The sequence below is a fragment of the Erinaceus europaeus genome, chromosome 2 (assembly GCF_950295315.1).
Source record: "Erinaceus europaeus chromosome 2, mEriEur2.1, whole genome shotgun sequence".
Classification (NCBI taxonomy): Eukaryota; Metazoa; Chordata; class Mammalia; order Eulipotyphla; family Erinaceidae; genus Erinaceus; species Erinaceus europaeus.
Genome location: NC_080163.1, coordinates 103,499,462 through 103,571,550, shown reverse-complemented (window position 1 = coordinate 103,571,550; position 72,089 = coordinate 103,499,462).

Sequence of the window (72,089 nt, the reverse complement as noted above, 5' to 3'; positions counted from 1 at the left end):
TCTATCTCCATATCCATCCCTAAAAAATGGACAATCAGACTATAGACACCACTCAGTGGTATCACACATGTCTGAAACTATGAGCTTATTCCCGTGTTGCATAAAAATGTGGCCTGGAAATGGTTACTGAGTATATTGCAGAACATTCATTCAGACCTAAGGTTCCTATTTCAATCTTGGCATAATTTTTGCCAGAAAAGAGATCTGGATTTGCTCTCTCCTAAGAATTAAAACAGCTTTAAGCAATAAATAAAATGTTTAACACCAAATGGTAATAAACAGCAACAGATAAGCTAAGCTGAGAACAATTTAGAGATAAAAGGGGATGGCTTTATTATTATTATTATTATTTGACAGCTGAGTTGTATTCCATTATGTATCTGTACCACAGATTCCTCAGCCATTCATCTGTGGCTGGGCATTTGGTTTGCTCCTTAGTTCGAGCTATTACAAACTGTGCTACTATGAGCATAGGTGTACACAGATCTCTTTGGATAGATATCTTTGTTCCCTCTGAATATATCCCCATGAGGAATTGTTGGGTCACAAGATGGATTCATTTCTAGTGTTCTCAAGAAGCCTTCAGACAGTTTTCTATGGAGTTGGACCAACTTTTATTCCCAGCGGCGGTACAAAAGGTTTTTTCTCCCCACTCCCTTTCACAACACTAACTGTTTCTGTCCTTTCTACTGTATGGCATTTTCACATGTGCAAAGTAGTATCTAGTTTTTATTTGAATTTTTCTGGTCATCAGTGGCTTTGAGCATTTTTACCTCTACAGATCTTCCTGAAAATTTTGGTGAAGATTCTGTCTGTGTCCTCCCTCCATTTTTTTTTTTTTTTTTTGTATTTACTGAGTTTAGTTGGCTCCTTTATATATTTTAGTTATTGGCCCTTTGTTAGATTTGCAACATGCAATGATTTTCTCCCATTTCATAGGGAATCTCTTTTTTTGTGGTGGTTACTTTGGCTATGCAGAAGCTTTTCTGTTTGATGTTGTCCCATTAATTTAATTTTGCTTTTATTTTTCTTACAGTTGAATTTGAACCATCGAAGATGTTTCTAGTGCTTACATGGAACAATATATTGCCAATGGTTTCCTCTAAGTATTTGATTGTTTCATTTTTCTGTACATTTCAAGCCATCATTTCCAACACTATTGTTGGAGAGACACTGCTTTCTCCATTTAATCTTTTGGTCCCCCTTGTGAAAAATTAGATGTTGTTCCAGAAGGCATGGACATTGAGTAACAGGGAACAGTAATGACACCTCCCCCCAGATCAATCCATATCTATAACAATAGACCTCTCAAAGCCATCAACTACAGCTAAGACAATTGCAACCACAGCTGGGTGCTCATGCACCTGACTGGGGTGAGAAGGGGTGTGGGTTTTTAGGCAAACACAGAAATTTTCTGCAACACAGCTCTGTGCCATTTTGACTCTACCCACAGCAGTAAGCCTGTGGCAAGAGAAAGCAGCTTGCTACACTGTAATCCTTGAATCAGGATATAACCTTCTGAATTTCAGGCAAGGGCATGCAAAAAAAAAAAAGCGGGAAATATCCACTACCATAAAAAATTCAGTCTGTTGCCCAAATTTAAAGGTAATCTGTGGCAGCTGGCAGCTGTGAACAGCCAAACTGCTAAAGGGCAGTTTGTCCTGCTTATATGAAAACAGCTAAAGCCCAGTAGCAACCCGCTGTGGTGAGATTACAGATCAAAATCATACAGAATAACTATATACAAGCAACACACAGAGAGAAGATTAAAAAAGCCCCCAAGCCCAGCCTCCAGCCCCCATGAAACTCAACATATAAACAAAGAGGCTAGAGATCACAATAGCACCATCTGTTGGCTAGCAATAAACAGCACAATAAATGCGTAAGCAGAGAAATCGGAACAAACGACTAAGGATGCCATATCAGTCAGAAACGAAGTAGAGGTATTCCAATAAATTACAGACATAGAGAGACTATCAGAGACAGACTAGAGAAAGCTTATTATGAGGACTTTCTAAGAATCTAAGCATAGTAAGGAGAAACATACCCAAGAATTGAAAGAGCATTTTGCTATGGAATTAAGACATACACAAAAGAAACTCAGAATAGAATACATTAATAAAATAGGGTACATGTATCCATAAACAAGGGTCAATTATATAACTCAAAGTAAACGTGCTCAATAGTCCTTGGTGATTAGACTTAGACCTAATAAAACTAGAATTCTAGTTGAAGTGCCTAAAGAACACATCATAAATTCTCTAATTGATTAGACTTAGACCGAGTTAGCTTGGAAGTCTAGCAGGAAGATCCAAAGACTACAGATCCTAGAAGCCTAGTTCTGACTGGGTTCAACAAATGACACTCAAAGCTTAAACAACTGGGACAAAGTCTAAGGTCATCAGATATAGAGAGGACTAAAAAGTTAGATAAGGGCAAGAGACTGCCTCATTTAATAATGGCCCTATTGGTCAATATCATACCACCTGGTACTGTAGTCCAGGAACCCTTGTATCCCCATACAAATATGATAGGTCTTGACCTCCAATGGATCCTTCTTTCCACCACAACTGGTCACTTACACGAGGAACATCGTTATAAGCTATCTTGCTGGCCTTTTAAGGGCCTTGCCCTCATCACAATGCAGTGATGGGAGTGACTGCCCCAATCTCTTAAGGGAGGCTGGGGTATTCTGCTCTGACACTTGAAGAAGACTTAGCCCCAAATCAGTGCAGCCTGCAATGTTCCCAGCCGTGACAATGAGCTACGGGCTCAGACCATCAGGGACCTAGAAGTTACACAGGCTCTGGTGTTAAATATAAAGATTTATAAGGGCCCAGGTCAGGGGGATGGAGGTAAATAGTTAATTTTATTCTAGAACTTTTTTAAGAATGGGAGCTACTCTATACCTTAGTCCAATTTTCTAGCCTTTCTCTACTTTAAAACCATTTTCTCAAGATAGTATCTTTATCCAGCTTCATGTTAGCTATTAAATTCAAGCAAAAATTACCATAGTTGTGGATCCCTAGAAACATGCCTAAAGTGGACTTCCTAGCTTTCTTCAACCCTATGAACCTTAATGTCATCTTCTCTGTTCCTACTTTTGGTTTCCTATTCATTAACCATTTTGTCTCACTTTATGTCCTGCCACCTTCCAGATACCAATTTGCAGATGCTATCATGACTCCATCCTGATTTCACTGGGCAGATGACCTCACTAATATGTCCTGGAACCTTACCTTTCCTGAGCTCTACCCCAGTAGGGAGAGATAGAAACAAGCTTGGGGTATGGATTGACCAGTACAGAAGCAATTACAGAAGCCAGAACTCATATCTTCTACAACCCCCTCCCCACAAACAATTTTGATTCCTACTCCCAGTGAGGAAGAAGTTATAGAAAACAGAGGGAAAGAAGGCTCTGAATTCCAGCTCCATCAGGACCTGGAGAGAGAGGAGGAAAAAAGGAGGAACATTTGGATGTAGTAATAGGTTTATGTGTGGCTTGGAAGGGAAGAAAGAAGTGGACATAGAAGAAAAGGGGGGAATTATGTACAAAGGTAAACAGATAGTTGTAGAGATGATAGTTAACTCTTGACTGCAACCTTAGGAGAATTGCTCTGGCTTAGAATGGAGGGACTGGAGAATTCAGAATTCTGGTGGTGGGAATGCTGTGGAATTATACCCCTGTTGACGTGTAATTTTGTAAATCAATATTAAATCACTCATAAAGTTTAAAAAAAGAAAAATAGGGAGTCCGGCGGTAGCGCAGCGGGTTAAGCGCACGTGGCACAAAGCGCAAGGACCGGCATAAGGATCCCGGTTCAAGCCCCCGGCTCCCCACCTGCAGGGGAGTCGCTTCATAAGCGGTGAAGCAGGTCTGCAGGTGTCTGTCTTTCTCTCCCCCTCTCTGTCTTCCCCTCCTCTCTCCATTTCTCTCTGTCCTATCCAACAACGAACAACATCAACAATAGCTACAACAACAAAAAACAAGGGCAACAAAAAGGAAATAAACATAAAAAAATAAGAAAATAAAAAAAGAAAAAGAAATTACAGCAAAAATAATAGATGCCTATGGATAAGGGAGTTTATTTATTTTTTGTCAACTGCACAACAACCCTATGTTTAACTTTGAAGAGCAAAAGCTTCAAAATTCACTTTACATCTTTTATGCAGCACCTTGAAATGAATCCTGGCTCTTGGATATATATTATATATAATATATATTATATATTATATATATTATATAATATATAATATATTATAATATATTATATATTAATATATATTAATATAATGAATATATTATAATATATAATATATTATATAATATAATATATATTATATATAATATATATTATATATAATATATATATCCAAGCTATATATATTTAACCAACCTGCCTTTTTATTGTATGTAATTATAGAAAGACAAAGGTAAGGAGGAAAGATACTGATTTACCACTCCACCATCCAGGGAATTCACTTGGTGACTTGGTGTTGGCCATACTGCCCCTATGTAGCATCAAGAATATAACCAGGGTTTCAGAGAAAGTGAATACACAGTACCTATTAAATGATTTCTGCCTTGACTTTTTAAAAGTTTATTATTTCTCTGGCATCTAGGGTTATTACTAAGTCTCCACACCTACACTACTCCACTTATCCTGCCAGAAGCCGTTTATTTATTTATTTTTTTTAAGAGAATGAGGGTCAAGAGAGTAAGACACCACAGAGAAAAAGAGGAACACCATAGGACAGTATTGCTCCAATGCTCATTAATCTTCCCCTGCAAGTGCCCTCCTGTAGAGATCAAGGGTTTGAACTCAGTTCCTCTCACCTGTTAAAAGTGTGTGCTCTCACTGAACTACCTCCCAGCCCCTGAGAAGTTTCCGGAAGCTAATATTACTTAACTTTTGTTCAATAATACTTGAAAGATATATAAATAATATAAACAATATATAACATATTATTAAATAATATATAAAATAATATATTATTTATCCTTCTGTTTCTGACTTATTTCACAGAAACAGAAGGATGAATATGGGATGATCTCACTCTCAGGCAGAAGTTGAAAAACAAGATTAGAAAGGAAAACACAAGTCGAACCTGAAATGGAATTGGAGTATTACACCAAAGTAAAAGACTCTGGGGTGGGTGGGTGGGTGGGGAGAATACAGGTCCATGAAAGATGATGAATGACATAGTGGGGGTTGTATTGTTAAATGGGAATCTGGGGAATGTTATGCATGTACAAACTATTGTATTTACTGTTGAATGTAAAACACTAATTCCCCAATAAAGAAATTATTTAAAAAATAAAAATAAAAATAATATATATTATTTATTATTTAATATTATATATTAAATATATATAAAATAAATAATATATATAAACAATACATATATTTCATAAGACTATCCACTCTCTGGATCTTATATCAAACTTTCATTAATCCACAAAGATTTTTTGTTTATGGGAAAGATAATTTCTTTTTCAAATGTGCATTTCAGGAAATTATTCAGTTTCAAGGAAACCAAATTCTTCGCTTTTTTTCTTTGGTACAAAAGAAAATTCTGTGAAAAGAAATAAGGTAATGATGTGGGCAATTACAGAGAAATAACTAAGATGATCCAGACATTAAAAAGTAAAGATGTTTTAAAGTTATTTTTTTTGAAATCCAGAGAACACTTTTATAAGCTTACTTATAATCTATTCATTGCTGGCTATGACACTGAAATTTTGATCACATATGACCTAAATTCCTACTCTTAGATGTCCTGTATATGCCATGTCCTATAAATAGTTCTTACCCTTATTTTGATGTCTTACTTTTTTGTTGTTGTTGTAATTTTCAATAATTACCTCATTGGTACAACTTGGCAGATAAACTGTTGTATGAACAACCCAATTTTTTCATGCCTACCTCTATCCATGCCCTCTGTGTGGTCACATTTCCCCTAATTTGGTCAGGCCAATAATATTTATGAAAAATAATTATTAATACCTTAAGCATTGAAACAATAGCTAGTTAACAGGATGATTCTTGATCTATAATTCTTTTCATTGTGTATAAGCAGTAACTACAGAATTCATAAAAGATGATGGGGAAAAGATGGGAGTTATAATCTAAAAGACTTGCAGTAACTGGAGAAGTGAGCAGATACATTAGAAAAAACTTGAGCAAAGCAAAAAAGAGAGCAGTATATCAGAGCGACAGCAGAATCATTCTGGCTCTTGGAAGAGGAAGATTCCTGCTTCCTCTGCAGTGACTCAAAAGCTGAAATGTTATCCTTGTAGGGTTTAAGAAGAATAAGTTGGAAGGACCACAGTTACAATTCCCATTTTTTATAATCAGCATATATAACTGTCATTCTATTAAAATTTTGTTGTTTTCAAATGCATTATCATGCTATTACATTAAAACATGAAAGGGCTAAACTGAGAAGTTGGGTTAATTTCTATAATGACTCCTACATACTTTTTCTCCTTTTGCAAGCCGACTCCCACATTCTACAGACTTAGCTAACACATCTCAAGGCCATATCGTAATCATGAATTATGTTGACTTAAAATCAGTGAATCTAAAAATTCATGATGATATGATGCTGATAAAACTTTAGAAAAAGGAAAGGAAATGTAAATGAGTTTCTACTGAAGAGATTACTTATTATAAGCAGACTATGCTGTGACTGTAAATATTTATTTGATGTTTCACTGTAATTGACTTAATAATTGATTAAGATGTACAGTTAATTTGGCCATTAAACTGATTTTTCCCCACACACAAAACCAGAAAAAGTGTTAAACCGAGCAGTTGTGGGTCCAGGTGGTGGCCCCACCTGGTTGACCACGCATGTCACAATGAGCAAGGACTGCGGTTTGATCCCCTGGTCCCCACCTGCAGGAGGAAAACTTTGCGAGTGGTGAAGCAGTGTTGAAGGTGTCTCTCTGTCTCTCTCCCTCTTTGTCACCCACTTCCCTTTTGATTTTTAGCTGTCTCTATCCAATAAAGATGAAACAAATAAAATAAATAAAAATGTATTAAAAATTAATCTGAGCAGAGGTTCCACTGTAACCAGGTAACCTACAGACCTCTGCAAATATCGGTATGTATCCTAGAATCATGAAGGATCATGATTAGTTTATTCAGACTTAAAGAACTTACAGATTGCAAATACTAGCCATAATATTTTAGTATGAAACTTTTGACGTGATGTCTAATACATCTATTTTGCTAAATTTTAAAGAAAATATTTTAAATAATGATATTTAGACAAAAATATGTAATATCTCAAAATCTTAATACCATGAATAATACCTCTTCAAAATTTATGATTCATCATTTAGTAAAGAAACTTAAAGTGAGTGGAATTAACATCTTTCAAGTAATTTATGTGTCCCCTTTTTTCATACAATGCATGGTTTAAAGATGTCCAAAATTTCAAATCCAAGGGTTGCTAAAAGCCCAATTATTATTACTTTTTCAATTTAGCTCAAGAATAGGGCAATTACAACATTCCTTAAGCTCATACTTTAGAAATAATAAAATTACTTATTATACTAATTGTTTTTATTCATTTATTTTATATAATATCAGATTCTGAACTGACAATTATACTTTTTTTGATAGCACAGTAGAATTCAAGTATTCTATGAGAATTGAACTATAGAATGTTACACAGGTTAAACAATTTCACATTTTTTACCTTTGATATGATATGGGATACACATTTTACTTCACTTTACACAGTTCAGATAAATTACAATAATCATCTGGCCACTTGCTTTGTAAATGAAAGCATTCAGTTTACTTGGCCACAAGCCAGCAGCATTACATTCTCTGGAAAAGCTGTTGTGCAGCCATTATAAGACGGAATCTACAGCCAATATTTCAAAAGTTACCACACAGTTTAATTGGACTTTCTGGATTATCAAACTGTCCTAGGCAGCACTGTTCATATTTTTGGTTTCCTTTGACGATTATTTCTTAAAAATATGTTTTCTAATGAAATGTTACATGTATTCACATAGAAAAACATAAATTTGTCAAATGATTAGAATTTATAACATCACTACCATTTCCACAATAGTACTTATTGTGGAAAAGTAAGTGCTTTCATGGACTGACTAAATAGATTCTTACAACCATTGTTCATAGAAAGTTTTACATTATCCCCGTTTTATAGACAGAAAACCAGACTAAGCAGGATTAGTTAACTTGCTTAATGTTATTTAACTAGAAATGGCAGGAATTGAATTAATGACATAGAGCATGATGGAAAATTCACTCAATTTCATAAAATTCCCAAGTATAGGTTCTAACCAAAGCACATGGCAATAACAGTTTGTGGGTCTTTAGGAGAAGCACTTAACACTGATGAATTTGTTATGTCAGTCATAAAATGAGGAAATTGAGCTTCACAAAGGAAGTCCAACATTCACATAAACCATTTATTTATCTCTGCAAATCTGAGACAAGAGATCATCTGTACCATTTTGCAAAACGTCCACTTGAATTCAGTATTTTTTTGAATCTGTAAAATGACTGTACCTGACAAAAACCCCAGAGGCAACCAAATTCCATAATATTTTTTTGTTTGCTTGTTTTTTAAGTTCTGACTCTCAGGAAATGGAGCTGACATTTTCAATCTAATATGTTTACTTTTAATATGCAATTTTAAATTATGAGACTATATGAAATTTATACTGCATCCTGACTATTACTCCTATCATCCTTCTCCACAGTCAAATTGTTTTTTGTTTACTTGTTTGCTTATTTTTAAGATATATTTATTAAGGGAGGTTGGGAGAAAGCTGACCCAGTAGAGTGTGCACTTTACCGTGTACATATATATGGGTGAAAGCCACTGGCCACCATATAGGAGCACTGTGCAAAGGGGAAGCCTCCTGAGTCATGGGACAGTGCTTTGGTGTTTCTCTTCCTTTCTCTACATCTTTCCCCCTCTATTTGGAATAAAGCAAAAAACAAGAGTCCACCAGGAATTATGCAAGAGACCAGAGAATTGTTCAATTCTGGCATATAGTGATGCCAAAAACCTAGCTTAGGGTCTTATGCATAGATTCCTATGCTCTAACATGATATATATTATCTCTTTGGCCTCCAAAATGAATTAAGAAGGTTGTTCCATATCTATTACTATTGTTATTATTAATTATTACATTATTATACTGTTACTATAGACATCAATAAAAATTCAACTAATTGTATACTAATCAATACTCCCTATCTACCTCTTAATTATTAGTATTACAAGAGATGAGGATCAAGGTAATGGACATGCTTTAAATTCTGTTAGAATAAATTTCATGTTTAAATAAAATGTATTTAGTTGATTTTATAATTCAGAGAGGAGTCTATACCTCTTAATGGAGATGAAAAGAGAAATTAACTACTAGGAAGAGTCTAGAAATTCCTCAAGTTATGGAGAATTGATTTGGCAACTTGAGACAGAAGGAAGGAAGACACTGGTCAGGCATTGCTGAACTTGGTTGGGCACACACTTTACCATGAACAAGAACCTAGGTTCAAGCCCTCACTCTCCATTTGCAGAGGGGAAGCTTCAAGAGCAAACAGTGAAGCAGTGATGCAGATGTCTTTCTCCCCCTCTCTACCCCCTTCCTCACTTTGTCAATTTCTTTGTCCTATTAAATAAAAGGAGGGAATAAAGTGTGGGGGGTGACAGCTGGGAGTGGTGCAGGCACAGAGTCACAGTGATACCTTTGGTGGCAAAAAAGAGAGAAAAAAGAGAAAGAAAGAAAGAAAGAAAGAGGGAAAGAAGGGATGGAAGATAGAAAAAATACAAAAAAACTACAGTTTTAATATGATTAGTAAAATATATTGAAGCCAGAAGTATCAATTTCCAAACAACAGCAGCAACTACTGACTATAGGAGGGTATTTATACAGATTTAAATTAATGTGAGTGTGCCTACTTCCACTTAGTTTCCCGTTCACAATGAAACTGGTTAGGCTTTTGCTCATCTCTCCAACAATGCTTAATCACATAGTGTGGATCTTCTAAAAACTGTTAAGCTGTGATTAGTTGACTCAGTAAATCTTGAATTATGTGTATCTAACTGTTCATCTCAGTAATTTATTTTCTTGACTGCTTCCCTAGGCATTGGGCCCAGTCTGGTTAAATTTATGGTTTTGGCTAAGTGCAGTGTCTCAGATGCTGCATTTTTCATTGGGCACATCATGAATTATAATCTACCAACAAATGTTAACTATTTCTATAGAAGTCTCAGGTCTCTTCACTTTTAGTCATGACTGATTAGTGCTCTGTTGTTATGTTATTAAAATCTACAATTATGGGAGTCGGGCTGTAGCACAGCGGGTTAAGCGCAGGTGGCGCAAAGCACAAGGACCGGCATAAGGATCCCGGTTCGAACCCCGGCTCCCCACCTGCAGGGGAGTCGCTTCACAGGCGGTGAAGCAGGTCTGCAGGTATCTATCTTTCTCTCCTCCTCTCTGTCTTCCCCTCCTCTCTCCATTTCTCTCTGTCCTATCCAACAATGACGACGACAACAACAATAATAACTACAACAATAAAACAACAAGGGCAACAAAAGGGAATAAATAAATAAAATAAAATTAAAAAAAAATAAAATCTACAATTATGTTGAGAAAATTACAAAATAAAATTTTGTATTTCTTTACCTAACAACTTTTTCTTAGGAACTGTTTAGTTAATACAGCTCAAGAAAGTTTCATTTGAAAGTAAATATCTTTTTATCAAATAATTTTAATTGTATTCAATAGTTAGGTGGCAATATTATCGACTGATAAAATGTGTAATAAATTAAAATTCTTGAGTTATAAATATTATAAAATTAAAGTATCACTTCATACATTTGGAAAAACAACTTTATCCTACTGAATGAAATAATTGTTAACATCATATTGAGTTATCTATTGAATTCTGGTTCGGTTCATTAAAAAAATAGCATTTAAAGTATTATTAAAATAAAGAAGGATTACTTCACCAGCAATCAAAAGCTTCTCTAAAACATTATGAAGCTTCAGTGGGCCAGGCGGTAATGCACTTGGTTAAGAGGACACATAAGCATGCATGAGAACAAAAGTTTGTACCCCATATTACCCCATCTGTTGGGGTGGGGTGTGGTGAAGAGGAAACTTCATAAGGGGTGAAGCACCATCATGTCTGCAGGTGTCTCACTTCCTCTCTCCCTCTCTATCTCCCCTTATTCTCTCAATTTTTCTCTGTCCTATGTAATAAAAGGGAAAAATAGCTGCCAGCAGCTGCAGATTCGTAGTGCAGACACGGAACACCAGCAATAACCCTAGAGGAAAACAAAATAAGATAAAATAAAATAAAAGGAATAATGGCTGCCAGGAGCAGTGGATTTGTTGTGCAGGCACCCCAGCAATAGCCCTGATGACAAGAATGAAAGAAATAGAGAAGAGAAAGAAATAAAAAGAGAGAAAGAAAGGAAGGAAGGAAAAGAGGAAACAGAGGTAGAGAGAGATTACCAAGCCTCATCAGAGTAAGTCATTATTTCAAATAAGTATAGTACTTTTATGGATCTTTAATAAGATAATACAATTCCATTACTTAGTGTGTAAGACACAGAAATAAAATATTTGGAAAGAATTTTTAAAATTATTTTGAAAGTTTTTCCACATTAAGAGAGATGATATATAACTAAGCTTATATACTGCCAACTGAAGATTCAATCATTAATTAAACAAAATAATGGTAATATAATATACAGTTAAAGTTAAAGTGTTCTCTTGTCTTAAAACTAATTCTTCCTACTTAACAAATTATTTTTATGAGAGATAATTTAAGAATCAAAGTGAAGCTTATTAGTTAAGTTAGCTCAACTCTGTTCCTATAGAAAATAACAATTAAATTTCTTCCAGGAGCAGCCCAGACCATTCTTTACATGTTTCCTTGAAAGAATATTTGATTTGCCTGACTCTGATTTAATAGTTATCTATTATTTGTATTAGTTTACACAGTTATCTACTGATAGAGTAAAAAATTCTATTATGATTTTTGTAGGAAAACTTTCTACTCTTAGCAGAATATCTTGGGACAGTTAGCTGTGAAAAATAATTCAGGATATTTTAGAAAATGTGACTTCAACATCAATGACAGCTCCTTTTAGGTGTTTATACACTTATGAATTCATTTGTTTAAAAAAACAGTGATTTCAAAGGCTAGTTTTTTTGTTTGTTTGTTTGTTTTTTTTAACTCCTCCAGGGTTATCACTGAAGCCAAGCCACCACTCATGGCAGTCCTTCCTTCCTTCCTTCCTTCCTTCCTTCCTTCCCTCTTTCTTTCCTTTCTTTCTTTCTTTCTTTCTTTCTTTCTTTCTTTCTTTCTTTCTTTTCTTTCTTTCTTCCTCCCTTACCTTTTTTCTCCATTTTACTGGACAAGACAGAGAGAAATTAAGAGAGATGGGGGAGATAGAGAGGGAAAGAAAGATGGATACCCGCAGACCTGCTTCACCACTTGTAAAGCACCCCCACTGCAAATGGAGAGCAGGGGTCCTTGTGCTTAATACTATGTGTGCTTCATTGGGTGTGCCACTGCCTGTCCACCACACCCCAAAGACTAGATGATCCCTGAGTTATCCCCTCTTAATAAAAAAACTAACATTAATGAAAGAAAAGCAGAAATGAACTTGCATTTCCTTCCTTAGTTCTTGAAGAAAATTACACACACACACACACACACACACACACATTCAGCAATATTCAGAAGTATAGTATGTAGTACCCAGCTTTAGGCAAAATATCACAAGATCAGTTTTTTTCTTATCCATAATAATGCTTTTTATAATCAAAGTAAGATTTCTGTGTTTTCAAGTCAATTTTTGAGAGAAAAAAAAACATGCATTTAAAACACCATTATGCATAAAATATTTGGTTATCAGTTATAAAAGCCTCTCATTGTGAATTTTCATAGGCTTTTGATGAATATCCCATTAGGATAATGATTTAGTCAGCTACAATATTGTTTATAATTTTAAAGCCTTTTAGACTGCAATGAAAGGGCAATAATTTTGTTTCATTTAAAATAGAACAGTTTTTTTTTTAAATAACTGAAGGATATTCAGCAATGAGATAGTCCTATTTTTCTCTTCCATGTGTATTTTATTATACAAATTAAATTTTATTAGTCTATTTTACCTAATAGCTTCCTTAAAAGACCTTGTATTAATGTAAGATTCCCTGGCCTCCTCTTCTTACTTAATATATTTATCTGTATGCACTGCCTTGCTTTCATCTGCTGACACAAAAGGCAACAAACTAACTCAAACACACATGCCTACTGCACTGAAACCATAATTGAGTAGAATTAGAAGTTGGGGTCAGAACCAGACTTTGGGTGGGATCATAGGGTGATAATACACACAGATGTTAAATTATAAGCTAATGTGTATTGTGAGGTGGTAGAGTTGACTTGTTCTTCTGTGATGATTTAAGTCCACCTTAGAGGCTGTTGTTTTCTTCAAGGACTAAATAACTTTAAACAAATGTAAATTTAAGCATTAGACTGCTATTTGAAACAAACATTCCCAGCACAGGTCAGATTAAAGGACAGACGGCCTCCTGACAATGAGACTCCTTTATTCCATAGGTCTTGGTGAGTTTATATAACTGGTCAGTTAGGACTGACCTATCTTTTTTCTTTTATTCTTGACTTGTCTTCCTGCATTTTGAATTCTTGCTTTTGTGATTTAGATTTACTAACAGAATATGAGCCAGAGAAACTCTAGACACCCTGCTCTCAGCCCCAGGAAAAGCAGTAACCTTAGTCCTGTTTGTGCTCCCACTTATACAATGTGGTCCAGTTGTGCAGTATAATTTATAGGTGTTAGAAGTAACGAAATTATTTTTTAAGTCTTATGTTGATTATTGCTAATAGGCATCTTACAAACACAAGAGCCTTAGGGCTGGTCCAGTTCAATAATGCTAACTTAATGTGAAGAATGTTAAACTACAGAAAACTTACCTGAAAGTCAATGATTGTCACCAAGAATTTCTATTTTTAGCTTTATTATCAATAGGCTGAGATAAAAATGCAAAAACACAATGTAACTTCAAAAAAATTTTTCTAAACCATTATTAGCAAGTTGTTTTAAATACATCTATCTTATATACTGCACAATTTCATAATTTTAAAAAGGAAATTTTCTAAATCTTCAAAGGCGAATGTTTATAAGAGTTCACTTGTCCAAAAGTTAAAACTTCACCGATATTTCCAAGCTTATTTTGTAGAAATAGCACTTATAAGTTAATCCACTCCTGCGGTAAATAGAAAGTGCACATTGTTCAACAAAAGGCACAACTGATGAGAACAAAGTTGCCATATAATATGGGAAATTTAAGGCTTGCCTCCTGGATACAAGCAACAGAGGTGTGAAAATATAGAGAGAACTCAAGCTTCTTAAAAAACCACCAGGGAGTCGGCAGTAGCACACTTGGTGCGAAGCACAAGGACCAGCATAAGGATCCGGGTTCGAGCCCCTGGCTCCCCACCTGCAGGGAAGTCCCTTCACAGGTAGTGAAGCAGGTCTGCAGGTGTCTGTCTTTATCTCCCCTTCTCTGTCTTCCCCTCTTCTCCTCCATTTCTCTCTGTCCTGTCTAACAGTGGTGACATCAGTGATAACAACAATAACTACAACAACAATAAAAAACAAGGGCAACAAAAGGGAAAATAAATAAATATAAAAAAATTTTAAAAATCACCACTGATTCCACCAAATATTCAGCACATGACTCTTAAATTTAAATAGTGAAATGTTCAAACTTGGAAGTGACCAAATCCTGAATAATTTGAAATATATATATGCTTTATGTAACTAAGAAGTTTCTTTTAAAAAAGTCTAAAAACATTAAAAGTGGTCAGATAATAATACTGAGAAACTTGAAGACATTCATATTATATCCATTTTTTAAACACTAGACAAAGAAACTAAGAGAATCAAAACACCATCCCACTTGCTCACCTCCTATTGGAGTCATGCTTTATATACAATAGTAGAGCACAGTATCTTGTGCTACACTGAAGCGTCTCCTTCATGATAGAAAATTTTGTTTTCTTCCACTGAGTAAGAGTCCTGTGACATATCAGCCTTCTTTTGAAATCACTTTCAGCTGATGGGATGCATTGGATCGACCTTCCCATGGTGCATCCTGTGAGTACCCATTCATTGGGGAAACTGAGGATCCTTCCTAGCCGACTGAATCCACATGGATCCCAGTCACTTTCAAAGCCAGCAACAAGCAGCTCAACCTGACGCTGTTGACTGGCTATGGAAGAAGGGCAAACGCTAGAAGAAGAAGAACTTTCAGCTGAAGAGAGTTTTGACCCAGGTCACATCTAGTTAACAAATGTAAGGCACACCCAGTAATCCTTAAAGGAGAAAATGCTCAGCCCTTAAAAACACTCACTTCCAGCTTAGAAAAAATTTGTAGGGCAGTCCCATTGTGCCTTTGAGATCAGTTTAGATCCAGATTTAACTTCATGACAACCCCACTTCCTGATTTCCCCAGTCTTGTCTCTTATATTCCACTCAGCTTCCTCTAGGTGTGGATACTATCCAGTAGGTCTTCCAGTGTGTTCATCTCTAGGCCTACATTGGTTTTCCAGGGGGCATAACTATCAACACCTGTCTAAGTTCACCTATCATTACAACTCTTAATAATCCTCACTGCTTGCAATCAGTTCATAGCTCTCCAAATAATTGTGGTGTGATGGAAAACACATGACTAGCTCAAGTAAAATGTATGCAACTCAAATGCTCAAATCCAATAACAAGGAAAACAAAAACAAAAATAAACCAATGTAACAACATCAAACTGAAAAACATCTACACAGCAAAGAGAACCAAAACAGAAAGACCCCCTACAGAACTGGAGAAAAAATTTTCATATGACACACATCAGATAAAGAGCTAATAAGCAAAATACATAAAGAGTTCATTAAATCAACAACAGCAAACAGAATCTAAATAAACCTTTTAAAAAATGGGGTAAGAACATGGTCAGAATCTTCACCAAAGGAGATTTAAAGGGCCAACAGACATAAGCGAAAGTGCTCAAATTCACTTTTTGTCAGACAACAAAAACATGCCAATTTACACTGGTGAGAATGGCATACATTAGAAAAGACAGAAATAATAAATATTGTTCAAGGATGTGGGGGTAAAGCCCTTCTATACTGATGCTGGGGATGTAAATCATTACATGCTCTGTGGTCAACAGTCAGACAGTAAAAATCAAACTACCTATGACCCAGAAATGTCTTTCCTAAGAATTTATACAAATGAAACAGAACACCAAACTAAAGTAAAATTTTTTTCTTTTTCTTTTTCTTTTTCTTTTTCTAATTATTATTTTTCACTTTTCTTTCTTTCTTTTTTAAGAGAGAGACTGAGATAGTGAAACAGACCACATTACGGAAGCTTCCTTCATCATGGTGAGGTCAGTCTCAAACCTGAGTTGTGAACATAGCAAAGCCACACACTACACAAAGGAGCTATATCACTGCCTCCTAACAGAGATATCTATGTTTAGAGCAGCATAATTCCTAATAGACAAAATTTGGAAGCAACTCAGATGACCAAGCACAGATGAATGCTAAGAAAATTCTATATAAACAAAAATGAATAGAATACTACTGTCTAGCTATCAAAAAAAGATGAAGTCATCTCCTTTGTCTCATCTTGGATGGAACATGAAGAATTCATGCTAATGAGATAAGCCAAAAGGAAAAGAACAGGGTTAACCTGGTTAAACACACATGTTACCATGTACAAAGAACTGGGTTTGAGCCCCTGCTCCCCACTTGCATTAGGGAAGCTTCACAAGCAGTGAAATAAGTATTGTGGGTCTTTCTCCCTCTCTGACTCCCTCTGCCCTCTAACTTTCTATCTTATCAAAGGGAGGAACAAATGGGAAAAATGGCTGCTTGGAGTTGTGGATTCATCATGTAGGCACTGAGTCTCAAAGATAAACCTGGTGGCAAAAGAAGAAAGAAAAAGAGAAAGAAAGAGAGGAAGGAAGGAAGGAAGGAAGGAAGGAAGGAAGGAAGGAAGGGAGGAAGGAGAGAAGGGATAGAAAGAAAGAAAGAGAGAAAGAATGGATGGATGAATGAAAGAATAAAAAAGAAAGAATAGAAGGAAGGAAGGAAAAAAGAAAGAAATAAAGAATGAGAAAGGAAGAAAGGAAGGGAGGAAGAAAGGAAGAAAAGGACAGAAAGGAAAGAGGGAGGGAAAGAAGGGCTGGGTGGTGGCACACCTCACTGATCACGTTACAATCCACAACAATCCAAGTTCAAGTCCTCTGTCCCCACATGCAGAGGGAAAGCTTTATGAGTAGTGAACCACTGCTACAGGTGTCACTTTTCCTCTTTCCCTATCTTGCCCTCCTTTCTCATTTTCTGGCTGTCTTTATCAAATAAATAAGGATAGTAAAAAATTTTGAAAAAATATTTTATTTAAAAATGAAAGAGAAAGGAGGAAAGAAAGAAAGGAAGGGAGGAAGGAAAGAAAAGAAAGAAGGAAGGAAAGAAGGAAGGGAGGGAGGAAGGAAGGGAGGAAGGTAGGGAAAGAAAGAACAAATGATCTTGCTTATAGGTGGGATTAAGATGCAAACACAGAAAGGTAAAACATAAAATGAAACTTGGACTATACAGGTGGACCCAAGTTATTGTCTGGGGAGATGACGTCATGGCTGGAAAAGGAACAGAAAGCTGAATCAAGGAAGAGAGTAGCTCCCTGATATGGGAAAGAAATATAAATATTGTTGGCTGTAAACCCCATCAATTTGATTTGGTCTGGGGCCCATATTCAGCTTAGCAGCCTATGTGACCTCTGCATCCCTGCAGATCTGAGCTCACATTCTGTGGTCATGAGTAGGAACATTCCAAGCTGCCCCAATATCGACCCATCTTCTTCAAATGTAGCATAGAGTATGTTGTCCATCCTCCCATCGGAGGATGGGACATTCTCTACCTTTGTTTATCCAAGTTAAGGGCAAGGTCCTAAGGGGGCCCACAAAGGGGTCTATTGTGTTGTTACTGATAGAGATAACTGGTAACAATGAGAAAGGGATTTATTTGAGGTCTAGGCCCATCATGTCTGTTCAGGAATCTCAAGACTCCCTGAATAGGGCCCCAGCTGATGGGATGGCCTGATAGTGACTAAAGAGTCATCATTAAAGTATGGCAGTCTCTTGCCCTTATTCAGCTTTTGCAGTCCTTGCTTTTCTAAGGTTAGCTTTGGAGTGCAGGACAGAACTGTAATAGGAAGTAGGTGAGGAGGGTATCTAAGTCTAATTAGATACTATTCATAGGAACTTTATACTGACTCACTGCAGACTATTGTGTTCTTTTGCTTTCAGGTATATATTTTGCCCTAATTTATGGATACATGTGAATATATGCTCTATCTTATGGGACATAGTCTATATCTAGGTTTTGGGACTTTGCTAGGAAGTGAACCACCTGGAATGGAATTAAAGAATACTATTAAAGGAAAGGTCTCACCTGAGTAATGAGGGTGAAGGGTTGACATTCCATGCCTGACATCTCTAGACACAGTCTGAAGTGAAGCATGCTGAGGTGCATTGATTAAGTGCAATATCATTTGGTGTGAATAGAGAGAAGCATGCAGGAAAGTGAGTCCCACCCTAGAGGTTCCAGCACTGGGGGAAATATAAACTCTAAAGAGGAAGAGGGAAGTTCCCGCTGTCTTAGGGTTAAGAAGTTACTGCTATAATCACATTATTTGGCAATTGGGTTAACGTTGAAAAATCCTTTTGTTAGGATTTTCTGTATCATCATCTTCACAGACAATAACTTGGATTCACCTGTATATCAGATTTCAGACTCGGGAAAAAAATAAAACTAGTAAAGCCACAAGCCCTTTGGAATATAACTAAAATATGCCTACTAGCTGTCTACAAAATGGAGTACCCTCACCCCTGACTCTTCATCTGCACTATTCTGGCCTTTAAGTTCATGATTGATCAATTATTAGTTTGGCTTTGTATGTTAACTCTCTTTTCAGCAATCAGGTTCCAGATGCTAGCAGGATGCCAACCAGACTTCCCTGGACAGATAACCCCAGAAACAGGCTGGGAGTATGGATTGACCTGCCAAAGCCCATGTTCAGCGGGAAGCAATTACAGAAGCCAGACCTTCCACATTCTGCATCCCACAATGCCCTTGGGTCCATACTAAGAGAGGGATAAAGAGTAGGAAAGCTATGAGGGGAGGGGATGGGATACGAAGTACTGGTGGTGGGAATTGTGTGGAGTTGTACCTCTCTTACCCTATGGTTTTGTCAATGTTTCCTTTGTATAAAAGAAAGAAAGAAAGAAAGAAAGAAAGAAAGAAAGAAAGAAAGAAAGAAAGAAAGAAAGAAAGAAAGAGAAAGAGAAAAGAAAGAAGGAAGGAAGGGAGGAAGGATGGAAGGAAGGAAGAATGGAAGAAAGAATGGAAGGATGGAAGAAGGAAAGTTAGACTAGGTGTGGTATATTGCACCAAAGCAAAGACTCTGGGGAATAAAAGGGAAGGAAAGAGGTGCAGAGAGCCTTATGGTCTTGTGGAAAAGGACCCGAGTTGGCAGAAAGAGTGTTCTCCAAACACATATCAAGTGGAGATGAGATACCCACTTGTCAGCAACATTACTATAAAACATTAGCATCACTCTAATAAAATGATTTTAAAAGTGTCTGAAATTGTTTCCAGAGTAATTTTCTGACAAGTGTTTCAAAACTATAGACATAAACAGGAATTATTATCAGGTACAGGCAACTAAAAAATAGCATGTTTACTACCTTAGTAAAAAAGCTAAATTTTGACTTCTAAAGGTAAAGAAAAACTTCATGGTGACGTGGAAACAAGATGAAAAATATTTTTATGTTTTGATAATACATCAACAAGGTAAAAATAATCAGCTCAAACCCCTTATTAAATGCTTTCACAGAAATTATAATGAAATATATTGTACCTATTATTTAGATTTACAAAACTATCAAGTGCATCAGGTATTATCTAATCAAAATTAGATAACAACAGTGGAAATTATTCATGATTCTTTTAGAAATATTCTGGCAAAACAGACTTCCCAGAAAGATATCATAGCATCATAAAACAAAAGACTGTTGATAGAGGTTTTTTAGCTGGGGGGTTAGGTCAATAGCAAATGGTCTCAGAGGACCGGATATTAATGATGAGTGGTATTAAAATCCACTTAAAATGAGATATTCACCTTGCCATTAATCTCTTGCTAAACTATATTTATGAAGAGTTTTTGAAAATACTTTATTCATGTATTGATTCATTCCTTAGCATATGGGTAGTAGTATTATATTGTCATAGGGCACATAAACCAAATACAAGACAGCATTAGTTCTTAAAGAGCATTTATTTGCATAATGAGAAATATGGTAATAATCATAACAGCCTCTATAACAACTACAGCCACCATTTACTAAATGCCACTATTTGCAGGCTCTGGGTTATATGATTTATGTACATTACTTTTAATTCACATCAGCCTTAAGAAGTGAATGCTATTTACCCAGCTTAATAAATGATAAACTACAGAAATGAAAGTAATACATTCCTTGGCTAATGTTTCACAGATAGTCTCCATTGCCTTTGAGATTTAAGGTTAAGTACATATGGGCCCAAAGTCCATGTCTTCATTTTCTATCATTCCAATCTGTCTTATTGTTTGAATAGAAATGAGAAGACATTTACAAGTAGATTGCTAAAACAATCCATAAAAGATAAACATTAAGTAAGTTAATACAGAAATAAGGAGAATTTTTTTCTCTACCTCTGTCTCTACTTTAAAAAATTAAGAAAAAGAAAAGAAAAAAGGCATATTTCCTCACTGTCTCTTTCCATAATGAAACCATTTAAATAAAACATTTATGTATTTTATTATAATGAAAGAGAGATACACAGAGAAAGATCAGAGCACTGTTTAGCTCTGGCTTATGGTGGTGATGGGGATTGAAGCTGGGACATTAGAGACTTAGGAGTGATTTTTTTTTTTTTTTTTGCATAACCATTATGCTGTCTCCACAGCTCCCATCTCCCCCTAACTCATCTTTCCTTAGGAGCTTGGGTTATTTTCAACTATTTATTTCAACTGGTTACTGTAAACTATATTTAAGTCAATACAGGCATGCATATATCTTGTTTAAAATAGTGTTTTTATATTATTCTGATAAATAATGGAAGAGTGGAATATCCAGGTCATGTGGTAAATCAGTTATTTTGGGGAACTTCTAAATAATTTTACATAGAGGCTATATTAGTTTACAATCCTACCAATAGTAAAATGGTATCATTTTTCTCCTTATCTTCACTTATACTTGTTGTTTCTGGTCTTTTTGATAGAGGTTATTCTTTCAGGGGTGCAGTAATATCTTATTTTAAATTTAACTTATGTTTCCTATCTGTTAGTGAGCATTTGACGTGTCCTTTTGCCATCAGTCTGTCTTCTTTGAAGAAGTGTCGCTGCAACTATTCTGTCAATTTTCTGATTAGGCTTTTTTTTTTTTTTTGATTTGCAAGAACTGTATATATGTGTGTGTGTGTGTGTGTGTGTGTGTGTGTGTGTGTGTGTGTGTGTGTGTGTGTGTGTGTGTAATAAATTATTTGTTAGATATATAATATGTGAATAATTTCTCCCATTCAGTGGGATGCATTTTCATTTTAATGATAAATCTTATGCAGAAAAATATTGTTTCACAAGATTCTTGGTTTTTCAATTTGTAATCTCACATCTTCCCTAGCACACCCCATCCACCAACAAAGTTTTGGTTTCCTCCATCACAGGGCATTGGATTCAAAACTATCTTTCACCCTGTCCAACCCCCTCCTTTGAATCCCTGGATCTGCTGAAATAAAATGTGCTCTTTTAATCTTTTCACCTTGAGTTTTCCCTTGGCTTGTTTCTTAACATCACTTATAAGTGAGACAATTATGTACTTGTACTTCTGTTTTTTTTTCTTTCTTTCACATAGTACAATTCCCTCCAGTTCCATCTTTGTTGTAGCTAAATATAACATCTCTTATTACAGCTGCATATTATTACATAGTACATATATACTACAACGTCCTTATCTATGCATGGTTTGTAATTGTCATGTAATGTAATCAGTTACCTTTAACATGGGAATGCATAAGACTATTTAAGTGTTTTTTTCCATCAATAACAAAAATGAATTGCTAGATATTATAGTAGGCCTATCTTTAAAAATTTAAGGAAGAGCTAGACTGTTTTATTCAGAGGATGGAAGAACTTTCATTTCCATTTACAGTGCTAAAAGGTCCTTTTTTTTACCACATTCAAAACACCTAATTCTGTGCTATAATATTTAATCTCTTATTTCTCAATTGACTTCCAAGAGATAAATATGTGAGATTCTACTAAGCAAGGAGGGTGATTTGGCAGAGTAAACAAGGATTTGTAAAATAATATCAGTGTTGCTACAATAGCCAAATCAATTGAAGTTTATAATCTAGGCTAAATAGCCTACATAACCATAGATGCTAAATTCAGTAAATAAAATAATCTGAAACTATACACTAAATAGTATATGACACTCACAGCACCTAAAGCCCACTTATAAAAGTTTTACTTGAAGGATAATTATTCACAAAGCTGTGCTTTATAAAAAGAAACTACAGAATCATCAAGGATAAGGTCCTGAACACAGAGTCTCAACTTCTTTCCTTTTCTCTGAAGTAACATTGCCAGGTGTCAAATGAAGGGCTATTCCTTTGTTTTACATAAGAAATGATTTAAAAAATAAGGTATGTCGACGTATCTTGTTGAAACCAGTATTCTTCTTAGCTATGATACTGTATAATATTGCTATACTAGAAATATTTTGAATTGTGCAAAACTATATAATAAGTGAAATGAACATTACTATGTTTAAACAACTGATGTAGTTCTGAGTATACAGCTGTAGAAAAGGTAATTTGATACCTAGGAAATACTTGAAAAATATGAAATAAACATTATATTTCTCAACTATTAATAAATACTATGACTAATATATTAACTACTTAAATCATGTTATAAATCCTAAATTTATAGTTGTCTATTTTTACTAGCATCTAAATATAATATTGCAATCCACAAAATGTAGTCAGGAGCACTTTCTGCTAACATCACTATAAATAATAATAAACCATAAATGCTTTCTTGAGAAATTTCATAAATGTTACTATTATTAAATACAGAAAATTTTATTCATTTTAGGTTTGCTTAATAAAGCCCTAAGTGAACATAATAACTTTAGACTTGATGGTAACCTGTGACATTTACACACTTGAAATAATGACACTTAAGAGCTCATTAGGAATAATGCCACATTTTTAAACAGGCAGGTAGTTAAAAGGTACAGAAGCGGGAGTCGGGCGGTAGCGCAGCGGGTTAAGCGCAGGTGGCGCCAAACTCAAGGACTGGCAAAAGGATCCAGGTTTGAGCCCCCGGCTCCCCACCTGCAGGGGAGTCGCTTCACAGGCGGTGAAGCAGGTCTGCAGGTGTCTGTCTTTCTCTCCTCTTCTCTGTCTTCCCCTCCTTTCTCCATTTCTCTCTGTCCTATCCAACAACAATGACATCAATAATAACTACAACAATAAAACAACAAGGGCAACAAAAGGGGAATAAATAAATAAATAAAATTTTTAAAAAAGGTACAGAAGCAGATATTTACAGGTTTGTTTGTTTGGTTTTTTTTTTTTTTTTTGCTTTAACTCTTCCCACTTGCTAGCCATTTAAAGGAAATGATGAGTAAAGATTATTAACATTTAGTGAAGTTCCTTGTGTGGTATTTAATAGTATGTTTCATTTTCCTTTCCAGTGCCACTGAAGAATTTAGTCTCTTTTATTGTGAGTAGTCAATAACTTTTTAAAAAATCTTTTTATTAACTTATTATTGGAGATAGGCAGACAAAAACTGAGAGGGGAGAGGGACATAGAAAGGGAAAGAGACATTACTGGGTCATACGGAAGGTCCATGTCTAGCCTTGTGAGAGTTCTCCAGACTGCTCTCCACAGAAGCTGGACCAATTTACATTCCCACCAGCAGTGCAAAAGGGTTCCTCTGTCCCCATAGCCTCTCCAGCATTTGTTGCTGCTGTCCTTTTTGATGTATGCCATTCTCACAGGGGTGAGGTGGTATCTCAATGTTGTCTTTATTTGCATTTCTCTGACAATCAGCGACCTGGAGCAGTTTTTCATATGTTTGTTAGCCTTTTGGATCTCCTCTGGAGTGAATGTTCTGTTCATATCCTCTTCCCATTTATGGATGGGGTCATTTGCTTTTTTGGTGCTGAGTTTGCTGAGCTCTTTGTATATTTTGGTGATTAGTCTCTTGTCTGATGTATGGCATGTAAAGATCTCCCATTCTGTGAGGGGTCTCTTTGTTTGTGTGATAGGTTCCAGGAGATAGAGCATATGTTCACACGTACCCATAAACTAAGGCAAATATATACCTGAAAGCAGTAGTACACTAGAGTTTGCAGTGAGTACCCCCAACACTTTATCTCCACTATTCCAACCTTTGAGTCCATGATTGCTCAACAATTTGTTTGGCTTTGTATGTTAACTCTCTTTTCAGCCACCAGGTTCCAGATGCCATCAGGATGCCAGCCAGGCTTCCCTGGACTGAAGACCCCACCAATGCATCCTGGAGCTAAGCTTCTCCAGAGACTCACCCTACTAGGGAAAGAGAGAGGCAGACTGGGAGTATGGATCAACCAGTAAACGCCCATGTTCAGCAGGGAAGCAATTACAGAAGCCAGACCTTCCACCTTCTGCAACCCACAATGACCCTGGGTCCATGCTCCCAGAGGGATAGAGAGTGGGAAAGTTATTGGGGAGGAGAGGGGATATGGAGATTGGGTAGCGGGAATTGTGTGGAGTTGTACCCCCCCATCCTATGATTTTGTTAATGTCTCCTTTCTTAAATAAATAAATTAATTTTAAAAAAAGAAAGGGAAAGAGACAAAGAGATACTAAAACCCTGCTTCACCACTCTTGAAGCTTTCCCCCTGTAGGTGGGGACCAGGAGCTTGTCCAGGTCCATGCACCTTGTAATGTGTATGTTTAACTAGGTATGTCACCACCTGGCCCCTCAAAAATTCTTTCTTTATCGATGACCTTTAGGACTTCATGACTACAGCATCCAAATGTTACACAATACAATTTTAAAACTATTTATCTCCTAATCATGTTCATCCTTTGTTTTTCCATTAATACCAACACATCATGTAATATTTTATACTTGGAGGTTTGATTCCTTATATTTTCCATTTCTCTGCTCTCTTGATCCTTCTCTATATATTTCTCTGAACTTAGTCTACCATTCATGTTTTCTTTTTGTTTTGGGTTTTTTTTTTTTTTTTTTTGCTTGTTTGTTTTTGTAGCCTGGCTAAAAAAATGGCTAAAACTCTACATAACATTGCATTTGTCTCATCTGTTTATGTCATTGAACACCTACATGATAGGAATTGTTCCCAAAAGGTGCATGCACTTTAAAAAATGGTGTAATATCTCTAAGGGAAAATTATGTCTTTTGTAAATGGGGGTAATAACAGCACAGTTCTTCTAGAATTGTAACAATTAAATAAATAAATGGAAAGCAGATAGCACAATGCTGACTACTATGTGAAGCATTTTATATTCATTCATCTTCCCCTTATTCCTCCTTAACATCATCTCACTGTTGCACTTAAGGTTTTCCACCTTACTTGTTATTTATGTTCTTTTTGCAACCACCGAATTTTCAGATGCAGGTAGATATATCTCTGCATTCTCATCACCTAGCACAGTATATTTCACATAGGAAGAACTCAATTCATGTTTGTTAAATTTGTTATTGAATAATGTTTTGCTTGCAGTTCAATACTGATATGTATTTCTCTAGGAAATGCAAAGTTCTCTAGGCTTTCCCCGTGTTAATTGTTTCTTACTGAGAAGCTACATGGAAACAAATGTATAAAATTAAAAACAGTGATCCTTCATAAGGCTGATATATAGTCTCTATGTATTGAATTAAAATGTTTTAATATACTTATATAAATATATACATGAACATATATATGGCAATCAAATGACGTAAGCCAAAACGTACTGGATTTTCTCCCCCAGAATTAGACTGTCTTTTTCAGTTTCTGGACTGTCTTTTTATTCAAAGAGAGAGAGAGATAGTGAGAGAGATGGAGAGACCACAGCACCAAAGCTTCTTCCATTGCTGTGGTACCTCCTATGTAGGTACTATGGTTTAAACCTTAGTCACATAATAAGGGACATGACCTGCCTGGTAAGCTATCTCTCTGACCATGCTTTGAATTTTTATTTTGTTTTTATTTTTTATTTATTTTCCTTTTTGTTGCCCTTGTTGTTTAACATTGTTGTGGTTATTAATGTCATTGTTGTTGGATAGGACAGAGAGAAATGGAGAGAGGAGGGGAAGACAGAGAGGAGGAGAGCAAGACAGACACCTGCAGACCTGCTTCACGGCTTGTGAAGCGACTCCCCTGCAGGTGGGGAGCCGGGGGCTCGAACTGGGATCCTTACGCAGGTCCTGGCGATTTGCGCCATGTGCGCTTAACCTGCTGCGCCACCGCCCAACTCCCGCTTTGAATTTTTAAATGCAAAGCCATACAAGAACCACTCACTGGGGGCCAGGTGGTAGTGCGCTGGGTTAAGCGCACATGGTGCAAAGGCAAAGACCAGCATAAGAGAAAGATAGTGAGAGAGACAGAGAGACCACAGCACCAAAGCTTCTTCCATTGCTGTGGTACTTCCTATGTAGGTACTATGGTTTAAACCTTAGTCACATAATAAGGGACATGACCTGCCTGGTAAGCTATCTCTCTGACCATGCTTTGGATTTTTAAATGCAAAGACATACAAGAACCACTCACTGGGGGCCAGGTGGTAGTGCACAGGGCTAAGCACACATGGTGCAAAGGGCAAGAACCAGCATAAGATCTGGGTTCTAGTACCAGGCTTCCCCATCTGCGGGGAGGTCTCTTCACAAGCCATGAAGCAGGTCTGCAGGTGTCTTTCTCTCCCTTTCTGTCTTCCCCTCCTCTCTCAAATTCTCTTTGTCCTGCCCCACTGAGGAAAGATAGAAACAGCCTGGGAGTATGGATAGACCTGCCAACACCCAGTGAAGAAGCAATTACAGAAGCCAGACCTTCCACCTTCTGCACTCCATAATGAACCTGGGTCCATAATCCCAGAGGGTAAAGAGTAGGGAAGCCTCCAATGGAGGGGTAGGATGAGGAACTCTGGTGGTGAGAATTGTGTAGAACTTAGAACTGTACTCTTCCTATATCCAATAGACTTGTTGATCATGATTAAATAAAAAGAAATTGAGGATTCGACTTCCGGAGGCGGAGCTACGAGCAGCAGATCGCTTTCTCTCCTCTCCTCTCCTCTCCTGGATCAACTAGGAATACCAAAGGAGACCACCCGGACCGAAACAAGACAGGACTAGAATGACCACAGAAACCCAGTAAATCACCCGTGAGTACAAACACGCGTGGCTGGTGACAGAGAGGAGAGAGGGGCCTAAGGAGAGATTAAGTGACTGCTAACAGTTCGACAGTTTGTCAGTGGAGACACCACCTCCAGTCTGCTCCACCAACAAGGGGACAGCTGAAGGGAGGAAAGGACTCCCCAGAGACTCACCAAGTACAACTCTGAGTCTCCATTGCTACTACCCTCAGAATCTGGAGCAGCAACAGGGAGGGACACCAGGGCACAGAGACCTAACCGGGAAACTCAGGAGAAGACCTATACCTCGGTGGCATAGCTGAAGGGCTGTGAAAGTCTCTTTGCATAACCACTGGATTATCTCTGCCACACCCTGCTTTATCTCTTGGTCAGGAGTCATTGATTAAGCCAAGAAGCCTATTGATAGTTTAAAAGCCCTCAGGCTACCATAGCCTACAGGGGAAAAAAAAAAGGCTTTTACACCACTGAACTCCAACTCAGGGATTGAAAAAACTGTTAACTTATATAAAATGGTTAAAACAACAAGAAAAAATAATGGAGACTCGAACCAGGACAAGAGTCCAGCTAAAAGTCCTCCAGAGGGCGAAGCACAAAACAACGAGTTCAACATCCAAACATTAGCTAAGGAAATAATAACAGGAGTGAGTAAAGAATTTGAAAAAATTGTAATCAGAACTGCAGGAACAACAAATGAGAATATGGAAGAAAATTCTAATAATCTCATGGTTATTAGAGAGCTGAAAGCTGAAATTGCTGAGCTAAGAAGGCAACTAGCTGAACAAGTTAAAACAGTATCAGAGCAGGGCAACAAAATAGATGAACTCCAGAAAGCAGTAGAGGGCAGAGAGAATAGAATCTATGAGGCTGAAGACAGAATTAGCAAGATTGAGGATGAATTAGAGACAACTAAAAAAGAAGTAAGAGATGTCAAAAAGAGATTAAGAGATGCTGAAAACAACAACAGAGTCCTATGGGATGACTTCAAAAGAAACAATATACGCATTATTGGCTTACCAGAGGAAGAAAGAGAAGGGGAGGAAGAAAGCGTTCTCCAGGCCATAATAGCTGAAAATTTCTCTAGTCCAAACAACACCAAAGACATAAAGATTCAAGAAGCCCAGAGGGTCCCAAACAGAATTAACCCAGACCTAAAGACACCAAGACATGTCATACTTAGATTGGAAAGGAATAAGGATAAAGAAAGGATCCTCAAGGCTGCAAGAGAAAAACAAAGAGTCACCTACAAAGGAAAACCCATAAGATTAGCAGCAGACTTCTCCATACAAACACTACAGGCCAGAAGAGAATGGCAAGATATCTATCGAGTGCTCAATGAGAAAGGCTTTCAGCCAAGAATACTATATCCTGCTAGATTGTCATTCAGACTAGATGGAAGCATCAAAACCTTCTCAGACAAGCAACAGTTGAAGGAAGCAACCATCACCAAGCCTGCCTTGAAAGAAGTTCTGAAAGGTTTCCTATAAACAACCAGACCACCACAAATAGAACATATATCAAAACACTCTAAAACTCTACAAGAATGGCGTTAAAATATCTTCAATCTTTGATATCAATAAATGTGAATGGCCTGAATTCACCTATTAAAAGACACAGAGTAGGAAGATGGATCAGAAAACACAACCCAACAATATGTTGTCTACAGGAAACTCACCTAACTCAACAAGACAAACACAGACTTAAAGTGAAAGGATGGAAAACTATCATTCAAGCCAATGGCCCACAAAAAAGGGCAGGAACAGCTATTCTCATATCTGACATGATAGACTTTAAAATAGATAAGATTAAAAAAGATAGGAATGGACACTACTTAATGCTCAGAGGATCAGTCAATCAAGAGGACTTAACAATTATTAATGTCTATGCACCCAATGAGAAGCCATCTAAATACATCAAACTTCTACTGAAAGAGCTACAGCAATATATTAACAGTAACACAATCATAGTAGGGGACTTCAACACCCCACTCTCTCAACTTGACAGTTCATCCAGGAAGAAAATCAGTAAAGACATAAGGGAGCTAAATGAAGAGATAGATAAACTAGAACTATTGGACATTTTCAGAGTCATTCATCCCAAGAAACTGGAATACACATTTTACTCAAATCCACATGGATCATTCTCAAGGATAGACCATATGTTAGGCCACAAAGACAGCATCAGCCTATTCAAGAGCACTGAAATCATCCCAAGCATCTTCTCAGACCACAGTGGAATTAAACTAACACTTAACAATCAACAAAAGATTAGTAACAGTCCCAAAATGTGGAAGCTCAACAGTACACTTCTTAACAACTTCTGGGTCAAAGAGGAAATCAAGGAAGAAATCAAAATGCTTCGAGAGTTCAATGAAAATGAAGACACAAGCTATCAAAATATTTGGGACACAGCTAAAGCAGTCCTAAGAGGGAAGTTCATAGCTATACAAGCACACATTAGGAAACAAGAAAAGGCACAAATAAACAGCCTGATTGCACATCTTAAAGACCTAGAAGAAGAACAACAAAGGAACCCTAAAGCAACCAGAAGGACAGAAATTACTAAAGTTAGGGCAGAAATAAATAACATTGAGAATAGGAAAACCATACAAAAGATCAATGAAAGTAAATGTTGGTTCTTCAAAAGAGTAAACAAAATCGACAAACCTTTAGCCAGACTCACAAAACAAAAAAGGGAGAAGACCCAAATAAATCGGATAGTAAATGAAAGAGGAGATATCACAACAGACACTGCAGAAATTCAACATATCATGCGAGGCTTCTATGAACAACTATATGCCACCAAGTTAGAGAACCTGGAAGAAATGAATGATTTCCTAGATACCTACCAACTTCCAAAACTAAGTAAAGAGGAAGTGGATAACATGAACAGGCCCATCACAGCTAATGAAATTGAAACAGTTATCAAAAATCTTCCCAAAAATAGAAGTCCTGGACCAGATGGTTTTACAAATGAATTCTACAAAACTTTCAAAGAAGAACTAATACCTCTACTTTTAAAAGTCTTCCAGAAGATTGAAGACACTGGAATACTCCCTGCCAGCTTCTATGAAGCCAACATCACCCTGATACCAAAAGCAGACAGGGACACAACCAAAAAAGAAAACTACAGACCAATATCTCTGATGAACATAGATGCGAAAATATTGAACAAAATTCTAGCCAACCGGATACAGCAGTATATCAAAAAGATTGTTCATCATGACCAAGTGGGGTTTATCCCAGGCATGCAAGGTTGGTTTAATATACGTAAATCAATCAATGTGATCCACCACATCAACAAAAGCAAGACCAAAAACCACATGGTCATATCAATAGATGCAGAGAATGCCTTTGACAAAATACAACATCCCTTTATGATCAAAACACTACAAAAAATAGGAATAGATGGAAAATTCCTGAAGATAGTGGAGTCTATATATAGCAAACCTACAGCCAACATCATACTCAATGGTGAAAAACTGGAAGCATTTCCCCTCAGATCAGGTACTAGACAGGGCTGCCCACTATCACCATTACTATTCAACATAGTGTTGGAAGTTCTTGCCATAGCAATCAGGCAGGAGCAAGGAATTAAAGGAATACAGATTGGAAGAGAAGAAGTCAAACTCTCCTTATTTGCAGATGACATGATAGTATACATGGAAAAACCTAAGGAATCTAGCAAGAAGCTTTTGGAAATCATCAGGCAATACAGTAATGTATCAGGCTATAAAATTAACATTCAAAAGTCAGTGGCATTCCTCTATGCAAACACTAAGTTAGAAGAAATTGAAATCCAGAAATCAGTTCCTTTTTCTATAGCAACAAAAACAATAAAATATCTAGGAATAAACCTAACCAAAGAAGTGAAAGACTTGTATACTGAAAATTATGAGTCACTACTCAAAGAAATTGAAAAAGACACAAAGAAGTGGAAAGATATTCCATGCTCATGGGTTGGAAGAATTAACATCATCAAAATGAATATATTACCCAGAGCCATCTACAAATTTAATGCTATCCCCATCAAGATCCCAAGCACATTTTTTAGGAGAATAGAACAAATGCTACAAATGTTTATCTGGAACCAGAAAAGACCTAGAATCGCCAAAACAATCTTGAGAAAAAAGAACAGAACCGGAGGCATCACACTGCCAGATCTCAAACTATATTATAGGGCCATTGTCATCAAAACTGCTTGGTACTGGAACATGAACAGACACACTGACCAGTGGAATAGAATTGAAAGCCCAGAAATGAGGCCCCACACCTATGGACATCTAATCTTTGACAAAGGGGCCCAGATTATTACATGGGGAAAGCAGAGTCTCTTCAACAAATGGTGTTGGAAACAATGGGTTGAAACATGCAGAAGAATGAAGCTGAATCACTGTATTTCACCAAATACAAAAGTAAATTCCAAGTGGATCAAGGACTTGGATGTTAGACCAGAAACTATCAGATACTTAGAGGAAAATATTGGAAGAACTTTTTTCCGCATAAATTTTAAAGACATTTTCAATGAAACGAATCCAATTACAAGGAAGACTAAGGCAAGTATAAACCTATGGGACTACATCAAATTAAAAAGCTTCTTCACAGCAAAAGAAACCACTACCCAAATCAAGAGACCCCTCACAGAATGGGAGAAGATCTTTACATGCCATACATCAGATAAGAGTTTAATAACCAACATATATAAAGAGCTTACCAGACTCAACAACAAGACAACAAATAACCCCATCCAAAAATGAGGGGAGGAATTGGACAGAATATTCACCACAGAAGAGATCCAAAAGGCCGAGAAACACATGAAAAAATGCTCCAAGTCTCTGATTGTCAGAGAAATGCAAATCAAGACAACAATGAGATATCACTTCACTCCTGTGAGAATGTCACACATCAGAAAAGGTAACAGCAGCAAATGCTGGAGAGGGTGTGGGGTCCAAGGAACCCTCCTGCACTGCTGGTGGGTATGTCAATTGGTCCAACCTCTGTGGAGAACAGTCTGGAGAACTCTCAGAAGGCTAGAAATGGACCTACCCTATGACCCTGCAATTCCCCTCCTGGGGATATATCCTACGGAACCCAACACATCCATCCAAAAAGATCTGTGTACACATATGTTCTTGGCAGCACAATTTGTAATAGCCAAAACCTGGAAGCAACCCAGGTGTCCAACAACAGATGAGTGGCTGAGCAAGTTGTGGTATATATACACAATGGAATACTACTCAGCTGTAAAGAATGGTGACTTCACCGTTTTCAGCCGATCTTGGATGGACCTTGAAAAAATCATGTTGAGTGAAATAAGTCAGAAACAGAAGGATGAATATGGGATGATCTCACTCTCAGGCCGAAGTTGAAAAACAAGATTAGAAAAGAAAACACAAGTCGAACCTGAAATGGAATTGGAGTATTACACCAAAGTAAAAAACTCTGGGGTGGGTGGGTGGGTGGGGACAATACAGGTCCATGAAAAATGATGAATGAAATAGTGGGGGTTGTATTGCTAAATGGGAATCTGGGGAATGTTATGCATGTAAAAAAAAAAAAAAGAATTAGAAACACAAAGCAGAAATTGACTGAGTTTGGAGTATGGCACCAAAGTAAGAAAGCAGAAGTATACTAGAGTTTGCAGTGAGTACCTCCCTAATACTTCCTCTCCACTTTTCCAAGCTTTGGGTCCATGATTGCTCAACAATTTGTTTGGCTTTGTATGTTAACTCTCTTTTCAGTCACCAGGTTCCAGGTGTCATCAGGATGCCGGCCAGACTTCCCTGGATTGAAGACACCACCAATGTGTCCTGGAGCTCAGCTTCCCCAGATACTCATCCTACTAGGGAAAGAGAGAGGCAGACTGGGAGTATGGACCGACCAGTCAACGCCCATGTTCAGCGAGGAAGCAATTACAGAAGCCAGACCTTCTACCTTCTGCAACCCACAATGACCCTGGGTCCATGCTCCCAGAGAGATAGAGAATGGGAAAGCTATCAGGGGAGGGGGTGGGTTATGGAGATTGGGTGGCGGGAATTCTGTGGAGTTGTACCCCTCCTACCCTATGGTTTTGTTAATTAATCCTTTCTTTAATAAAAAAAAAAAAACTGTAAAAAAAAAAAAAGAAATTGAAGTAAAAAAAGTTAACATTTCCAGATTTTTCATTATATTGCATGTTTCATGTTACTAGCCACTTCCACTGGATTTTGGCTGATAGTATAGGACACTGTTTACTTTTTGAGGAGGGAGATTCAAGAATTCCATAATTATATTTTTCTATAGTCTTAAAATTTTACACTAATAGTATGGAGAAAATTGCCATTGCTTAATTCCACACTGAGTAAAATTAGATCAGTTAGTATCATCCTCAGTTGAAATTTATCTAATGTGTATAGGAAGTAGGATGAAAAAATAGTGTGCCAAGGCTATTTATGTCAGGGAGTAGTAAATAGATGAGCATACTGTATAACTGGCATAAATTTTTTCCCACTGTGTTTTTTTCTCTCTGGATCACTCTGCCTATTCCCTCTTGTATCATTTCATTTTATTTCAAGCATGTTTGTTCTTTGATATATGTTTGAGCTGAGAATTGCAAAATGTATTGTTTGATAAATTAGATACCTTGCCCTTATGAAAGATAGAAAGTATTTTATCAAACACAAATATTACAGCAACCTGTACCCAGGAGGGAAGTGGGATAGACAGTCCACTTAATTTACTTAGCACCGAAAAAATTACATGAGTTAAAGCAACCAAATTCTTGTGGGATTTTTATTGACTATGACAGAAGTCTGTTAGAAATCCTCTGTGCTTTTCATTCCCTGCTGCTGTTAACACATTCCAGAGCTATTTCCACAAAAGAAATTGTTACCAAGACTATGTCGAGCATTAATGACAAATATCAATTTATCTTCCTCCTAAAAGCACCAGTGATGAGTTTCAACCTTTCTTTGTACTTTATATCAGAATAAACAGAATGTTGACTGCTTTATTATATTTCCCCTGTGTTGAAAAACTCAGCACCTAATGTTAGGTTCAGTATTGACAGACACAAATCTTTGTGTGAATAATGCACTTCTTTAGTATGTTACTTTTTATTCTAGGGTAATTCCAAAGTATCATAATGAGTTTTTAATAGTTATCCTGCATATTTCTCTTAAGATGCACATGCGCAATTTAGTAGCTATTTAAGGTCATGGTTATTCTTATTCTATGTCAAAAAAGAATTGGGAATTTTCTCTTGCAGTTATTTATTTTGAAAAATGTAATCTTTGTTTCTTATTGTATTTTGTTTAGGAAAATGCATTTCTCCCTTCTTTGAGTTCTTGTTTAAATGCCACCTATTCATATCACTTGGGCTTTAAAGAGTAAGGTTTCTAGACAACTATCAGGATGAGCTCTCAAAACAAGTTAAAGAGATTCATTATCAGTAAGTCAGCCCTATCAGAAATATTAAACATGTCTATCAAAGGAAAATATTTTTAAAATGAAAAAGCTGCTCTAGAATCATGCTGTCTGACTCACTATAACTCTATCTAATTTCTGGGAATCTTATATTTAGTGTTATTCGCACCAATATGGCAACAAGTTTTTAAACTCTAATCTGAACAATAACATTTTTTATTCACTGGCATTAAATGTGTAAATTCCATCTACAATTAAACTCAATTACAGTATTAGATATAAAGAAAGAAATTACTGTCTTAGTTTGACTCTGTGGAGGCTACAGTTGCTGATTTTACCATTCCCCTTTATGATCTTCTGTTGTGATTAGAATTACAAGTGTAGGGAGCTGGGCAGTAGCACAGTGGGTTAAGTGCACATGGCGCAAAGCGCAAGAAGTAGCATAAAGATCCCGGTTCGAGCCCCCAACTCCCCACCTGCAGGAGAGTCGCTTCACAGGCAGTGAAGTAGGTTTGCAGGTGTCTATCTTTCTCTCCCCCTCTGTCTTCCCCTCCTCTCTGTCTTATCCAACAACAACAACATCAGTAGTAACTATAACAATAAAACAACATGGGCAACAAAGGGAAAAAAAAGAATTACAAGTGTAACACCACACTGCAAACTTCCTACTGACTATTATATAGTAATATGAATTTATTTCACTTTCATTAGTTTTTTTTCATTGTATTTGACTTCCATCATTTAAAGCTTCTGTCATTTAAAGCTTCTATCTTTATTTTTTAAATTTTTTTATCTTTATTTATTTTTTGGATAGAGATAGCCAGAAATTGACAGGAAGGGGGAGACAGGGAGACAGAGAGACACCTGCATCCCTGCTTCACCACTTGTAAAGCTTTCCCCCTGCAGGCGGGGACCGGGGGCTTGAACCTAGGTCCTTGTGCACTGTAACATGTGTGTTCAACCAGGTGCACCACCACCTGGCCCCTAAAGCTTCTATCTTTAAACTTTGCTTCTTTAGCTTCTGCAGTTCAATCACTTTCTTAACTCTTCATTTTTCAAAAATATTTAACTAATTTTTCTGGGCATTCTTCCTCCTGTTGTTTTCTAACACCGAGTATTGTTATAGATTTAGTTCTAATTTTTCTACACTTGATTGGATAACATTATTCTCTCCTTTATTCATTCTAGTAGTGTGGCTTTCTATGTTTTTCTCACTTATTGCTAAAGGAGATAGATCACAAAGCATTAGGTTCTTCAGTTAATCATGAGGAAAGAACTGTAGTGACGAAGAACTTCAAGTCTCATCATGCTGATTTGAATTACCTTGCATCCACGAACTCAGGCATGTACAAAGAAATGAAACCAGAGAGTTGTGACAATTCAATTGGTTAATGAATATGATCAGGATGGGTGTAGATAGCATAATAGTTATGCAAAGATACTCTTATGTCTGAGGCTCCCAAGTCCCAGGTTCAATTATTCCCCACACTATGATAAGCCAGAGCTGAGCAGTTCTCTGGGAAAAAAAGAAATAATTAAGAAGAAAATTCAGTGATTGATGAAAGGCTCTGATATCTCTTAAAACAGTTTAATTTCAATAAAAGTTAAGTTAATTAATACTTATTTCAACTACACATATTCAACATAAGCAAGTTATTCCATAATTTATGCTTACAGTCTTAAAATATGAGCATTAAGTATTGTTTTTATTTGTTTGTTCCCTTGAGTAAAAAACTAAAGAGAGAACAAAAGAAAAACATTGCTTCTTTTTAGAATTGTTTTGTGTTATTCTTTCTCTATGCCTGATATGGAAACTAAGACCTCAACTAAGTATCAGTGTAAAATAACCATTAAAAATCCATATATATCAGACTGCCACAGACTATAGAAATAGAGGTGATATTTATTCCAGGGATCACAGAAGACATTTACTCAACTTCTCTACTGAAATAGTCCACACTTTTTTTTTTCCCTTCAGGTAAATGTTCTAACTGACTTTATGGTACTATTTTAATGTTAAATTGTTGTAACAAAATCCTGCATAATTTTTAAGTTTATATATTTTTTAATTCCTGATTTTCAAAACAAAACAATTTTTTTTCTTTTAAAATCATTGTATTGGGAGATACAACAATTTACAAAACAGTTGTTGTCACAGATGTATACCTTCTTCTACTTCATTTCTTTTCCTACAGGGTGTATAAGATTAGACTTTGGACAAAATATAATGAAAGGAAACTTTAAATCAAAATGTGAAAACATTTGCCAATGTATACTTTCTTACTACTTTTTTCATTTTTAATTGGGAGATTAATGGTTTACAGTAAATATAGTTATTGGCACATATCTAAAATTTCTCAGTTTTCTGCAAAACATTCTCACTCAGGGCCTTGGTCCTCCTCTACCATCATGAACTAGGGCTTAAAAACATGCCCCAAACTCCCTTCGAGTCCTTTACTTTGGTGCAATACACCAAACCCAGTCCAAGTATCTTTAATGATACTGCAAGGAAGACAAAATAAAAAAATAAACCAGTAGGACTACATCAAATTAAAAAGCTTCTGTACAGCAAAATAAACCACCACCCAAACAAAGGACTCTCTTACAGAGTGGGAGAAGATATTTACATGTCATACATCAGACAAAATGCTAATAATCAAAGTATATAATGAGCTCATCAAACTCAACAACAACAAAACAAATTACCTCATCCAAAAGTGGGAAGAAGCTATGAACAGAATATCCACCAATGGAGAGATCCAAAAGGCCAACAGATATATGAAAAAAAGTCACTGATTGTCAGAGAAATAAGTCACTGATTGTCAGAGAAATGCAAATGAAAACAATGAGATGGCACTTCATTCCTATGAGAAAGTCACACTTAATACATTTAAGTACCTCCAATTCCTCAGGCAGAGTGTCAGAGCTTAAAATATGAATATAAGTGGAAGATCACTCCTTCTTGAAAAGCCGTATATAAGGTTGTGAAAGACAGACAAGGAAAGGTGAATTCCAAGGAATGAATTACCCTTTATCTGAGTATTTAAAGAATGTTGGGAAATCATAAGTTACTCCTGGATAAAAGGGTCAAGACATTCAAATCAAGGGAGAAACAACTTCAATGACAAGGACATGTTAAAGGTGCTAGAGAGGTCGGGAAATACTACTTTGATATGTCAAAAGCAAAATAAGTTTGCAATGGGTAGTTGCTACCCAGAATTGTAAACTGTTCCTTCACCCTCACAGGATAAGCTTAAGAAAACAAAAATTTCTCAAGTGGCCATTTTATTTACAAAAACAGAAGTAAATTGGAAATTTTATCTCTGGAAATATCACTAAAATACTTCTGTAAAGAATGAAACCGTTTTGTAATTCTTTAAAACAGAATACTTGGGGGGGTCGGGCGGTGGCGCAGTGGGTTAAGCGCATGTGGCGCAAAGTGCAGGGACCGGCCTAAGGATCCCGGTTGGAGCCTCCACCTGCAGGGGAGTCGCTTCACAGGCGGTGAAGCAGGTCTGCAGGTGTCTGTCTTTCTCTCCCCTTCTCTGTCTTCCCCTCCTCTCTCCATTTCTCTCTGTCCTATCCAACAACGAATTGCATCAACAAGGGCAATAATAATAATAAACACAACGAAGCTACAACAAGGGCAACAAAAGGGGGGAAAAACAAATGGCCTCCAGGAGCGGTGGATTCATGGTGCAGGCACCGAGCCCAGCAATAACCCTGGAGGAGGAAAAAAAGAAAAAAAGAAAAAAAAAAACAGAATACTTGGAAAGACTTTTCTGTGTCTAGTGGAAGAAAATCTGTCATTATATCTAAGAACGAACAAAGGTGAGATGGAATTTTTATTTTATATTGTAAGTATGAAATCATGTGGATACGAGGGTTATTGTTGGGGCTCAATGCCAGTCCTATGAATCAAGTGTTTGCTCCTGGAGGTCATTTTTTCTTTCTTTCATTTTTGTTGTTGTTGTTGTTGGATAGGACAAGCACATAGGTCCCTGCACATGGAAATGTGTGTGCTCTACTGATTGCACCACTACCTACAGCCACCAATACAATATATTTAAGAAACTTTACTATTGGGTGGCAGTGGATAGCATAATGTTATGCAAAAAGACTCACACCTGAGGCTCCAATATCCACAAAGTTCAATCCCTGGCAGCACCATAAACTAGAGCTGAGCAGTGCTCTGGTAAAAATAAATAAAATGAAATAAAATTAAAAAAACTTTATTACTTATGATTAAATAAATTAAATGATTTCTGAATTAAACATGTGATTCTTATAAATATGTACATCTGAAAAGTACTTGGGTTTTCTCTTCAAAATATTGCAGGGGTGTGAGAGAGAACAAAGCAAGGACACAGAGGTCCCTTCTAAGCTCCACTCACAGGGTTCTAGACTGATATCCACAAGGACGAATCACTAGAGAGGCAGTCATGTTTCAGGGAGATAAGTATTTATTGAGACAAAGCAGGGATAGAAAAGAGAGGAAAGTACATGGCTTAGAGGCATGTAGATGAGAGAGAGAGAGAGAGAGAGAGAGAGAGAGAGAGAGAGAGAGAGAAGTGGAGAGAGGAGAGAGGGAGAGGGAGAGACACTGATGGGACTTTCCTCAACCTTTATCTTCAGGTGCTCACATCTAATTCATTTGCATTTTATGGCTTTACCATAAAGGGGGATTGTTGGGAAATTGTGCAGATGTAGTAGAGCCTGGCAGGGTCCATAAATCACCCTATTTCCATGCTAATATGGCCCGCCCATTTATCTACATACCAATCTTCTGCTTTGTCTTATAAATGATTAAAAGTCTCCCTCCTAAGTCCCCACAGGGTATTGCTAATTCCCACCAGCTGAATCAGTGGTAATGGTTGCTAGGGAAGCCCCTACCATTTCCAGCCCCTCCCACTTATGGTATTATAAAAGCCACTTCTGTTTCTGGTTTCTCTCTCTTCAGAGTCCAGACCTAGAGACAGTCAGGCTTGCAGACCAGGACACAGACGCAGTCCATTGGATGGCTCCAGGTGGCTTAACCCGCTCATGCCCTACTCTGGGGCTCCCACATAAATAAAGATTTGTATTGCTACTGCCACAAACTTGGTTCCTGGATTATCTCTCCCGCCCTGCCCTCCAAGCTAGCTGCAGGGGATGCTGGTGGGGGATACAGACACTGGCACTTCTTGCCCCTCTTCCTGTCTACTTGTTATGTGCAGAGGGCAGGAAAGGTTCCTTTCCCAAGTGGACCTCTATCAAAAAGACTAGAGTAGAGTGGGGTGGGGAGGGGGTAGATAGCATAATGATTATGCAAAGAGATTCTTATGCCTGAGGCTCCAAAGATCCAGATTCAATTCCAGCACTACCATAAACCAGAGGTGAACAGTGTTCTGGTTAAAAAACAAAGCAAACAAAAAGACTGGAGTAAACATTCAATCAGTGTTGTATGTTATCATGCTACCAAAATATAAAATGGTGGGCAATATCTAAAAAAAAAAGGATCCCGCACTGCTTTTGAAAGACGGCACCCTTCTTTGTAATAGCTTTTTACTTAAAATAAAAATTTCAGGGGTCAGGCAGTAGCTCAGTGGGTGAAGCATACATGACCAGTTGGATGCCCTGGCTCCACACCTGCAGCGGGTTGCTTCACAAGCAGTGAAGCAGTAGCAGTGAAGCAGGTCTGCAGGTGTCTTTCTCTCCACCTCTGTCTTCTCTCCTCTCTGGATTTCTCTCTGCCCTATCCAACAACAACATCAATGGCACAAATAACAATAATGACAACAACAAAGCCAAGAAAATGGGAAAAAATGGCCTCCAGTAGCAGTGGACTTGTGGTGCAGGCACCAAGCCCCAGCAATAACCCTGGAGGTAATAATAATAATAATAATAATAATAATAATAATAATAATAATTTCACTAACACTTATTTGTAACTTTGTGTGTTTCACTGATTTATGCTCTAATACCTGACTAAAGAAATGGTTTTTCTTTTGTTATTGTTCTTCCTCTTCTGCCTCCTCCTCCTCTCTCTCCCCTTCCTCCTACTCCCCCTTTTCTTTCTTCTCCTTTTTTTATTGTTTTCTGTGTTTTGTTTTTATTAGAACTCTGCTCAACTCTGGTTTATGGTGGTTTGAGTAGTGAACCTAGGACTTCAGAGTCTCAGGCATGAGAGTCTTTTTGCATAACCATTATACTATCTACATTGCCTTGAACTCTTTCCATTGTAATACTTATTTTCCTTTTTGTAAACCATCATATTTGTGCACAACATTAATAAAGTTTGTAGATGGCACCTGTAACCGTTTCACATCCTCTGTCCATAAACTGTCTTGAGAACTCATCAACTCTTAGAAATTTATCATCCATGAAATATAAAATTCTCAACACTGCGAACAGTATCATACTAAAAATTATAGGATCAGGATCAAAATTGTTACAGATAATGCAGTTGTCTCCTTGAGAACTACCCATATCTAACATTCACACTATATATCTCTATAATCCATCTTCATGATCCAGTCTTTATGGGTGGGTACTGTTGAAGTACGTATCAGTCATAGAAGACTTTCTTAAAAGTGAAGTTCCTAGTTAAAGGAGAACTCAAACTGTCCTTTATTCTTAGAGATTTTATTTACTTTGATGACCTTGCCACCTGAGCCATTTTTAATAGTGAGGTTATTATGACTTTCTAAGAAATTGGAAGGCAACAAGTTAATAATTTATTCTCCACTTACTAATGTTTCATTAAGTAAAAGCAACTGTTTTATACCAATTCACTTTTCTTGGCAAGAGTTAACTGCATAAGGTAAGTTAATAATGTATTAAAAAAATTAAGCTCTTTCAAGTTACTAGCTTCTACTAACACCAAAACTGTCATTTCAACCTCAGTTTGGAGAAGACTGTATGTTAGAACAAATATATAAGAAATTCTTACCATAAAACATAGGTTATTTCCCTCACTAAAGTTAAATTAATATTTATCTATGATATATATATATATATATATATATATATATATATATAAAGTTTTTTAAATTGCCATGCTTGTAATTATAACCATGATTTGTCTGAACTGAATCCATCAGTTATATATTCTTGTGAATTATTTTCAATACTGGGGAAGTTCATCCTGTTTAAACTTGCAAAACAGTCAATAAGTTTAAGTTCTAAGCAAATTTTAATCTTCAACATTGTACCTATTAATCAGTGATAATTTACACTAATCTAAATTCATTGATCTTATTACTCAGGCTTTCCTGTGTGAATAATTTCATACTTTAGAAGACATTATTAGATACATTAAGCTGTGCTATTCTATTCCAACAAATGAGCCTGGTTTGACTGCTGTAGAAACACCCAATTAATAATGACATATAAAGTGATCTGTATAATTTTTCATATTTTACCGTCTAATGTATCGCAATACTGGAAAAATCATGTGTAGTTATTCATGAATAAATTATCAGCAAATGTACATCACTAGAATTTTTATTAACTCAGGATGTGCATATATATCTCATGAATTTCTTTCAAATATATTTGGCATAGAATTTTTGGGGGTTTTGTATGTGTACATAAAATTATTAAGTACATTTTATTCAAATTTTAATTATTGGAATTTCAAAAGTTTTAAGTGACTTTTTAAATCTAAGATGTACATACTCTTAAGAAACAAAACATACTTTCTGGAAAAGAAAAAAAGTGAATACACAATAAGCCCTTAAACATCAACTGCAGAATTGATATCACTAATGGGATAGGAATGGGGCTGAAAATGTGTAGGGGTTGCAGTAGTTTGTGGAAAGGGGAAATGAGTACTTTGATAGCATGGTTTGATAACATGTTGAAAAACTGAGAAATTGTACCCCTAAAACATATAGTTCAAAAAACAATAAAATACTTCTTCTAGAGAAAAGAATTATTTTATTTTTGCTCATATAAATTTGTTTTTAACTTAAGATATTTTATGATTAAAGGAAGGGTAGGGGAGTCAAGGTTATTACAAAGTTTTTCTTTTTTTCCCATGCTGGTTTGTTTATTTATTTATTTATTTATTTACTTATTACTTTCTGGGGCCCAGACACCACTCATGAGCAATTTCAATGCTTTTATGCTATTTTTTTTTATTCCTTTTGTTTCAGACAGGCAGACAAGGAGAGAAGGAGAGACATCATAGTATCAGAATGTCTCCTGATACCATGAGTATTCTTATGTTTTATCTGGAGCTTAAACCTAGGCCATAAGCATGGCAAGGTATTTCCTCTACCTTGTGAACTATCTCTTGGACCTTTGTCTTATTTGTGAATGGAAAATGGCAAAGGAACTCTCTATGTTTCCACTGCTGTTTGCTAATCAAGCTGTCTCCTGAACCATAGTAGCTGATATGCCCGCTGGCACTCTTTACTATTGATTGAATATATAATATTATCAATGTAATGAAGGCTCCATTTCCCAATAAAATCATATTTAATTATGTGCAATGATTGGTTTGACATATAAACTGAGACCTGTCCATGTAAAGATAGTAATTAGCACTTTTGAGATCCACACCTCCCATATAAAGATCATAATCAATCAAAAATAAAGAAAGAAAGAAGAAAAAGAAAGATCACAATCTAAAAATAAAGGAAAAGAGTAAGATTTTTATATGGTAGTAATGATGATGGGGTGTGTGCCTGTACGTGTGTGTGTGTGTGTGTGTGTGTGTGTGTGCTTTCTCATTCAGATAAATGAAGAGAGGGAGAAACACTATATCACTGGAGCATTCTCTAGTGCCATTAGCACTCCCAACATGGTGCAGGGTCTCTGCCTGGGCCGCAGACCTACATGGCACATGCCCTACCCAGTGAGCTATTTCTCTAGACTGTAAAGTAAGTTTTTGAGAGTTCCAAAGCATGTATATGTAGCCAGCTTAAGAATATTACAGAAAAGGAAAAGACAGGAGTTTTGCTAAGACACAGATCTTTGGATTTCTACATTAGTGAAAATAAAGTCTTTCAGAGACAACTTGTAGATAATGGTTATTCTCTAGACCTTTGTCTATATGCCTTGTCATGAAGTCAAGACAAGAACACTCTCTGACCACATACCCTATCCCTGCCTGGTACTATGTCCTCCATAACATAACACACACACACACACACACACACACACACACACACACACACACACACACATTTTCCTGGTGGAAAAGATATGGCAAAAATGGAAGAATTGAGGTTGGGTAGTGGCGCACCTGGTTAAGCGCACACACTACAGTGTGCAAGGACCTGGGTTGGGTTCTAGCTCTGGTCCCCACCTGCAGGAGGAAGCTTCAGGAGTGGTGAAGTGGTGCTGTAGGTGTCTGTCTGTCTCTGTTCCTCTCTATCTTCCCTCTTCCCTCTCAATTTCTCTCTGTCTCTATCCAATAAATTAATTCATCAATGTATTAATTAACAAATTAAAAATAATGCAATAATTTAATTTTTCTGAAGTTTATAACATTCCTGGGGGTTTATGTTAGAACATTTAATAGTATTACAAGATAGTAAAGAAACATCTTTGAATATTTAATTTGTTGACTGAAATGTATGCCAGTGACAAACTATGGGTATGCTATTTATTTTAAGGGGAAAATAAATTATATATATGTATGTATATATGTGTATATATACATATATTATATATATACAGATACACATATATATACAGAATGTAAACATGTATATGCATAGATTTACCTAAAAGTTAATTGCACAGGAGCTATGCAAATGCTAACCCAGTAGACTGCACATTTTATTACTTAAAAGGGCATAGGCTCCAACCCTCAGCACTACACTGGAGTGCTATGTATAGGGGAAACTTCACAAGTAGTGAAGCAGTGTTGTGGTGAACACGCCGCTTTCTTTCTCTGTATGTCTCTCCCTTTCTGTCTCTTTAAACGTAACGGAATAGTACAGGTAGAAAAAAAAATGTGAACTATGGGGGAGATGGGTAGAGAGAATGGGTGGATTGATATGTTAGAAAATATTTTAATATAGTCTTTATAAATCAAATTATCATTATTAATAAATCTTTCTGTAACCTTAACTATCTTAGATAGCTATTTTCACCACCTGAAACTCCTCATTTCTATCTTTAGCTTTCTATTTGTTTTCTCGGAAAGTTAAAAAAAGAAGAACAAAAACAATATTTTCTTGAATTGCACATGACAGAGAAAAAAGAGTTAATACATTCTATTTTTTCAGGTTTTAAAATATTTAGAAAGCTAGGGATAAAATTTGCAAATAATTACTATAATCTTTTTTTAAAAAAACTTGTTTTTCCATAAGTGAGCCAGTATGTCTATTTTCTAAATCAGTTTCACTCTAAAAAAAAAAAAACAAAACTCCTTGAGAGAACATACATGAAGCTATCATCCAAATAACATTTCTCTTAAAAAATAATGTTTTTTATTATCTTTATTTATTAGAGACAGTCAAAAATTGAGAGCTTGTTTGGAGGTTCTAGCAGGGGAGCACAGCTACTCATATAACCTCAACCTATTAGGAAAGGCAGTCCTCTTTGACCAAGCAGGCAGCTTCTGGAGGGATGCACGAGGGAGAAAGGGGACACCTGCCTAGCCAGCCAGAGCATGGAATCAACCCTGGCGATCAATGGGGTGACAGATGTTGCAGCCAGATCGCCCTCACATCTGAGAGATAGCCAGAAATTGAGAGGGGAAGGGGGAGATACAGAAGGAGAGAGACAGTTTCACCATTTGTAAAGCTATCCCCCTGCAGGTGGGGACCAGGGTCTCTACTAACAGTTCTTCTTCAACTCAGAATTTGAATGAAAAGAGAAAGGAGAAGGACAAACACCAGATGAAGTCCATTATAGAACTTTAGACAATCAAATGGAAAATACATGGTGGACTACTGCATCAGTGTCAAAGACTTTAGTGGGGTTGGGGGTTGGGACAAAAGAGCAAGTAAACCTGTGATATGGGGAATACAATGCACAAGGTTAGAGGAAGCCTTCAATTGGTGGTAGGTGTGCTGTGTAGACACTTACCATGGACAAGTAAGAAACTATTCATGGCACAACTGTCTTGTAAACCATTATTTCCCCTAATAAGTGATTTTTATCAAAGAAATTACATTTGAAACCCTTGAGGAAATGGTTATCTACAAAAAGTGTGCGATCTTATTTGAAGAAAAACAAAAATATCATCAGTGACTATTATAGATATTACCAGTGATTTCAAATTACATATCTCAGTGACTGACATTTTTTTTTAAGAATTTTTTTTTTATTTATGAGAAAGATAAGAGGAGAGAGAAAGAACCAGGCATCACTCTGGCACATGTGCTGCCAGGGATCGAACTCGGAACCTCATGCTTGAGAGTCCAAAGCTTTCCCACTGCACCACCTCCCGGAACACCATTTTTTTTAACAGACTCTGATAAGAATATTTAATTTCTTAACACACTTCTTACAAAGGTATTACAAAATCTTCATGGATTTAGCTTCTATCACCATGTTTCAGATTTATTAAAATAATCCTTTGAATGACAACTACTTATTTTTTCTGGTTTAGGAGGGGTGGTTTTCTTGGTAGATTTTTATAGAAGAGTAAGACAGAGGGAAAAAAGAAGAAAAGAAACAACCACACTGAAGTTTCCTTCTGTTGGCAGTGGGAGGGCGAGGACGGGACATGGCAGAAGCTTGAAACTGTGTTGTACACATAGCAAAGTAGCACACTACAAAATGAGTTATTCTACTTTTACTATCCCCTGAAACAATTTTTTAACTACCACTGAAAATAACTAGTTCCATTAAAACTTTTTTAAAATTATCTTTATTTATTGATAGAGACAGCCAGAAATTGAGAGGAAGGGGGAGATAGAGAGGGACAGAGACAGAGATACCTGAAGCACTGCTTCAGTACTTGTAAAGCTTTCCCCCTGCTAGTGGGGCCCAGGGGCTTGAACCAAGGTCCTTATACATTGCAATATGTGTGCTCATCTGGGTGCGCCACCACCCAGCCCCGAAAACTTTTGAAACCAAAGCCACAAAATATACTTCACTAATATAAAAATAAAAATCTGGTCTTCTATATGTTTGTGCATGCACAAAAGTGTTAAATAGAACCTAAATATTGAATAAATTATGACATATTCACCATATTCATCTTATTAAGTGCAAATAAATGTATCCATGCTTTCAAAAGTATTGAATTGGACGACATTGAAGATGGCTCACTAAGTAGAGTGCATATGCTTCCATGACTGAGGACATGGGTTTGAGACCCCAGTCACCATTTCAAGATCCTGTAGATGTGTAGCTTCAGGAGTGGTGAAGTGCTGCTGCAGTGTTTCTTTATCTCTGTTCCTCTCTGTCTCCCTCTCTGTCTTTCACATTACATCTTACAAGAGAAAAATACAAAGCCACCAGGAGAGGTGTTGTCATTCATGCACAGGACTCTAGCAATAATCCAGGTAGGAAAAAACTGAAGGGGGTGGGGGTAGAGAGAAAATAAAGATTACAAAATAAAAGAAGTTAACATTTGTGATAGTTTTTACACAATGTGATTTAAGCTCTGTGTCAAATACAATATCTACATTGTATCTGTTATTGTTTATATGTTGAATTTAAAGATCTACTATTTCTATTATTTAACTCCATTTTAAAAATAGTAAAATCCAATATCACAATGGATTCATGATGAATTTACCATTCCATTTTATCTTATTCTAACTGGTTAACATGTCTAGACAGCTTGGCATTCTCTTTGACTCCCTACTCTCCTAAATAATCAATCTCTAGATTCTGACTTTTCTCACCTCCTTAAAATTAATCATTATAGGTAGCTGATTATTTTAGCCTGAATCATTCATCATTTCAAACTATTCACAACTATGAATTAAATATTTTTAAACACTGAAGGCACTGCTATTTAGGTCAATGACAGCTATATTTGTACCATATTATAGAAAGGAAGATAAAAGTAAAATAAATTATATCAGATAATAGAGATTATATTTATGTTTATGATATGTGATTATACACATACAAATCAATTTAGAAAATGTGTTTATCATTTTCTATTAAGAACTTTACATAATCATGGCAACAGTCTGTGGTGAGCATAAACTTAGTGATTTGAAAGAAATCATTGTGAATTTGTACCTATAATCCATCATAATATGTGAATATGATCTTATTTAACCTTGGAAAATTTGGAATATTTATTGAGAAACAGGGTTAGATAGGTAGGTAATCACACATATATTAATTTATATGGATTTATAAGAAATAATAAAAAGTGAAACAAATGAAACTTTTATACTTGCTTCCTTAGATAAAGTCGTCTTTTACTCATGGTTCACATGAAAGAAATAAGAAGAGAAAGGATATTTTAGGAGGAAATGGAAGTTGACTTAGAAATATAGGACGTAGGGAGGTAATGGGAGTTTCATTCTTAGCTATAGATCTTTTCAAAGTCTGTGGAATAACCCACCTATTGAGATAAGAATTCACATTTCATGGATCATTAACTTCTTTTTCAAGTGATTAAAGGCATGTTATAGGAAAAAAGTGCCACTCAAAGCAGGAAATAAGACATTATAAAGTAGCTTTTCTATCTGTTAGGTCACCAAAGGCTTTATCTTGTCTGTTTTAGATCACTTCTCTCATCCAGGTACAAATCAGGCCCAATCCTGCTTAGCTTACAAGATCAGATAAATAGGAAGTGTTCAGGTTGGTGTAGTCAGAAATTTGATTAATTCTAGTCTCATGTCTAGAGAATTTTTACCTGACTGTTGTCAGAAACAAAATTTTTTCAGAATTTTGTATTTTTATATTTTTAAAACTTTAAATCAATCTTCCCTAATCTAAAATCTTATCCAGATTAAATAAATCTCCATCACTTTTTATAACATGTCATAACAATTGTATATATGTGTATATATATATACAATTGTTTTCTATTACTTTCATATATATATATGCCACAGAGATAAAATATCCTTAATTTGATTTATTAGCTCTGAGATCATTGCATGTTATCATTTTCACCATCATTTAAGCAGATTTTAATTTTTCGATTTGATAGTATATAGGTGAGAAAAGGGAAAAATAAGAGAAAGAAGAGAAATAAATGGTACATATACTTTTGTTAGAAAATATAACTTTGTGGCATAAGGATCCCAGTTCAAGCCCCCAGCTCCCCACCTGCAAGGGAGTAGCTTCACAGGCGGTGAAGCAGGTCTGCAGGTGTCTATCTTTCTCTCCCCTTCTCTGTCTTCCCCTCCTCTCTCCATTTCTCTCTGTCCTGTCCAACAATGAATACCATCAACAATGGCAATAATAGAAACCACAACGAGGCTATAACAACAATGGCCTCCAGGAGTGGTGGATTCATGGTGCAGGCACTGAGCCCAGCAATAACCCTGGAGGAAAAAAAAAAAAGAAAATATAACTGATTATTTTGACTTCATAAATCAACTACCTAATTTTTAGTGAAAGCATGGAAAAATTATAGTAAGCTGACTTTTGACTTTCATTAACATAAAATTTTGCTCAAGAATTCCAAGTATTTTACAAGAGCACACTAGTTAGTATTCAAGAAGACATTTAAAAATTTATAATAATTAGTAGTTAATGCATTAATATCATGTATGAAAAATGTAAAAGAAGTGTGTGGCTATGCACTGATTAATAGCAAGGAATTCTACCACAGAATATCTCTTCCATTTTTGGTTTCTGGACTTTCTGAAATGTTCATATGCATGTGTATATATTTGTATGTCTACACACACACACACACACACACACACACACACATGCACACACACACACTTATTAATAGCTGTAGTTACAATTTTGCCATAAAAATTATAATAATTGCCAGTGTATTTAGATAATTGAGTTTGCAAGATTTTTAATATAATGAAATGAACTAACAAATAAGCTTCTTTGAAGTGGTAGTATAAAGAACTAAAAATATAGACATCCTTACTATTCAAAGAAATAAAGTTAACACTAAATAAAATCTTTACACTCTGCCGTATTTTAACTTAATTTTTTCTTTTGCTGCCTTTTAGATGGAACTTGAAATCATGGTGAGATAAATTAGAAGCAGATTGATTAGCTCTCAAGGACTGTACTCATAGGTGGAACATTTTAAACAAAGGACTAAGAAACAGTTGAAATAGATGAATTGTGCTCTTTTGCATCACAGTCAAGGAATCTGTAAGAGGGAGGCAGAAAGAGGCTAAGAAGGCATGGAGGATCCAGCACACAGTGTTGGAGAAAGACATCAGTTGGTGCATGTGGTGTGCAGATACCTATCACAGGGAAACATGAAAATATATTGATGTGACAATTAGTATGTAAGTCATTATTATCCTCCAATAAAGTGGCTCACACACACACAAAAAATATGACCCTGGGTCCATACTCCCAGGGTTTTAAAGAATAGGAAAGCTATCAGAGGAGGGGATGGAATACGAAGCTCTAGTGGTAGGAATTGTACCCCTCTTATCTTATGGTCTTGTCAGTGTTTGCATTTTATTAATTAATTAATTAATTAAAAATAGTAAGCAAACTATTTTTGAACTATCACTAAAATGTATTTCTTTGATGTTTTTTTTAAATTTATTTTTTATTTAAGAAAGGATAAATTAACAAAACCATAGGGTAGGAGGGGTACAACTCCACACAATTCCCACCACCCAATCTCCATATCCCATCCCCTCCCCTGATAGCTTGTTGACTGGTCGGTCCATACTCCCAGTGTTTTTTTTTTTTTTAATATTTATTTTATTTATTTATTCCCTTTGTTGTCCTTGTTGTTTTATTGTTGTAGTTATTATTGTTGTCGTTGTTGTTGGATAGGACAGAGAGAAATGGAGAGAGGAAGGGAAGACAGAGAGGGGGAGAGAAAGATAGACACCTGCAGACCTGCTTCACCACTTGTGAAGTGATTCCCCTGCAGGTGGGGAGCCAGGGGTTCTAACCGGGATCCTTGTGCTTTGTGCCATGTGCACTTAACCTTCTGTACTACAGCCCAATTCCCTTCTTCGATGTTTTTTAACTGGTTATACTCCTCATGTTATACAATGTTTTAAATATTTATTTATTATTGGATAGAGGCAGAAGAAAATTGAGAGGGGATGGAGAGGTAGAAAGGGAAGGAAGGAAGGAGGGATGGAGAAATGAGGGAGGGAGGGAGGGAGACAGAGAGAGAGAGAGAGAGAGAGAGAGAGAGAGAGAGAGAGAGAGAACACCTATAGCCCTGCTTCACCACTCCTGAAGATGTCCTCCTGCAGGCGGGGACCAGGGGCTTGAATATGGGTCCTTGTGTAGTGTAATGTGAGCATGTAACCAGGTGTGCAACCACCTGCCCCCTCCCAATTTTTTTTTATCATATTGTTCTTTCAATCTGGAAAACTCCTACATTTCTGTTTCTTGAGATCTGCCATATTAAATTGAGTTATCACTTCCTGTATATACACCTTGTGTAATTTTACTTCGGAAAGTAATAGAAAAGTTCCCCTATTTTACTTATGGTGATGACTTATTTAATTATTTTAAAAGCCTAGTGTTTTGTTTTGTTTATTAAAGTTCACCTATTTGTTTGGTTTCTGTACATACCCACCTATCATTAAATTCATATAGTTTATATGTCTATTTGATATATATCTCTGAATATCTTCTAGATTTCCCTAATTAATTCATTTCAATTTTATATTGAACACTGACCACACAATTTTCATTGAACAGACACTTGGTACATGTTAAGATTTTTGCTTCTAACAGGAAATTCAAAGGTCAGAAAACAACTTACCTGTTCTCATGTTGCTTATATTCTAGTGGTAGAGTGTAAGTCAAATAACCATACAAATAATGGTAAAAGAATTAATAGTGATGGAGACTGTGGATGAAAATGAGCTCACATGGCTGTAATGCTCTTCTTATGTTGCTTTTTGCATTGGCAATGCGTAGGAATAATGGTACACTGGAAGAGAGGAGTTCCATAATAAGGAATAGGTCTTGTTTCTTTATAGTCTTGAGCATGTCTAGTAGAGATTCTATAGAAGGTAGTCAACAAATGCAAGTTAAATTGAGTGCAGGTGTACTCACTTGGGATTTATTTTAGAAGTGTCAATGCAGAGTTACACCACCTGCATCAGAAATTTACTTGGGGTGCTTTTTAAAGGCAGCAGCCCTCTGAGATCTTTTGAGTCAGATCTTTGATGGAGACTAGAAATCTAAAATTTTAATTAAGTTCCCAAGTGTTTTTCATGTACAATAGTATTTTGGAAATCACTGGAGCAGAAGATATGCAGGACATGTTTAGAGAATAATTTACCACTGGAAAAAAAAAGCCTTTACATTTCATACACTTAGTATGAAAATAAGGGAATTTGGAGGTATTTATATTTTAGTTGAAACTACTCTGTCCTGTACCTTGTGTTCAACTTATTTTATTTTTTACTTATTTATAAAATGTAAATAATGACAAAACTACAGGATAAGAGCAGTACATTTCCACACAGTGCCCACCACCAGAACTCTGTATCCCATCCCCTCCCTTGATAGATTCTCTATTCTTTTTTTTTTTCTAAACCAGAGCACTGCTCAGCTCTGGCTTACGGTTGTGCCGGGGATTGAACCTGGGACTGGGACTTTGGAGCCTCAGGCATGAGAGTCTCTTTGCATTAACCATTATGCAATCTACCCTCCACCCAGCTTCTCTATTCTTTATTCCTCTGGGAACATGGGCCCAGGATCATTGTGGGGTGCAGAAGGTGGAAGGCCTGGCTTTCAGTAATTGCTTCTTTGCTGAACATAGGTAGATCTATACTCCCAGACTGTTTCTTTCTTTCCCTAATGGAGGAGGGGTCTGGGGAGGTAGGGCTCCAAGGCACATCATTCCAGATGCCACCATGATGCCAACCTAACTTCCCTGGGCAGTTGACTTAACCAATGTGTCCTGGAACCCCACCTCTTCAGAGCCCTGCCCCACTAGGGAGAAAGACAGGCTTGGGAGTGTGGATCGATCTATCAATATCCATGTTCAGTGGGGAAGCAATTACAGAAGCCAGACCTTCCACCTTCTGCACCCCATAATGACCTTGGGTCCACACTCCCAGAGGGTTAAAGAATAGGAAAGCTATCAGGGGAAGATATGGGATATAGAGTTCTGGTGCTCAACTTTTTTATGATCTTGAAACTGCTTTTTTTTAAAAAAAGTATACCCCCTAACTTCACCAGTGTGTCCTCCCCAGAACTGACCTCCGTAGAGCCCTATCCCATGTTCAATGGAGAAGCAATTACAGAAGCCAGACTGTCCACACCTTAAAGATCTTTGGTCTATACTCCCAGAGGCATAAAGAACAGGGAAACTTCCAATAGTACAGAACTCTGGTAGTGGAATTGCATGGAATTGTACCCCTCTTATCCTACAATCTTGTCAATCATTATTAAATCACTAATTAAAAAAATTCTACCCTCTAGAGAAAGATAGAAACAGTCTGGGGATATGGATTGGCCTGCCAACATCCATATCCAGTGGAGAAGAAATTACAGAAGCTATATTCCCAGAGGGATAAAGAACAGGAAAGATTCAGGGCCAGGTGGTGTTGCACCTGGTTGAGTACACATGTTACAATGTGCAAGGATCCAGTTCAAGCCCCTAGTCCCCACCTGCAGGGGCAAAGCTTTGTGAGTGATGAAGCAGTGTTACAGGTGTCTCTCTCTCTCTCTCTCTCTCTGTCTCTCTCCTTCTCTATCACTCTCATCTTTCTCAGTTTCTGGCTGTCCCTATTCAATAAATAAGGATAATAAATAAAAAAAAAGAACAGTTGCTCAGTTGCCAGTGAAGGGGATGGATGAGACACAGAACTCTGTTGGTGATAACTCTATGGAATGGTACCCCAGTTACCTTACAGTCTAGTTAATCATTAAAATGACTAACTAAAAAAAAAGTCTGGTTGGGCTGGAGATAGCATAATGGTTATGCAAAAGACTTCCATGCTTGAGGCTCAGAAGTCCCAGGTTCAATCCCTAGAACCATCATAAGCCATAGCTGAGCACTGCTCTGATCTTTGTTTATCTATCTATCTATCTATCTATCTATCTATCTATCTCTATGTATCTCACTCTCTATCTCAAAAATGTACTCATTAAAGATCATAACTTTTTAGTAATATCAGAGTTATGAGTTTATTATTTTTATATTAAATTGATTACAAAATAATTTGTCACTACATTATAACCTAGTTAAATTGGTTTGACAAATCTTATTATCTCCTCCATGTGTTTCTCTCTCTCTTTAAAATCTATTTATTTATTTATTATTGGATAGAGACAGAGAGAAATTGAGAGTGGAGAGGGAAATAGGGAGACACGTGCAATTCACCACTCGTGAAGCTTTCCCCCTATAGGTGGGAACTAGGGGATTGAAACTGTTGTCTCTCTTTTTAATTTTTTTGTTTGGTACAGGTGTCTTCTCTGTTCATCAAAATACTGCTCCTGGTCAGCAACTTTATATTCATAAACAAACTTCACAGAAGGTTAAGTTATGCCCTATTGTCTCACTTTCTCCATATATATATATATATATATATATATATATATATATAGAGAGAGAGAGAGAGAGAGAGAGAGAGAGAGAGAGAGGGGGGGGGGGAGAGGGAGGGAGAAAGTGAGACAATAGGGCATAACTTAACCTTCTGTGAAGTTTGTTTCAGTGTTGTGATGCTCCTATGTGGTATTGGGGCTTCAGCCCAGGACTTTCACAGGATAATGGATACTCTACCTGCTAAGTTATATACCAGACCCAGACTTTTAATCAAGTGAACCAACCCTTTCATTACAAGATTAAGACACTGAACCAAATAGACTTAATATACTAAGGTTATAAAGCTCCGCTATACTACAGCTTGACTGCTGAAACCTGCAGCTATTCTTCTCAAAGGCATCTCTCTACATTATCCTATCATTTAGGAAAAAAGACAATTGTTTAAATTATTTTTATTTTCATTTATTTATTATTTGATAGAGACAGAGAGAAACTTAAAGGGGAGGGGAGATAATGAGGAAAAGAGAAAGAGACACCTGCAGCCTACTTCACTGCTTGTGAAGCTTTCCTCCTGCAGATGGGGACCAGGGGATTGAACTTGGGTCCTTGCGCACTGTGATGTGCACACTTAACCAGATGTGCCACTATCTGGCCTCCAACTATTTAAGTTATACACAAAAATTACATTTGTTTATTCAATGAGAGAACTAAGGTACTAATCTGGTATGCATAGTGTTAGGGATCAATTCAGGACTTCTTGCATGCAAGTTATGCACTCTACTAAAGATTCATCAACCTAGCCATTATGATTTTTTAAAGTTTTGACATTCATTAATTAATATAATCATCATGATAACTCTATATAAGTATTTAAAATACTTCTGTTGTCTCTGTTTAATAAGTGAAAAATTTAAATATTGTCATTCAGTCTCTAGAATTCATGTCCTTCACCAGTATGCTATTTTACTTTGTGAATACAATTATGATACTTTTAGAATATAGTTTATTAGATAAGGCAGATATAAGGTAGATCTAAGAAGTATGTGAATAGTCCTAAAATTAATCGAATAGATAAATAAAATTAACTGAAAATAAGTTGTACAGTTAAATTTAATAAAAAATAAAGATTTATTTTAAGCTATGAAAATTGCCACCATGTATTTATTTTTCAAAGTGTTTTAAATATGTGATATACTAAAGGGAAATTAAACTGTGATTTATCAAAGATTGCCCATATATTTGCATAAAATGTGGCCAGAAAATGAAGTAACATAATCAGAATCAACAGGGTCTGAAAGGATTCTGACTTTCTGCAAATAAGAATGCAATTAAAAGTAAAATGCAACACAAATCTTTTTGGGTTAAAAAAATTGAACATAAACATATCAGAATTATTTAATAAGATACACCTAAGGGACATAGCATAATGATTATGCAAAGAGACCCTCACTCCTGAGGCTCCAAGGTCTCAGGACCCACACCACTATAAGCCAGAGCTGAAGAGCTGAATAGTGCTCTAGTAAAATGAAATTTAAAAAAAATTAAATGAAAATAAGATAAACTTAATGTGTGCTTTAAGAAACTTAGTGAACAGTTTAAATTTGAGGAGGGAAAAGTTGTTAGCACTAAATTAAGCCGCTTTAATTTGAATGAGTACTGTAAAATGGTAAAGGAAATACCTCCTTTATGTAACTTAAACATAATGTTTTCTCTTCAAATGCCTTTTTCACTGACAACTTTTAGCTAATACTCACATTAGTTATTGTACAGCTTAGTGTCTTGCTATTACAAGGTTCTCACCCTATCACTATATAGGAAAGAGCATCCTCACCCTCTTTCTCCTGCTTTATTTTTAATACTTACTAAAACTGAGCATCTTCATGTTGAATATCTAAGAGGGAAGTTAAGTTTACTGTCAGGAAAAGAAATATCTTAGAGAGGTAAAATGACTGTGTCTGAAACTTCTAGTCACACCCATCTCCAGGAATTTTTTTTTAAGATATTATTTATTTAACAGTGAGAAAGATAGGAGGAGAGAAAGAACCAGACATCACTCTGGTACATGTGGTTCCAGGGATTGAACTCAAGACCTCATGCTTGATAGTCCAATACTTTATCAACTACACCACTTCCCAGACCACATTTTTTTCTTTTGCCTCCATGGTTATCACTGGGGTTCAGTACCTACACTACAAATCCACTGCTCCTGGAAGCTATTTTTTCCATTTCGTTGCCTTTGTTATTATTATTGCTGTTGTTGAATAGGACAGAAGGAAATCAAGAGAGGAGGGGAAGACAGAGAGTGGGAAAGAGGGATAGACACCTGCAGACCTACTTCACTGCTTGTGAGGCAACCCCTCTGTAGGTTGCAAGCCGAGCCAGGGGCTCAAACCCGGATCCTTGCACTAGTCCTTTTGCTTTGCGCCATGTGCGCTTAACCCGCTTCACTACCACCCGGCCTCCCATCCCCAGGAAATTTTAAAAAGCAATTATTATTATTATTTTTAAGAGCAGAGTGATTTGAGAAACAAAAGCCTCTATTCTCATACTTCGCAATATTTCAAATAAAACTTAACCCTTCACACAAAAGATGAAATGCAAAGTTCTATGGTTACTGTAGGCACTGGACAACAGACATACATTTCCCTATTTTTTAAAAAAATATTTATTTATTAATGAGAAAGATAGATATTTAAGCAAATATAACTTAATTGTGAGAAGGAAGTGAATTCTTTATCTCAGACAAAACAGGAAAAATAGTTATGTAAATATAATTTCAACAGATATAAATACATATGGAAGTAATTAGCAGCACAAGAAGATTATAAAGTGGCAATTAGAAAGACATTATGATTTTGTAAATCAAAATTAAAACAAAAATAAAAACTGTGTATATAATAAAGATACCCCCTCCCCCCATAATAATGGTGACCAAGCAAGTCAGCTTAAGACCTTAAGGGTAATACCTTAAGGGTGTTACCAATTTCTAGAGCTTGAAAAAATAAACTATGAAAGATAATTTATATGATATGCGTCAACTTGCAGATCCTAGGGGTGCTTTCAATTCCCCAAGGCACCTATAAAAAGAATAAGTAAACCACTGCCTGGTAATTGAGGGGCAGAGACTAACAATTGCAAGAAACAAAGAACCTAAAGCTTGGAGGTGGATATTTGTAAAAAAAAAAAAAAATTAAAATGAGCTTTATCTTCATTCCTAACCTCCAGCCCGAAAACAATAAGAAGCAGTTTACAGAGGGGCATAGAATTTACTTGCCTGAGCTGTGAGTCCTGGAAAATTTTTTAAAAGTAATAAAAGGAACACTGGATTAGGTTGAGGGTAGATTTGGGGTAGAATAGCCCTGCCCCTACCTTGTATAATGCCTGTGTTTATTATTTTTTTAAATAAAGTGCTTAATTTAAGTACTATGAATTTATCAATTTTTCATAGCTATCAACTGACATAGTCATAAAATTTTTGAGTTGCTACTATAAGTATTTTCTCATCTATTGTACACATACCAGAAAGTGTGATATTAGAAACATGTGAATTACATCAGTGTGTTCCATTTGGATTTCAATTCCTTTGCTTATCTCTCACTGCATATAAAATAAGAGTCAGTCTCTTTATTTAATCTACTACTAGGCGGAAGAATTTAAAATCTTCAGGATCCTTCCTCCCCACTATTTAGTCCAGTTCACATACTTTTCCTTGATCAAAATTACTGGGGATGTATATTACTTCAGTGTTGTAGTGTCTTGCCTTCTCCCTTTGTCTGAGAAAGTCAATCCAGAGCAGGGAAGCCCTGGAAACTACCAACATACATACATGCATACATACATACATAATAAATAGATAAATATACAAACTCATTTATGCTAACATTATTATGATTTGTCTAAGCATGAAGTATTAATAGCAAATGGGCAGGTAGCAGTGCCAACAAAAGATTATCAAGCTACTGAAGTATATAATAGCTTTATTTCTTGAATATAAAAGTGAACTTTCTTATTAAGCAAAAAGAGTTAAAAAGTAATCAGATTGTATTAACTATTTAAGAATTTTATTGAGGGACTGTACACTGTCATGCCATAGGGGTTATAGAGTAAATTGCTTTATATACTCAGTTGATTTGTCTCTATGCATTCTTTCATATCTGCTACAAATGTTTTGAATATGAGAAAGATAACCCACAATGCCAATAGACTGGTGACTGTTTGTTGTTGTTGCTGAAGTTTCACTGCTCCAAGCTGATTTTCTTTTCAAATAAGAGAGAGGTCAAGCTAGAGAAATAAAGGGAAAGATAACATCGCACCAAAGCCTTCACTAGGGCAGCAGGGGCTGTGCTTGAATCTGGGGCTTGTGCAACATCCAGGTGAGCTATCTTGCCAGCCCACTAATGCTTTAAACAACTTCCTAAGGTTTGTGGAGCATGCCTACTTCTTTAAGAATATGATAACGTAGTAAGAATAACGTAGTAAGAATCAGTGAACATAATTGCCCCCACACAATTTTCAAATGTATACTGTTAAGTACTCTGTATCCTATGTTTCTGTTAGGAGTTATGATGTACATACATTGGTTTAGTTTATATTTCAGGAGATTTGTACAAGAAATTGGCCAGTATACTGATTTGATTATTTTCAAGAGAAAGGAAACACAGGGGGAAGTCAGGTAGTAAGAAGACTTTTTTGTGAAAACTAAGAAAGGCAAAATCACAAGAAGAAATCAGCTATTATCAGGATTGGTAGGAAATAAAAATATTGGAAAGAAATAAGTTAATTGTTTATTTATTTTTTTATGTTCTTTTTTTAAATTTTTTTATTTAAGAAAGGATTAATGAACAAAAACATAAGGTAGGAGGGGTACAATTCCACACAATTCCCACCACCCAATCTCCATAACCCACCCCCTCCCATGATAGCTTTCCCATTCTCTAGCCCTCTGGGAGCATGGACCCAGGGTCGTTGAGGGTTGCAGAAGGTAGAAGGTCTGGCTTCTGTAATTGCTTCCCCGCTGAACATGGGCATTGACTGGTCGGTCCATACTCCCAGTCTGCCTCTCTCTTTCCCTAGTAAGGTGTGTCTCTGGGGAAGCTGAGCTCCAGGACACATTGGTGGGGTCTTCAATCCAGGGAAGCCTGGCCAGCATCCTGGATAATATATAAATCAATAAGTTTACTTTGATCATACGTTTTGCTACTTAAATTAAAAACTCACAAATAAAATAATAATGATGAACCCTGTGTCTAAAACTAAAAATTTATTCAAAAGTAGCCATGCACTTTTGAAAAAGGAAAAACAGCAGGACCAAAGAATACACCTCTGTTTTTTCTGGGGATAAAGATTAAAGAACATGTGGGAGTCTTTTTAGGGTTACTGACTGTGGTAGTGGTTATATGATTGATGATGCATTTCTTAGAATCACTGAACTATACAACTAAAAAGGTCATATTTGCTCTACACAAATTCTGCCTCAATGAAATCAACTTAAAATAATCAGGTGCAACAATTCAAAGAGTGAGCTATAAGCTAGCACAGACTTCTCAAAAGCATTACTTACATTTTATATGCACACGAAAATAATAAAGCATGTCCAAGTTGCTTCTGGCTATAGTTTTCTCTAATTTGTAAACTTTCTCACAGTATGAATGACCAATTGCCATATATGCAAGGCTTTCAATTGACAATTTACTATAAAACCACAGCCAAATTCTCATGTAAAAATAGTTTTTTGTTTAATTTTATCATGGTATGGATGAAATTAAAATCCGTATCAGAATTTCATATTTAAAAAAATATTTTAGGCCAGAAGTACAGTTCACTGGAGGAAGTGCATATGTTGCATTGCATGAGGCCTAGATTTGATCCACAGTAAAAGAAAAATATCTATATATTATTAGTATTAATTTTCTTATTTTTAAAATACTTATTATTATTTGATTTGATAGGTCAGAGAAAAATTGAGATGGGAGGGGCGATAGAGAAAGGGAGAGAGAGAAGGAGAGAGAGAGGGAGAGGGAGGGAGGGAGAGAGAGAGAGAGAGAGAGAGAGAGACTTGCAGCACTGATTCCATATTCATGAAGATTTTCCCTTTGCAGTTAGTTGACAACCAGGTACTTCAACCCAGGTTGTTGCACATGATAACATGCACTCAATTTGTTGTGCCACTAGCTGGTTCAATTGGTATCTATTTTTCTAATTCTGTAAACATAGAATACATATAATTTATAAATATATTATAGGTCAGGGGTAGATAGCATAATGGTTATGCAAAGAGACTCTCATGCCTGAGGCTCCAAAGCCCCAGGTTCATTTCCCTGCACCACCATTAGCCAGAGCTGAGCAGTGTTTGTAATATATAGTCTATTTCAAATATCAATAAATTGATAGAATATGCTCATTCTGTAGATAAAAATCAACATTCCAGGTTTTTTGAAGTAATCTGGATTATTAAAATTCCAATTAATGACATTAATTCCAAGTTTTATTATAACCAGCACACATACACATAGTTGAATTCCTTATAAATATGAGGCAACTCCATCATTCACTCGAGACTGAAGGAATTATTTTTTTACTTGAAAATATTTTTATTTAAGAAGTTTATAGCAATTCTTTTTTTGTCATTGAGACTTCAACATCCAAGATTGACTTTTTAAAATACAGTGACAGATGGAGCAGAGAGAAGGAGAAGGAGAAAGGAGAAAGAAAGCTAGGGAAGGGAGAGAGGTGGAGGGAGGAAGGAGGAAGGGAGGAGAAAAATCACTTCATGACAAATCTATTCAAGTGAGGTATCTTGATGACCTAGTTTATAGCATTTTTATCATAGATTTTAATACGTTTAGACCATATATGAAACATAATCTCTTTCCATCTCTCTCTTTCTCTCTCTCACTCTCTTTCTCTTTCTCTCTCTCTCACTTCTTTCTTTCGTCAAAGCACTGCTTAGCTCTAACTTGGTGCTAGGAATTGAAACAGATACCTCAGAGTCTCAGGCATGAAAGTTGTTCACATAACCATGATGCTATCTCCCCAGTCTTTCAATATATGATGCCTTATATTTGTGGGATATAAAATCATAGGAGGTTGAGAGCTGGGCGGTAGTACAGTGGGTCAAGCACACGTGGCACGAAGCACAAGGACCGCAGTTTAAGGATACCAGTTTGAGCCCCCTGCTCCCCACCTGTAGGGGAGTCACTTCACAAGCAGTGAAGCAGGTCTGCAGTTGTCTATCTTTCTCTCCCCCTCTCTGTCTTACCTCCTCTCTCGATTTGTCTCTATCCTACCCAACAACAATGACTGCAATAACAACAATAACAACAACAACAATGATAAAACAACAAGGGCAACAAAAGGGGGAAAATGGCCTCCAGGAGTAGTAGATTCGTGGTGCAGGCACTGAGCCCCAGCAATAACACTCGAGACAAAAAAAAAATCATAGGAGGATTTGTAAAATAAATTCATTATAAGTTCATTTACATTTAGAACAGTAACATAGAATTAAGTCAAGAAAGGTTTTTGGGACATGTACTTCTTTCACAAAGAACTTTTATAGAGAGGACGGCATAGTATTTTTTTAAATTTTTTAATTTTTATTTAAGAAAGGAAACATTAACAAAACCATAGAATAAGATGGGTACAATTCTGCACCATTCCCATAACCAGATCTCCATATCCCATCCCCTCCCCTGATAGCCTTCCCATTCTCTTTCTCTCTGGGAGTATGGATACAAGCTAAAACCTAGAAGGAACCCAGGTGCCCATCAGCAGATGAATGGCTGAGAAAGCTGTGGTACATATACACAATGGAAAACTATGCAGCTATTAAGAACAATCAGCCCACCTTATCTGACCCATCTTGGACAGAGCTAGAAGAAATTATGTTAAGTCAGCTAAGTCAGAAACATAAAGATGAGTATGGGATGTCCCCACTCATCAACAGAAGTTGAGAAAGAAGAACAGAAAGGGAAACTAAAAGCAGGATCTGATTAAATTGAGAGCAGGGCACTAATGTAAAAACCCTGTGGTGAAGGGGAGGGTGGCCATTGGGCTTCCCAGCATGGCTGGGGGTTGGGGGGCAGGGGTGGGTGGTGGGGATGGGACATAGTCTTTGGTGGTGGGAGTGGTGTTTATGTACAATCCTATTAAAATGTAAACATACAAACCATTATTTAATTAATATGAGAGGCAAAAAACTGATGATATGTCTAGAATTTCTTAAAACACAGACTGAGTCTTTTTAATACATAGGCTGTCTTTGATATGTTGTCTCTCCCAAAAGCCTAGACCAGGGAGAACAGAAGCAACCGGTAGCACAGAAATACAAGATGATACCCCAAACCCTATCAAAGGAACTTTCCAAAGTTAACCCTATCACCAAATAATGTGATGATAACAGTAACTATCCATTGTCTTCTTGAACCCTAAGCATAGTATATTTTTACAAAAGACTTTCATGCTTAAGGCTCCATAGTCCCTGGTTCAGTCCCCAGCATTATTATAAACCAGAGCTAAGGAGTGCCTTGGCCTTTCTCATTAAAATATTTTACTGTCACCCCATAATGACCCTGGGCCCATACTCCCAGAGGGTTATTGAATAGGAAAGGCGATGGGATACAGAGTTCTGGTGGTGGGAATTGTGTGGAACTGTACCCCTCTTATCCTATGGTTTTGCTAGTGTTTCCTTTTTATAAATATATTTTAGAAAATTTTTTTAAAAAGAGGCTCTATAGTGGAGATGTGAGGTTCCTGCTGTCTTAGGGTTCAAAAAGACAATCGATAGTTAATGTTATCATCACATCATTTGATAATTGGGTTAACTTTTAAAAGTCCTTTTGTTAGGGTTTGCTGTACAGTACCCAGTATTTTGTATGTAGCTGTGCTATTGGTTGCTTCTGTTCTACTTGGTCTAGGCATTTGAGAGAGTCTTCATATCAATTACACAGCCTATATATTGAAAAGATTCAGTCTGTGTTTTGAAAAACTTCGAGACTACAATTAATTTTCCCCCTCTCATATTAATTAACTAGTGATTTATATGACTACATTTTACTAGGAGTGTACATAAACACCATTTCCACCACCAAAAGACTGTGACCCATTCCTCCCACCCACTCCTACCCCCCACTGGCCCAGGGAGCTGCATGTCTACCCCTCACCACAGGGTTTTTACTTTGGTGCCCTACTTACAATTTAGTCAGGTCCTGCTTATAGTTTCCCTTTCAGATCTTCTTCCTCAACTTCTGTTGATGAGTGGGATCATCCCATACTCATCTTTATCTTTCTGACTTAGCTCACTTAACATAATTCTTTCTACCTCTGTCCAAGATGGGTCAGAGAGCCTCTACTTCCCCCAGTCCTGGAACCATTGTATAGAGCCCACTTTCCCATATGCCTCTCCCAATCCATATCAAATAATATTGCATCTGCCGATTACAACCTAATCAACGCAACAATGGCCACCACAACATGCTTCACTTCAGACTGTGTCCAGAGACTTTACATATGGAATGACAACCCTTCAGCTTCATTACTCCAGTGAGACCTTTCCTTTCATAGTATACTCTAATTCCATCTCAGGTGGTTCACTTTCTAACAAAGTCCCAAAACCTAGATATACACCAGTTTCTGTGAGAGAGCATATGTTCACACATATCCCTAAACTACTGCAAAATGTATACCTGAAAGCAGAAGTACACTAGAGTTTGCAGTGAGTACCCCCCTAATACTTCCTCTTCACTATTGCAAGCTTTGGGTCCATGATTGCTCAACAATTTGTTTGGCTTCGTATGTTAACTCTCTTTTCAGTCACCAGGTTCCAGATGTCATCAGGATGCCAGCCAGGCTTCCCTGGACTGAAGACCCCACCAATGTGTCCTGGAGCTCAGCTTCCCCAGAGACCCATCCTGTTAGGGAAAGAGAGAGGCAGTCTGGGAGTATGAACCGACCAGTCAATGCCCATGTTCAGCGGGGAAGCAATTACAGAAGCCAGACCTTCTACCTTCTGCAACCCACAATGACCCTGGGTCCATGCTCCCAGAGGGATAGAGAATGGGAAAGCTATCAGGGGAGGGGGTGGGATATGGAGATTGGATGGTGGGAATTGTGTGGAATTGTACCCCTCCTACCCTATGGTTTTGTTAATAATCCTTTCTTAAATAAAAAAGAAAAAAAAAGAAAAAGAAAAAAGAACTTTATTGATATTCAATATCAGATATTATTCCCTTTAACCACAATTTCTCCATTTTATTTCCATTGTTTTTGGTTTTCAAATGCAGTTCAGCTTTTTAGACTACATCTCCAGTGCAGGTGGAAAGTCTATCTTGTTTAGGATTATATTCCTATTTCTGTTGTCATCACCATGCTTATAACACAAGAGAGCATAGTAAATGCTTAGTGAATTAATGAACAAAATACTAAATGAGTTCCTCACTAAAAATAGAATTTGAAAATATTTATTATGAGAAAAAGAATGAAAGAGTTGGGAGAGGGAGCGTATCAGAGTATTGCTCAGTACTGGCATAGGATTGTACCTGCGGTTTGTGGGGCCTCAGGCATACAAATTATTGTTCTGTCAGCCTGAGTCTTTTTAACAGTCCCAAATCTGAAAAAAAATATTGGGATTGATAGTGGATATTTTTACTTTAAAATGTATTTATTAAATATATATTTATATGGCTAACAAGATAGCTCACCTGGTTAGTATATAAGCTATGTCATATGCACAACTCAAGTTTGAATCTGGACCCCACAGTACTAGAAGAAGTCTTGATGGGAGTCGGGTGGTAGTGCAGTGGGTTAAGCACACGTGGTGCAAATCACAAGGACAGGAGTAAGGATCCCAGTTTGAGCCCCAGGCTCCCCATCTTCAGGGGAGTCGCTTCACAGGCGGTGAAGCAGGTCTGCAGGTGTCTATCTTTCTCTCCCAATCTATGTCTTCCCCTCCTCTCTCCATTTCTCTCTGTCCTATCCAACAATGACATCAACAACAACAATAAAAACAGAAATGGCAATAAAAGCAAAAATAAATATAATAAAAAATTAAAAAATAAATATAAAAAGAAGTCTTGATACTGTTCTCTCTCTCTTTCTCTCTCTCTCTCTCTCTCTTTCTCTCTCTCTCTCTATTTGAAGAAGTTGGTGTAGAATGTTGAAGGCCCAGCAGTGACAAAAAAGTAGCTATTGTATTCAGTATTAAATTAATATTAAATTCTAAATGTATACTTAACAGTGATAGTACATTGCTGAGCTATGCAGCTTGGCTGGTCACTATTTACAAATGAAAAATTCTTCAGTGGAAGGATATGTTACAGATCAAATTTTATAAAAAGTTAATTCAAAAGCATGCTTCTTGTGAAGTTAATATAATTAAGATCCTGAATTAATGAAAATACAAATCCATGTAAACTCATATTGGACAAAAGTCCACCTACAATTCAAAACCTTTCCTAATCAGAAAGAGAGAACCAGAACAAGAAAGGGAGATAACAGTTTCATTTAAATTTATTCCAGTGTTCTTAGAGATTTTTATAAATCCTTACTATCTACATAGTAAATATATGCTATAGTTTGTACTAATATTGACTCCGTAACACCATTTTGAATTCATTGTAGAACTGAAACCAAAATCTCACATACTAAAAAATTCCTAGTAAACAATTCCAAATGAAGAATTGAATAAAATAGATGAATCCATCGAACCATGACCTATTTCAGCACACACATCTGTACATCAAACATTTGCCTCTATGATTTTCATGCTGCAAACATTTTAAAATCTTTGACCCTTGAGATTTCCATCCTGCTTAGCATGCAGCTAAATTGCATTCAAACAGCATTTGCATATGTAGTATGATTTGGTAGACTAAACCCTGAGATGCTGCTCTCAGAAGAACAAGCTCTGTGTTTACTTATGAATTTACTGACTTCATGCACTTTAAATATGAAAAATGTGGAAAAACTCTCTTTGGGGGGTATATAAGAATAGTTTTCTCTTCACATGGCTGGATGATATGTAAATACATTCTTTTAAACATGCCCTTGTATTTGCATGGAAGTTCTACACAGGTGTTGAATGATAAAGCCATAATAAGGAAGCACATGGATTTACTAGGTTTAGGAGTAACTTTTACTATCTTCAATTATTCAAGTATAAGGAATGGAGCAGAAGTTTCCTGACCATCAATCAGTTAGATATTTTTAAGGTGAATTTAATGCTTAAGTGCATAATCAACGAAGTAAAAAAAAAAAAACTTTCAGTTTCTTTTGTAAGTCAAAAAAGTAGGAGCCACAATTGGGCTTATTAAAACATTAATCTGACTTAGAGAGGAAACATACCCTCTGAAATGTTAATTTTGTAGCATGATGACACTTAAAAAAACAGAGACAGTTCTTCGATAATTTAAGAGATGAAGCCATTGTGTGGGCATAGGTGGTGGAGGGAAGCTTTCCATACAGTAAGATAATCTATTAAAATACAAGAAATGTCTTAAAAAAAGAAGGCAGGTAAGAGAGCACATTTCAGCTGAGGAAGACTGTGGAGTAAACATTTTTGGAGGTTTCATTTGATTTTATTTATAAAGAAAGTTTGGTTATTCCTTGAATCCTATGAGACAGAGAAGCCAAAGCATCACTAGGTACTTGGTGTGCAGGGGAAGATGTGAGTTAGAGGCCTCAAATAGCCAAGTTCAGCATTCTACCAGCTTAGCTATCTTACAAATCATTACACTTGGACATTTTAGATACAAGTGAGCTTTTTTTTAGCAATAAGTAAAAAAGTTATGCTGCAGCAATGTCTTATGGTGTAAAGTTAAAGTTACTTTATCTAGATTTTAAAGACAGTTTTTTTTTTTATTAGATTATGAAGGTTAACTTCAGCAGCTGAAGTAATAGAAAATGAGGACAAAATTCATTGAACTTATTCTGGCAAATGCTCTCCTGCACCAAATTGAGAAGCTCTAGATGCAGGTATCACAGAAGTCTGTGACTACCAGAGTATCTTCCTTTGGCAAGGTGAGGGCAATATAAAGAGGAAAGCAGATTAACCTTACAACTCAGGCTGATGCATAGGCCTGAGAGCAGACTGTGACATCTAAGTATTTCAACTAGCTTGGCAATTGTATTTCTCGAAATTTTTTCTGGCAAAGAATCTGAGAATTTCTATTATGATATTTATATTTCATAATTCAGTAACTTTTTAAAAAAATTTTTTATTTAAGAAAGGATTAATGAACAAAACCATAAGATAGGAGGGGTACAACTCCACACAATTCCCACCACCCAATCTCCATAACCCACCTCCTCCCATGATAGCTTTCCCATTCTCTAGCCCTCTGGGAGCATGGACCCAGGGTCATTGTGGGTTGCAGAAGGTAGAAGGTCTAGCTTCTGTAATTGCTTCCCTGCTGAACATGGGCGTTGACTGGTCGGTCCATACTCCCAGTCTGCCTCTCTCTTTCCCTAGTAAGGTGTGTCTCTGGGGAAGCTGAGCTCCAGGACACTTTGGTGGGGTCTTCAATCCAGGGAAGCCTGGCCAGCATCCTGGTGGCATCTGGAACCTGGTGATTGAAAAGAGAGTTAACATACGAAGCCAAACAATTTGTTGAGCAATCATGGATCCCAAGCTTGGAACAGTGGAGAGGAAGTGCTAGGGAGGTACTCACTGCAAACTCTAGTGTACTTCATAATTCAGTAACTTAATAGTCATGCTTAAAAGGACAGATGACAGTACAGCGGCCAATGTAAAGATCAGTCCTTTTTACTTTGTAAAATCCTTTGTCTCCTTTGTGTATTGTGAGGTGAAGGTAAGTAAAAGGTTTGGATATACCATAGTCACTTTATAATATAAAATACTTATGATAAATTCTGATCATTTTAGCTAAAGGAGTTTTTCCCAACATTTATAGTAAAGGGATTCAATCTACTTGTCAGTGTCCTGAAAAGACAAAATATTCAATTTGATAAAAAAACTTACTGAATCATATTCATAATAGCTGTTAAAACCTGTCTACAAAGCTAATTGTTTCATTTTTCTTACACACTCACACACTCACATATATATGTATATATATGTAGATTTTTAAGAATTTAAACATTCATGAAATAAATATTATAAATAAAAATATATATATTATGGGCTCTGGAAGTAATGTGACAAGATTCTATTACAAAATATATGAAGCTATATGTTCAGCCTAGAAAGTCAGGCTACAGAACCAATTCCCTCGTCTAAAAGGGGAAACTGCCTCATATCTCAGATTTCAATACTTCTTAATCAGTATTCACCACAATAATGTGAAGGGTTTCTTATTGCTGTTGATATTTAAAAATGAGATAATTAAAATTAAATGATACCTAGTGGATGGTAGCAATGGTGGTAGGTTATTGGAAAGTAGACTATATATATATATATATACACACACACATACACACACATATATATACATTTTATAGATGGGTCATATATGTTATATATGTGTTTGTATAATGGGATATACATCTATATATGATACACACACACACATACACACACATATATATATATATATTTAACATACAGAATTCTTTGATGTGGTCATCACTTTCACCCAATAATTCTCCATCAATTATTTCCATAAATACAGAAATATCTATTTCTATGCCTCCACTCCTCTCCCAGTATAGTTTATTTCTGCAGGAGAGAACCCAAAGCATTTGAAAAGAAACCAGCAATTTGAAGACTCGTGAGAACACTTCCATTTTTTTTTTTAGCAGAGCACTGCTTAGCTTTGGCTTGTGGTGGCGTAGGGGATTGAACCTGGGACTTAGACAGATGAGTCTCTTTGCATAACCATTATGCTATCTCTTCCACCCTCCAATTTACATTCATTTGCACTGGAAAGTTGAGTGGAAGCTTCTTTTTCCAACATCTCAGCAGTAAATCTGTACACCCATTAATCCAAGTTATTTTCCAATTTTTTATTTATTGGTTAATAGACATTTAAATATTTCAGTAGCTTCATGTAAACGACCAAACTTTTTGACATGATATTCAAAACCCATCCCCATCCTACCCATCAATAAGATCATTTTTTACTTTCTGAATAGCCATTTTTCTTTCATTTATTTAAAAACATATTGCCTAAGAGTGTTACCCTTATTGTCCATGAACCTGGAAATATTTGTGTCCTGTGCCTTCCAAGTAAACATGCCTATATATGATTTAATGTTTTGTCCACTAGTTAAAGGAATCATTTTTCTGTTATATTCTTTCACATTAGTTTGCATTTCTCTTCCATAACACTTGTATGATTATTTAATTTGCATGCACAGCCTATCATCAGACTCTTTATACAAAATGTGCAGATATGCTTATTTCACTTCTGCACCTTCAGAGTTCAGTGTTATTTGCCTATAATAGGCACTTAAAATATTATTACAAGATTTAATAAATGAATGCAAGTGCAACGTTATGAAATAAGAGTTTCCCTAGTCTTCTTTATTGGCACAGTCCTCCTTAATACAAACAACATTTAGCATATATATTTTCACCATATATTATCATGATGTATGTGGCTTTTTAACTATCTTCTAAAGAATATTTTTAGTAGAAATACTAAATGTATCCCTGACCAAATGATTAAATGTGTCTTATGCTTTATAAAAATTAAATATTGTCAGCATAGGAAGAATTTTTTGTCATAATAAGCAAGTATCAAAATTTATTCACTTATTTCTAAAATGTTTTTATAGTTAAATTAAAATGAATAAACATAACAGCTTCAAAATTATGTTATCTATTTATTTAAAAATGTCAGAGAAGTAGAAGTAGAAAGAGTTGATAAGTTGATGTTAGAAAAAAACTACTTAGTTTTTTTATCCTTTATGTAATGGAGATTTGAGTGCTGTATGTTTCACCCTCATACATGACAGAACTAGTAGCTCCTTCCTAATTTACACTTATATGTAAAAATTCACAGAACTCATTTTCATTTTGATGCCCATGTTTGCAGTTTGCGAATGTGCAAATTAACAAATTTCTGCAGCGTGGAATGTATTATCCACAACCATATACGTTTCTCTTCTTTTTCATTGCCAGTAGAATATGTACCATGTGTAACTTCTTTTTTTTAAAAAAGAAATTATTTATTTATGAGAAAGATAGGAGGAGAGAGAGAGAAAGAACCAGACATCATTCTGGTTCATTTGCTGCCGGGGATTGAACTCAGGACCTCATTCTTGAGAATCCAACGTTTCACCCACTGCTCTAGCTCCTGGACCACCTATGTGTACCTTTCATTCTCTTGTAGATCAGCCTCATTTCTACATGTGTTATCACACAAGCAACCAGAACAGAAACAATGCTTACAGGTCATATCAGTATGAAACAGCTTACCACTTATGAATATTCCACTACCAGTATCCTTTCCTGCTTCTGGTCAGGAAAAGGAGTTTTTTTTTTTTTAAGATTTTATTTATTTATTCATGAGGAATGATAGGAGACAGAAAAAGAACCAGACATCACTCTGGTACATGTGCTTCCAGGGACTGAATTTAGGATCTCATGCTTGAGAGTTCAATACCTTATTCATTGTGCCAACTCCCAGACCACAAGGAGACTTCTTTATTTTCAGAATTTCTCTTTGTTTTACTTAGCAATTTTGCCACACCCTTTCACTGTGAACTCTTTTTTTTCATAAAAGACAAAATGAGCTCTCTATTTGATAAGTAAAGCTCATAAAAAATAACTGCCTATTTTCTTCTCACTATTCCTATAAATTTTAGAGAGGACTTTGGAAATTTCAGGTGGTTTCTGGCTGAACAACATCAAGTCATATTTCCTATAGTTTCCATTCTCACCACTATGACATGATGCTAATCAGGAATGGTCATACTGTGAAGGAGAAATAGTAAGTAGCCAGTGCCCAGATTCAAAGCAAACAGGCTGTGGGCACCCAGAGGTAAAGCACTGGAGATAGCCCAAGGCACATTATCAATATTTTATCAGAACTTCTGCTAGTTTAACTAAGAGCAGAGAATTCCACTTGCAATACTTAATCTTAACTGCTTTCAAAATTGAACTGCCAACCTATGTCAAGCATTGCAAGCAAAGAGATCTGTCAGTATTTTTTAGATTGCTTCTGTATGTTTTCACTATAAAAATAGATATGCCCCCCCTCAAAAAAAAGAAAAAAGATATATGCTCCTAGTGATCTCTAGGTAAAGATCATGAATGAGATAAAAATTTTCACAGGGACAGAAAAGATAACAAATGCCTTTTACCACTGATGAATGATTCTATGATAATGGCGTATAAAAATATTTGTGATGTTTTATAGTACTGCTATTATAAAGGCCTATTATAACAGAACTCAACAGTATCTTGGCAAGAACATTCAGCTAATATAAAGAATTAGTACTTACTAAACCATACAGAAAAATTGTAGTCATATATCTATTTTATTAGTGGTATACTTGAGTAATTCACAAATAGTTACCCCTTCTTATTTATCAGAAAAACATTCCACTTTAGAAAAGTAACCCTATGAAAGGTAGCATCAGTTATCCATGGTATAATAGGCTTTTGAGAGAGTCAA